Raw genomic sequence first — 64,624 nt, forward strand, 5'->3', positions numbered from 1 at the left:
TGAGGCCGAACGAGATAACCTGAGCCAAAAGGTCAACCGAGCTAAAGCGAACAAACAGCGGGCCGTGAAGTCGACCAAAGCCCGGTATCTCGCCGAGCTGAGGAAGCTGCGCGATGTCCATAAAGAGGAGAAAGATAAGGCGGTTAGCGACGCCGAAGACAAGGGCTATGCTCAAGGCGAAAGAACGTATGAACGGCAGGTGCAGGAGACCAAGGACATCTTTTTCCAGTGCGGTTGGAAAGCTGCCGTGGAGAAAGTTGGCCTCGGTCAGGATGCTAACATGTTCTTACATCCGCCTGCGGCCTTCATACCGTACTATATGCAGGCCTATGCGAGCACCGCGCAGAAGAGGCTCATAAAGGAGGCCAAAAAGGAAGCTGCAGAAGAAGCCACCGCCGCAACGCAACAAACCGAGCAAACTTCTCCTGAAGCGTCTCAGGATGCTGAAGATCAAGTAGCCGATCGGGAGGTTGTCGCGGTGGAGGACGCAGATGATGAGTTGGAAGAAGGCCTGCCCGAGCATAGTCCGGAGGTGGCCGGGCAGACTCTGGAGGTCACCGAGCAGACGGTTGATCTGGAGTTGGACTGAAATGCCACCTCCTCTTTCCTGCTTTATTTTCGTCTCTTGTCTTTCTTTGTTTAATGTAACCAGGCTAGGGCCCCACAATTGTAACTCAATTTCGTCAATCAATGAAATTTGAACTTTTTGCCCGTTTAACTTCTATTGCTTTCTGGCTTCGACGTGCAAAATTTCCATAAACGTGTTCAAACTTCAACTAGCAACTCGGCTCTTTTGGAATTTCAAATGCACCTTTTAAAATGCCGAGCAAAATATGCTCGGTTCGAAATTAAGGGCTCAGGAACGGGGCCGAGCAAAATCAGCTCGGCCTTGACGGGTTTTCAAACTTTATAAAATTCCAGTACTTTAATGTGACCGAGCAAAAACCAGCTCGCCCTTTCAGTTGGGTAGATCGTCAACATTTCTTTTCTGCCGAGCAAAGTCAGCTCGGCTTTTTATCGGTTGGACAAAACTCCAACATTGCGAATTCTGCCGAGCAAACTCCGCTCGTTTTCCATATTGGACAAGACACCAATATACCAACCGGGCCGAGCAACATCAGCTCGGCCCTTACATTGGGCAAAACACCAATGTTTCAGTTAAGTTGGTCATGACGCCAACATTTCAACCGGGCGAGCAAAACCAACTTGGCCCTAATGCGAATTGGTCCATACACCAATTATATCGTTGGACAATGCGCCAACTGTTTGTGCGGTCTGCTTCCATTCTGGCGAGTGGAAATCAGTCCGGTCCCATTCAGGTCGGTCTCCTTGCCCCTGGCGTCCATAATTGCCTTGCGTCCTTGCGAATTCATTGTACAAAGATGTAATACCAAACAACAATAGGGCTATTTTTCATTACAAAAGCATTGCTATCTTTTACATTAAGTGCCAAAAGGCTAAAGGTCTAGAAAAGCTAAACAACACAAGCAAATTACATCTTAAAAGTAAAAGACCTTAAGGTTGGCCGTATTCCATGGTCTGGGGACAGCCTTGCCATCTAAATATTCCAGATGGTATGCCCCTTTACCAGCAAGACCAATCACCTTGTATGGTCCTTCTCAATTTGCACCGAGCTTTCCTTCGCCAGGGACCACTGTGTTGCCAAGCACCTTTCTTAATACCCAATCCCCAATCTTGAATAGCCTAGGGTGCACAGCCTTGTTGTACTTTTTGGAGAGTTCTTGTTGATAAGCTGCTATGTGGATCAATGTTCGCTCCCTCCTTTCTTCAGCAAGGTCCAACTCCAATGCCACCGCTTCATTATTCAGATCTGGCTGGAAACTTTCACAGCGGATGGTTGGCATGCCAATTTCCAATGGAATGACGGCCTCCATGCCATAGGCCAAAGCAAATGGTGTTTCCCCAGTTGATCGCCTTGGCGTAGTGCGGTATGCCCAGAGCACATTAGGGAGTTCTTCAGCCCACTTGCCCTTAGCCTTCTCAAGCCGCTTCTTCAGCCCGTCTAGGATGGTCTTGTTTGAGGCCTCTGCTTTACCATTTGACTGAGGATAGGCCGACGTTGAATTGTAGAACTCGATCTTCAACTCTTCGCAAAATCCGCAAAAGAGTTTACTATCAAATTGAGTGCCATTATCCGAGATGAGGGCCTTGGGTATACCAAACGGGTGATGACGTTTTGCCATTCAAACTTCTTCACGTCCTTTTCCCTTATGGTCGCTAGTGGCTCGGCCTTAACCCACTTGGTGAAATAGTCGGTGGCGGCGATGAAGAACTTGCAATTACCCGGTGCAGCTGGGAGTGGCCCAACAATATCCAACCCCTAAAGCGCGAACGGCCAAGGACTTGTGAGAGGGAGTAAATCTCTAGCCGGCTGGTGGATCTGGTGGGCAAACTTCTGATACTTCTCGCACCTGCGAACATATTTTTGCGCATCTGCCTGCATGCGCGGCCACCAATAACCCTGAGAAACTGCTCGGTAAGCCAAGGATATGCCCCCAGTATGGCTGCCACAGATGCCCTCGTGTATCTCATAGAGGAAAGCCTCCACCTTGGTGGGGTGGACACATTTCAAATACGGCCCGGTGAAAGATTTCTTGTACAAGGCCCCGGATGGGGAGAGCCAAAACCGCTCTGACTTTGCCCGGATCTTGTGTGCCGCCTTCTTTTCTTTTGGTAGAATTCCATCTTTCAGGAAGACGATGATAGGATCCATCCAAGAAGGGCCCAAGTCGGTGCAAAGTACCTCGGCCACTTCCGATTCTTCTATACTTGGCCGCGGTAAAAATTCTATCATCAAGGGGTTGGGAAAAAATGTCTGAGTAGAAGCGAGCCCGGCCAACTCATCAACCGTGTTGTTTCTTTCGCGGTTGATCTGCTCTATCCTTATGGCATCGAACTTCTTGATCTCTGCACGCGCCAGCGCCTGATACTTGGCCATTCTTTCATCTCTGGCCTCGTACTCCCCTGAGACTTGATTGACCACTAGCTTGGAATCGCTGAACACCATCAGGGCCGACGTTTTCATTCTTAGTGCGCTTCTTAGCCCGGCAAGGAGGGATTCATATTCCGCCTCGTTGTTGGACGCCGGGAAACCGAGCGTAATTGCTTGTTCAATGATCATTCCGTCCGGTGAAATCAGCACGATACCCAGCTCGGCCCCATGTCTGTTGGATGCCCCATCGACGAAGAGTTTCCACATCTCGCCGACAAACAGCTTCCAGCAATCAAAAGGGTTTTGGGAACTCCTCAAATCCAAGTCTCTGGTTGGCTCATTCTGGTCTCTTTCCTCGTCTTGGTTGACTTCCTCCTTCATCGAGTTATTCGCCTTCGCTAGTTCGGTCGCTCTTTGCCCTTCCTCCTCTTGCGCACCAACACTTGTTTTTGTTGCCAGAACCATGGGTTGTGCTAAATCCGCACTAACCAAATCAATTGGGCAGACTGGATGCATCCCAGGGGCAAATTCCGCCACAAAGTCAGCAAGTGTTTGAGCCTTGATTGCGGTGCGCGGTCGGAACTTGATGTCATATTGCCCTAATTCCACGGCCCATTTCAAAATTCTCCCAGTGAAGTCTGCCTTTTCAAAAAGCATTTTGAGCAGGAACTCGGTTAACACAACTATTGTATGGGCATGAAAATAGTGTGCTAGCTTTCTTGACGCCATCATTAGGGCCAACGCCAATTTTTCCAAGGGAAGATATCTCGTTTCGGCTGGGAGCAGAGTCTTGCTTACATAGAAGATCAGTAGGTGCTGGATGCCTTCAGCACGAACCAATACCGCGCTGACTGCGTGTTGAGAGACAGCCAAGTAGAGGTACAACTCTTCGCCCGGCTGAGGTGTGACCAAAATAGGGGCTGAAGAGAGATATGCTTTCAGGTCTGCTAGTGCGCGGTCGCATTCGTCATCCCAGAAGAACTTGGACTTCAAAGTTTTAAAGAAGGGCCTGCAACGATCAGAAGACCAGCTGATAAATCTGTTCAACGCGACTGCCATCCCGACAAGATGTTGCACGTCCTTCGTGGAGTTAGGACGCTCCAGGTCTTGTATAGCCTTGATCTGTGATGGGTTAGCTTCAATCCCTCGATTTGTGACCAGAAAACCCAAAAACTTCCCGGTGCCGACTCCGAAGGCGCATTTGGAAGCATTCAAACGAAGCTTGTGGTGTTTAAGTATAGCAAACATCTCTGCTAGGTCGGAGAGGTGCTGAGCTTTCTCCTTACTTTTCACCACCATATCGTCGATGTAGGCCTCCATGGTATGGCCCAGCATTGGGGCGAACATCTTTGTCACCATCCGTTGAAAAGTCACCCCGGTGTTCTTTAGTCCGAACGACATGACTTTGTAGCAATATAAGCCTCTGGGGGTTGTGAACAACGTGATCTCTCTGTCCGGTTTATACATGGCTATCTGGTGGTAGCCGCGATATGCATCCAGGAAGCTAAACCTTTGATGGCCAGCGGTTAAGTCCACCAGCTGGTCAATTCGTGGGAGGAAAAAGCTATCCTTGGGGCAAGCTCGGTTGACGGTCTTGTAGTCAGCACAGACTCGCCACTTGCTGTTCTTCTTTGGAACAACCACCGTGTTGGATATCCACCGAGGGTATTGCACCTCCTCTATGGCCCCAACTTCCAACAAATTCTTCACTTTTTCTGCCACCACTTCAACATGGTGCAAGGCTGAGCGATGCGTCCTTTGAATGACTGGCCGTACATTGGGGAAGACATTCAACTGATAACAAATGAAGCTCGGGTCGATGCCAGGCATTTCGTAAGGCGTCCAGGCAAAGGCCTCCAAATTGGAAACCAAGAAGTTGGCATAATCCATCCGCTCCGCGCTAGACAAGGATGATCCCAAGAGGAAGAATTTAGTTGGATCGTTCTCGTCAATGCGCACTTCCACCAAATCTTCGACCGATTTTTCCTCGGCCTTTCTTCCTACGTCTTCAAGGACCTCTTTACCCTCGGGCCCCTCAATCATTTAGACGAACCCTTTGGCCGCTCGGCTGCCATTTACCGCAACGAAGCATTGTTTCGCCATCACCTGGTCTCCCCAAACTTCCTCTATTTGTCCGCTTGGTGTCGGAAAGAGCATGACTTGGTGGAAGGTCGAAGCAACCGCTTGCATGGCGTACAGCCAGCCCTTGCCTAAGATCAAGTTGTAAGTCGATGGAACTTTGAGCACCCAGAACTCTACTTGCTTTACGACCGATCCCGCTTTAACCGGCAAAATAATATTTCCGATTGGCCATTCTGGCTGTGAGTTGAAGCCGACCAAAGGGGACGTTGCGGGGGCCAAGTCCTTGTCTTCCAACTTCATTTGTTTAAACGCGTCATAATACATATTTTCTACCGAACTCCCCTGGTCGATCAAGATTCTCTTGATGTCAAAGTCTTTGACGCGAAGAGTGACTACTAAAGCATCATTGTGCGGGATCTGAACTCTTTCCAAGTCCTTGGTCGAGAATGAAAGGATGTCCCTCTCTTCGGTCTTTCCCTTCTTCACAGTGGGCTGAACAGATCTTGATCATCCCTCTCAGCTCGCAGACCCTGGCCGGTTCAATGATGCCGTGGATGACGTTGATTACACCTTGCGAGGGCGCTTCTAGGGCAACCAGGCCGTTTGGCTCGGCTTGGTCCGCTGGCGTGGCCTTGATGCCCCCATCTATGTATTGGTCAAGATGCCCCGCCGCCACCAACTCCTCTAAGTGTTGTTTGAGCGGCAAGTAGTCCTCTGTTCGGTGCCCCCGTTCTTCATGAAAGGTGCAGCGATATTTTGAATTGAAGCCCCTCTGCGCACTCCCCAACTTGGCCGGCCAACGGACGAAGGGTTCACCTCGAATCTCGCTCAATATGCGATAGATGGGGATTTTAAATACCGTGGTGATTCCAGTCCGTGCCTTTAATTTTCTTTTGGCATCCTCCGCTGCATCACGGGGAGTGTCAGCCCGGTCGTTTCAACGACCCTTGTTTCTGTCATCACGGTTTGAACCATGGCGCTGATCTTTTGACCGGTTGTTTGGGCGGCTATCCTCCTGCCCAACCGAGTGAACTTTTCCCGCCACCCTTCTGTCCGCCGCGACCGGATTAGCCTTCTCGGTCGCGGAGGCGGCATCATCCTCCATACGAATGTGCTCATTGATCCGCTGCATCAATGATTCCATGGTTGTGGGTTGATGCATCGTGAGTGAATCTCGCAGCCTGTGTCCGACTGGGAGACCCCATTTGTATTGAGTGACCGCCAGATTGGTGGGGCAGTCTAGGATCTCATTGTAAGTTTCCCAGTATTTCGCATTGTATGCCTTCAACGAACATCCAGACTCCATCTTGACGCCCAGGAGATGGTCGACCTCCTTCGACGTTCGTCTGTTGGTTTTGAATCTGGTGACGAAGGCTTCCGCTAGTTGCTGCCACCCCTCAATACTCCCCTCCGGGAGCCTTTCGAACCACTTCAAACCCAGCTCTCCCAAGCTTACTGGGAATATGAGGCACATCAAGGCGTCGTTGCACTAGTGTCCAGCCATTACTTGCCGGTAATGGCTCACATGCATGTACGGATCCGTCTTGTCGTCGTACAAAGTGAACTTTGGCTGGGGGAATCCGGGGGGGAGTGGCGTACTCTCAATCTCTGGAGACAGCGGCGTGGCTGTAAGTCGCGCCAGCTCTTTGTCCACCAGCGCAGGGGCCATCACTTTGGGGGCTGGCATCGCCACTTCCTCACTACAACGAACTGGAGCGTTCAACCTCTGCAATGCCGACACTCTCTGAGCCTCCCGACGGCACACCCTCTCCTTCAATACATCCCTCAAGTCCCTGGAACGTGTGGAGAAAGAGGATCCCGACGTCGGCGTTGGGCGTGAGGGGCGGTAAGTGCTGTAGCGAGAGAGGGACCTGCCCTCTCTTTGGTCGGAATCTCCAACTCCATAGTTCCTGGTGATGGAGAGAGAGTGAGTCCTCCCCTAGCGGCAACTGCTACAACGAGGGGACGGGGTGCGCTCACTGAGGTTGCCCTCTCCAGCAACACCCTTCCCTTTAATCTGGCGTTTCAGCAGCTCCATCTCCGCCGCCATCTTGCGAATGAGGGCGTCTTGGTCCTTGAGTTTGTGCTCCAGGCGCTGCGCATGGGACTCCCCCCGGCGTCGGCGGCCCTCAGGACTCTGCGAGAGATCAGTACTCCTCCTGCGTTTGTCTCGCGCACCTCGCGAAGGAGTCTCTAGGCCCACCATGGCTGGAATATTCGGAGGACCTTCTCTCAAGCGGACGTACTCAGGTGTGACGCCATCGACGACGGATAGTGGGGCTTCGCCGTTGTTGGCCATGGAAATCGTCGAAGAAGCTTAAAGAACAAGGGTTGAGTATCAAAGACTTCCCACAGACGACGCCAATTGTACGGGGGCGTAATATCCTCTGCTTTCCGTACTCCTTGTACTCTAAGCTTCTCTTGACGGCATTTACCTAGCAACACAGAAACGGTGAGCTGCCCGGCGGTGGTGTGTTGGATAGACCCTCCGACGATCAAATCAGTCCTCTTGGGGAAGAAGAAGACTGTTAGAGAGAGAGTATTCTCTTTGGGGAAGAAGTTGCATACCTCTAACGTTCACCTTCCTCCACTATTTCTAGGCTGGCCATACAGCCCCAAGATCGTGCGAGCACTACCTCTGTTGTCCTTCCCTGTACAGGTGGCAGTGCTTGCCTCTCACTACCTTACGCGTGTAAAGATTTTGTCCTCCAACCAGCACATGCAGAACTGCCAAACGGTATTGGTGCGTGCGTGGAGCAGATACCTCTCCCTCAGGCCATTGGCTTAGGTGGCACACTTAACCGGAGTACCACGACCGGCCGGTTCCTTATGGAGGCAATTCTCCACAAGCACACAACCGAGCTAATAAACGCCGACCTGTCACTTGGCAAAGGGGCCAAAGTGTCATGCTTATGACCGGGCTATTTATGATCGGTCCTACCTGACTGACCGGCCATGAAGCACGCTGGACTTCCACCGTTTCTCATTCTTGATCACATGAAGCCCGTCCATCTCGGCCGAACGGTTAGGCGCATGCTGGCGCCAATCGCATCTCAAGTCTAGTCCAGGCTCCTCTTAGCTTGGTCATCAGACACCGCTGCGCGCTCGGCCGCGTCATATCTCGGCCAAGCATTGATTTGTGTCTGCTCGGCGCCGTGCGGTTCGTCATGATCGGTGTTATTGTAGCTCGGCCGTACTAACGCGCAAATCTCCCCTCTCAGAAATATATTTATTATATCGTTAAAAAATGTTAATTATTTGATAATTTATTAATAAAATGAATCAATTGTTATGCGATTAAAAACTTAAAAGGCGGGATATAATTTTCAAAAACATATGGTATAATCTGTATTTAACCAATCCTCAAGAGATATATTCGTAATTCATCCAATAAAATAATAATATTTTAATAAATAAATAAATAAACACCAAAAAAAAAAAGAAAATTACCATTATCCCAATAGCCAAGCCATTTATTATTTTTCAGTTTATTTATTTATTTATTTATTATTATTATTATTTCATTTTTTTATTTTTTGAACTAGGCCTTGAACAAAGTTGGTACCAGATCAACACGGGCAAGTGGTGACAGCTGAGGTAGGTAGGAGTGCGGGATTTCTCAACTTTTTTTTTTTTTTTGGAAAAATGCTTAGGAGCACTAATTAGTGCTCCCACTAATTAGGTGGCAGTGGGTCCCGCCATTAATGATGTGATGTTTTGGTCTTGGAATTGTATTTTTTTTTTTTTTTACTTTTTTAATGCATTAGTGCTATTAGTGGTGATGTTTTTAGTGGGATGAATCATTGTTGTTTTTTTTGGGTCAGGATGACATGCAATTCGCCCGAGATTGCCACGTCAAGTGGCCCCTAGTGTTTTTGTTTTTGTTGTATGTGTCGCGAGCTTTTTTCTGGCTAACTTTCTCTCCAGTCCGAGGTTGAACTCCGAGGTTGAACTGGAATGTGTTGTTAGGTCTATCGGTTTGTTAGTGTGAGTTGATTTTTTAATTTTGTGATTTTTTATCTTTTTAATTATTTAAGTTTGGGATTAAAACGTTTCGTTTGGAATAAATTTTTTGATTTTTTTGACTTTTATGAAAGAAATAACTTAATGATTATGGATTGGATGTGATATTTTGTCTTATTAGATTAAAAAACTTATTTTATATTTTTTGACTATTTTAGTCAAAAAAGTCCCAAACCTAACTTCCAAAACGAGCTCTATGAGAGTTTATCACGGATCATGTTTCAATAATCTGAATCGTTTAATATTTAGAACTTGTTGAATACTTTATTCCTGTAAAAAATAACGTTGATTGAATATCGATAGTTATTTGATCAGATCAAATTTCTGTTAACAGTAAATATAATTTTTAAAATAAATTACTGACAAAAGTATAATCCGATCAAGTAACTATCGATATCCGATCAATGTGATTTTTTACAAAAATAAAATATTCAATAAATTCTACACATTGAATGATTTGAATTATCGAAACAAAACCTGTAAAGAATCTCACAAATCTAATAACACTATCCAATCTACAAAATTAACTAAAACAAACCTGACCCTTTTCCCTCCCAAATCCCCCCTTTCCCAAAAAAAATTAACCTCACCTCATAACATCCTTTACCATCACTTTTTGTTAATATTGGTGGTTGGCACACGCAATACACATTATATGTGATTTTTCATTCCCCTTTCCCAAAAAAAAAAAAAAAATTAACCCCGCCTCTTAACATCCTTTACCATCACTTCTTTTTAATATTAGTGGTTGGCACACGCAATGCACATTATATGTGATTTTTCATCAATTATTAGTATTATAATTATATGTGTCTCTTAAATTGGTATGTAATATATATATATATATACAAGGTATGGGGACTTGTATGGATAAATTGATATGTATCCAAACTATAACTAAGTAAAAAATGAATACATACTCGGCTAAAGCATTTACATGATAAATAAGAAATTTTATAAACATAAATATTAATTTATACCTAGATTATTGATATCACAATCTTATCACAATAAAATAATAAACAGGTCCTTTGAATATATAGTATTACACAAATCTTTTTCTATCAGCTTTCCGCTTCAATTTTTCATAATTTGTACCTTAATACAATTGAAGGTATGAAATTATTTGCATAATTCCACAATTTTGTTTAATAGTTTATCTCATAATACAAATTCATTGGACCTACTATTGCATATTATTTGCATACTATTGGTGCAAAAATGTATTAACATTAATATGTAATATATTTGTATACATTAAGAGTTATTGAGTCTCATTTCCTACACCACGAATATCTTGCATGATGAAAAATATAACATTAGTTATTAGTATATTTTCATTTATATAGAAAATGTAGAATAGTTTTTTCAAGAAAATAGAATAATATTGTAGTTTAATATTTCGATTATATATAAATTTCATAATTATTTTCACAATATTTTATAGATCCATGCTTATAATTATTTGCAGAGTCACTTTCATGAAACTGTCAAGTTACACAATTTATTATGTCATCTATAAGTAATTAGCATATGATAAAAATTGATCAAAACTTTTTATTTGATATATTTATTTTCTACATCATTGAGTTGTTGCGGTAATGTTTGGACATCATTTGATTTTTTTTCTTGTAATTTGACTAAAATGTGTGCATGATGTACATTGTTTTTCTTTGAATTTCATAACAGATAAGACAATTCCTGCTTCAATTCATCTAACTTTGCTAAGAAATTATGTTTCAATAGATCTTTTGTAATTTTTGTTTCACAATCTTCTTTTTTTTTTTTTCTTACTCACAATTATAACTCATTATAATAAAACATATTTTAAGGAGTAAGAGTTTGAGGCAATATCATATTGTTATGAATTTTAAAATCCATTTTCCCTTAATAATGTGATTTTTTATGTGAGGGGGAAAAAAGTACAATTATTGTCTTAGTAGAGGTGTTTTGCAAAGTCTTGATTTGTTATTAAAAGTGTTTATTGTGGACACTTGTTTATATAACATGTATGTATATATGTATTGAACATAAATTGATAGGAGAATAATACATAATTTATCAATTTTTTCCTAGCAAATATAACTATATTACTAAATGATACATGTTACAAATTAAAGTATCTAATGATAATATAGCATTATAAATTGACAACGTATAATATAGGTAACAATGAGAAGTTAATTATTCACAATTAAATAGTTAGTTATAATGTAAATATTTAATGTTACATTTTTGTGTTTATGCACAACTTTTTAATTAGATTATTAAATTCACATAAAAATTGAAAAAAAAGAGTTATAAATAATTTATGTAAAATTAGAGATTAGTGAAAAAAGATTTAAAAAAAAAAAAAAAAAGAAGAAGAGAAGCTTATAGTGTTTGGCTTGGTTTGTTTTTTATTGTTTTGAATTTTTTAGTTTTTTTTTTTTTTTGTCTTTGACAATTTTTTTTTTTTAAATAATCACTTTATTTTCTTTTTAGATTCACTTAATTTAATAATTTTTATTTTTTACTTTTAGATTTAGATTCACTTAATCTAAATACACTTAGAAAATAATTTGTTGTGTATTCTTTTTTGGAAAAAAAATTATTAATATTAAATAATAATAACAAAAAATATATAGATAATAAAAAATCAGTACATGTTTGAATTTATAAAAAAATTTACCAATATTTTACTTTTATATTCTATTTAGATTATTAGATATTAGATTTTCATGTAAAAGTATAATTTAAATATAAAATATGAAAAAATCCCGGTATCTTTAATCACCAAAACTGAGAAAGTATGAAAAATCACAAATTCAAAAAGTAAAACCAACGAAAGTGGTTCTTATTTAGAATTTTGACATCATACATTGGTTATTAAAGTATTGGACCATTTTAATATCTTTTATTTATATATATATATATATATATATATTGTTCATGAATCTTCTTTTGTCTTGTTCATGAATCTCATCTTGTTTATGAATGGAGATTCATTGTTTTAGTGACCTTTTGTCTAGTTCATGAATGAAGATTAATTAGGTTCATGGACTTGGTGGTGAGTTAATTTTTTGGAGACTCTCCTTTTTATCTAGGTTCATGGTCATTATTATTTTTTTGGTATTTTTTGTAAAGTCCTAGTAGTCTATAAATAGTTCCTCTTATCTACTCTTTTCTACACCAACACACCAACTATTTTCTATACAAGAGAGATTACTAGCAAAGAAGGGTGTTTTTCTTGGTGGAGCTTTGGGTTCACCATCTTGTGCAAAGTTGGCCTGAACCATACGACAAGTTGTCAGGCTGTTGTATCCTGGAGGGGAGAAGTCATAGTTTTGTGACTGCTGCATCGGTATTTGGGTTCTTCCTATCGCAGTGGGTTTGATCTCCTTAAAGAAAATAAGATATCTGTGCCTTAGCCGGATCTGGTTGTATCTCATTTTTATTGCACTATTTATCAATAAAATGTTATTTTTTCTGATATTTTCACCAACAATAAGTATCATGTAAAATATTATAGTTCATAAAACATAATTTAAACAAAAAGAAAGTGTATAAAGATAACGCATGCGCTTTCCTCTGTCTAGATTCAAATGAATGCATACAACTTTAAGATTTAACCAAAATTATTCACAGTGATTTGATCCATTATGGCTAATTGTAAACATTATATATATCAGCATAGAAGTAGACACAAGAAATAAGAAATAATTATTATTTTTTATTTTCAATTATCATCAATGTAAAAAATATGGACACTTTTTTTTTTTTTTTTTTTGATAAGAAGGAAGACGGTTTGTTTATATTTATATAAGACTCTTGGAAAATAAAAAAAAAATAGTTAATTTATATAGGACTCTTCATGACTTTTAAAAAATATAGTAAATTTGAGAGAGTAAAATTAGAATTTAAAAAGAGATTTTTATTGATAAATCCCATTTAGAAGTGTTTTAACCCAAGAAGTTCATGAAGAAATTTTTTAACCTATTTAGTCTCATGTATGTATAGTTTTATTTCATAAAGTCCTTTTTCTTGATTTACACTATTTTCTTGGACACTTATGCCCTTATATTTAATTTTGATACCCTTATAAATATCTTTTGAACGGTTAGTAATTTTATGATGTGAACATTCATATTTTAAAATTCACATTAGTAGGAATGTAAAATTGGCCCGTGGGCAGCCCGAAACCCGCCCGCGAGCCGGGGCAGGCCCAGCCCGTTGACAATGTGAACATTCACATTGACATGTTAACATTTACATTAATAAGAGTGTAAAATTGGCCCGCGTCCCGTGGCGGCGCGAAACCCGCCCGCGGCCCATGGACGGCCCGGGCGCAGGCCCTGTCCGGCCCGTTGACAATGTAAATATTCACATTGACATGTTAACATTCACATTGATAAAAGTATAAAATTGGCCCGCGGCCCATGGGCCCGGGGTGGGCCCAGCCCGGTCCGTTGACAATGTGAATATTCACATTGACATGTTAACATTCACATTAATAGGAGTGTAAAATTAGCCGGCGCCTCGTGGCTGCCGAAACCCGCCCACGGTCCATGGGCGGCCTGGGGCGGGCCCGGCCGATTGACAATGTGAATATTCACATTGACATGTTAACATTCACATTGATAAAAGTATAAAATTGGCCAGCGGCCCAGGACAGGCCCAACTCGGCCCGTTGACAATGTGAATATTCATATTGACATGTTAACATTCACATTGATAAGAGTGTAAAATTGGCTCGCAGCCCGTGGGCAGCTTGAAGCCCGACCGCAGCCCAAGGCGGGCTTGGCCCGACCCGTGACAATGTGAATATTCACATTGACATGTTAACATTAACATTGATAGGAGTGTAAAATTTGCCCGCTGTCCGAAACTTGCCCGCGGCCCGGGGTAGGCCCGGCCCGTTGACAATGTGAATATTCACATTGACATGTTAAAATGCACATTGATAGGAATGTAGAATTGGCCCGCGGCCCGTGGGCAGCCCGAAGCCCGCCCACGGCCCGGGGCAAGCTCGTTTCGGTTCGGGCCCGAGCATGTCCGAGACCTTAGGTTAGGGCCTAGGTCATCACTTTGAAGCCCGGCCCGGCCCATCGGCCCGCTTAAGGCCCATTCAAGGCTCGGTCTGAGGCCCAGCCCGCCCGAGGCGCAATGTATTTTTTTGTAGAAAATAATAAAATTTTGGTAGAAAAAATTAAAAAGAATTAAAAAAAAATGGCCAGGCTCGTCCAAGTCTGACCTAAGCTCGAGGCTAGGCCTAGGCCCACTGCCCCGACCCAAGGCTCGATCCATCGGCCCGTCCAAAACCCGAATACCCTTGTGCTAGGGCTAGGGCCTGGGCCTAATTTTTTGGCCTGTGGGCCAGCCCGACTCGACCCGCCCCGGGAAAGGCTCGTTTGGGCCCAGGCTCGAGCCTAGTCCGAGACCCTAGGCTAGGACCTAGGCCATCACTTTGAAGCTCAGCCCCGCCTATCAGCCCGATTAAGGCCTATTCAAGGCTCGGTCCGAGGCCCGATTCGCGCCGAGGCATAGTGTCTTTTTTTGTGGAAAATAATAAAATTTTGGTAGAAAAAATTAAAAAGAATTAAAAAAAATGGCCAGGCCCGCCCCGGGCCGCCCACGGGCCGTGGGTGAGTTTCGGGCAGCCACGAGGCACGGGCTAATTTTACACTCTTATCAATGTGAATGTTAACATATCAATGTGAATATTCACATTGTCAACGAGCCGGGCCCGCCCTAAGCTGCTAGCCAATTTTAGACTCTTATCAATGTGAATGTTAACATGTCAATGTGAATATTCACATTGTCAACAGGCTGGGCCGGACCCGCTCCAGGCCGTCCACAGGCCGTGGGCGGGTTTCGGGCAGCCACGAGGCGCGGGCTAATTTTACACTCCTATCAATGTGAATGTTAACATGTCAATGTGAATATTCACATTGTCAACGGGCCGAGCCGGGCCGGGTCGGGCCTGCCTCGGGCCGTGGGCGGGCTTTTGGGCGCCTATGGGCCGCAGGCTAATTTTATACTCTTATGAATATGAATGTTAACATGTCAATGTGAATATTCACATTGTAAGAGGGCCAGACCGGGCCCGCCCCGGGCCGCCCATGGGCCGCGGGTGGGTTTTGTACCGCCACGGGACGCGGGCCAATTTTACACTCTTATTAATGTGAATGTTAACATGTCAATGTTAATATTCACATTGTCAATGGGTCGGGCCCGCCCTGGCCCGACTCGAATTTTTTCGGGTACCCACGAGGATCGACATGGGCTGGGCCCCTACACATTGACGATATGAACATTCACATTGACGGTGTGAACATTCACATTAGGGGTATTTTGGTAATTATGTCACCCATAGGACTTATTGAAACATAAGAAAATAATGTGAACTAAATGGAACATAAGTAGATAAAAAAGGTATTTTGGTCTTCTTATTTCAAATAAGACCTAATGGAATAGTAAAAAAGAATATGAGTTGAATGGAATAAAACTCTTAGAAAATAGATTTATCAAAAAAACTCCCATTTAAAAAAAGTAAAAAACATGCAAACCCTTCATAGTTTCATAATAGTAGTAGATAAATAGGATGGTAGGGTAAGATTATTCGATTTTAGATTCTCAGTAGTGCTTGAGTTGTAGTGTTTCTTTTAGTGTACTAAAACAACGTAGTTTTGAGAATTTGGATCCTCGGCCGCCCTTTTGGGCGGCAGTTCCCAGCAGCCCCCCCAAAACGACGTCGTTTTGGGGGGTTTTCCGTTTTTTTTTTTTTTTTTCGCAGAACCAGAGCAGAGCAGAGCAGAGGGGAGGGGAGGGGAGCTCGCCGGAGGGGAGCTCGCCGGAGGGGAGGGAAGGGGAGGGGAGCTCGCCGGATTTTGGGGTCCGCAGGTCGTCGAGCTCGCCGTCGCAGGTCGTCGAGCACGCCAGCCGTCGATCGTCGCCCGATCTGCCGTCGCCTCCGCGTCCGGCCCGCCTCCGCCTCCTCCTCCTCCTCCTCCCCCTCCCCGGTGATTATGGCCCCCTCCAGTCCGGTGCTCCCTCTTCTTCTCCCTTCCTCTCTCTCTCCTTCCCCTCACCTCCCCCTCTCTCTCTCCCTCCCCTCCCCTCCCTCTGGTTCGGTCTTCCAACGAGGAAGAAGAAAGAAAAAAAAAAAAAATCAAAAAAACCCCCAAAACGACGTCGTTTTGGGGGGCTGCTGGAACGGCCGCCGGGAAGGGCGGCCGAGAATCCGGACTCTAGTTTTGATGCACACTTAAAAATAAATAATAAAAAAAAATTAGTGAGAGAAGGTATAGCAGTACCAGCAGGCTTTTCTTATTCTCTGGCAAGTTCCATTGCTGGTTGCCCCCTACCCATCCTCTTTCTCATCCCCTTTCCCTTTCCCATCCCTTGTACATTGGCTGCCATCAACATCTCCTTCAGTAACATCTCCACCCTCCCCAACAACCTTCCATATCTAGCTCTTCTTCCTACCCAATCCCCCAAATTCAACTCCTCTCCGCATCGCTGCCTCTCCTATTGCGTTCTGGACTTTCTCTGTTACTCTTCCATCCTCCGCCATCCTTACTCACATGCTCACTCTCTTTCTCACAATCACGATGTAAGAGTGTGATCTTTTTCACTCTCTTTCTCAAAATCGATCGGCGTCTTTGCACATCCTTGCAAACAGTGGTGGAGTCAGAAAAAATAAATAAAAAAGGACTCTTATTAATTACAATTTAAAAAATTATTACACAAATATTTTACATAAATTTTTATAATTGATTTAGAGAAAAATTAAAAAGATAATGTAACTTATAACTAACTAGTGTATCATAGATAATACAAAAAAAAAAAAAAAGTCGTGTATATGAGTCTTAAAATAAATTATATAATGATAAAATAATTTTTTCGTACAAAATTTGAGTAAAAATTCAACAAAATGGTGATACTACGTCATTATTGACATGTGATATCATCAACCAATAGTAAAATAACATATGAAGGATAAATCGCACATGTCAAATATAACTAATAATCTACTACGTGCCATATCATAGTAAGATTAATTAGGTTTGTATATCAATAATGATGGATATCACCGTTGGATTGAACTTTTTTCATACATCTTTCATACATAATAATATGTCTTGCCATAATCTTTTTATTTTCAATCAAAACAACTATTATTGTTTTCATAATTTAAAAAATATCATTAACATTTCACTCTAAATATTAGTTTTTGTATAATTTTTTTTTATTTGAAATGTTTTCTGAATCTTGCTTATTCTCATCCTCCAACTTCCTCTCGACTAGACTTTTTGGTTTTTCAACCAACTAATTGAAACATTCAAATATGTATATGAAGTAATAAAGTATTAAAATAAAATAAAAAATCCAAACCCTAGGGGGCACATGACCCCTCTAGTCCCTCTTTAAATCCACCACTGGTTGCAATGGATTAGTGTTGACAATGGAGAGGGCTTGAGGTGGTACCAGAGGTGGGTGGAGAAAGCTGCAAAGGGGTTAGGCTACAAAGGCCGGTGGTTGGTCGTCGGAGTTAGTCAGATTTAAGGGGTTGTTGGATGTCACTAGAGAAGGAGTATGGGTTGCCGAGGAGGGTGAGCTCTTTTAGATCTGGGAATGGACTCTCGTTTGTTCATTGAACATCATGGGAGTCATCGCTTCTATTCTCTATTGCCATTTTTTGTTTGTTGTGCTTGGAAATAGAGTGCAGAGAAACAAAAACGTGAAGGAAAAAAAACAGTTGTGCTTGGAAATAGAGTGTAGAGAAACAAAAACGTGAAGGAAAAAAACAAAACAAAACAAAACGAAACGACACCGTTTTGAAAGAAGAAATCTCAAACTTCCATTTCTCTCACTTTTGATGTGGTATGCTGTCAACAAAAGCACTATAGACTGCACTACACCATTATAACTGTAGAGGATCTTTACTCGAATTTTTTGGGTTTTGCAAGTGAATTCTTGACTTTAAACTTAACTATTTTAATAATATAATTTTGTATTTTATCCTAACCTTGATAGTCCTGACTTACATGCCTCTATATTTTATCCTATCTTATCAATACTCTCTTGAACTTTATTATTATTATTATTATTATTAAAATCAGGTTGGAATAAATATAAGCGTGTTAGGTAATTTTGTTATCAATATGTTAGTATTTTGAGTTTGATTTTTTGGTTTTTTTTTTTTGTTTATTTTTAGTTTTAGTGAATTTTTTTTTTTTAATTTTTCCAAAAAAATCAGACTTTCGAATTCTACTCAATGAAATGAATTGAAAAATTAAAAAAAAATTAAAATAAGTAAAAAATAATTAACTTTTTTTGTTTTTTTTAAGTTTTTTTGAAAAAAAAAATTCACTTTTTAAATTCGTTCACACAATACAAACCGAATTTTTTTTGATATAGTTTTATAAAAATTCACTAACAACAAAAAATTCAAAAAATAAAAAATAAAAATGACTAAGTTAGATTATTCCAAACAGGTATAAAATAAAAAAAAAATTGCTGGTTAATTTCAAGTAATTGTTACATTCTGTGTTATTTTAGGTAAATCTTAAATAGATCTCCTAAATTATTGAGAAGTATCGTTTTTCATCATAAACTATAAAAATATATAAACAGCCTCCCTAAATTGTAAAAAAAGTGTTCTATTTTGACCCCTTCCACAAGGAGGTCTAATTGGTATATTTTTATAATTTGAGGATTTATTTGTATGTTTTTATAATTTATAAGTCAAAATCATATTTTTCAGTAATTTAAAAAATTTATTTATATATTTTTATAATTTAAATAATTAAAATAATAGTTTAGAGTATTCATATAAATTTAGAGTATTCATATAAATAACTCAACTTTCAAACCACACAACTCGTGAGTGTCATCATTTCGGCTGGGAGTAAGCGGCTATGCTGACCGCTAAGCCGAATAGTAACTACCTGCCGGCCATTTCATATTAGTGGTTATGAGTGTTTTCAGAGTATGATTTGGTGCTATTTTAAAATATTATAATTAGTTAAAAAGATCAACAATGTTTCACCCCACTAAAAACATCACCACTAATAGCACTAATGCATTAAAAAAGTAAAAAAAAAATAAAAAAAAATACAACTCCAAGACCAAAACATCACATCATTAATGATGGGACCCACTGCCACCTAATTAGTGGGAGCACTAATTAGTGCTCCCAAGCATTTTTCTAAAAAGATATAATTCATAATTTTACATAAAATAACTAAAAAATATTCAAAAAAATAAAACATGAACACGGGAAACTCCGTGAGAGCATTGAATGGTTTTCATTTGGGAAATGCTTCTTTTCCGTTTAATTAATAGATCAGCATATCACCCGTATATATATGAGTTGTAATTTTTAAATATTTTTTTTATATATTATATTAAAATTTAATATTTTGATAATAATTATATATGTTAGACTTTTTAAAGAATTAAATGTCTTTTTTTATTTATTATATTATATTAAAGTTTAATTTTTTGATAATAATCATATATATTGAACTTTTTAAGAAATTTTTTTTATGCTTGTTCTTAATGTATTAAAGTATTATTATGAGGGATAATAATCATATGTGTTGGGACTTTTCAATGAATTCATATGTGTTGGATTTTAAAGAATTTTTTTTATACTTATTCTTAATGCATTAAAGTGTTATTATGAGGGTAAGACTTGGGAGTTGGGAGAAATTAATAAATGCTAAAAAAAAAATTTAAATAAAAAAATCAGGAAATTTAGATGAAGAGATTGGAGCTCCCACAAGACTTAAGGTTAAAAACTCCATTTTACTTAATATATAGTATAGATTAGAACGTTTATTGAGCTTGTAAAGTTTATCATGTGTCTTGTTTCGATAACTCAAACTGTTCAATGTATAGATTTTGTTAAATATTTTATGTCTGTAAAAAATCACATTAATTGAATATCAATAATTCCTTGATCAGAATAAATTTTTATCAATAATAAATATAATTTTAAAATAAATTATTAACAGAAATATTTTCTAATAAAAAATTACCAATAGTCGATCAATATAAATTTTTACAAATATAAAATACTCCACAAATTTTACGTATGAAATTATGAAAATGAAATCCTTCACAGGCTCCACAACCCTTGTTACAGCACGCTCCCGTCCACACATCTACTGTGTAAACCGGAGAAAAGTCACGCCCTTTCAATTCACATAACGCCCAGTAAAACTCTCTCTCTTTTCTACTTGGCTCTGACAGAAGAGTCTTCCTTTTCTCTCTCAGTCCCTCTGTCTCTGAAATCGCTTTCACAATTAATGTGCACTTTCATTTTTACTCTACTAAAACCTCTCTTTCTTCTTCGATTTCGACTCTCTCCGATCTCAAATTCGTAACTCCAAATCGTCAATACACCGACCGAAGATTTGCAGAGGTATCTCTCTCTCTCTCCCTCTCCACACTGAACTCCATATTTCGTGTTTGTTTGCTGAGAATTTAAAAGCGTTCGTCATATGAATTTTTTAATCTACTGATTTTTTTTTTAGAACTACAATTTACTGATATCTATCATACGTATGTGTTTGAATTTTCTGTTTGAAGTTTGTATTCAAACTTTCAGACTTGTTTGATATCTCTCTGTACTCTTTCCGTCCACGACTCTGTTTGGTTGCTGAGAAAAGAAGGAAAAGAGAAAGATATAAAAAAAGAAGAATGAAAACTTTTGAATTTTGCAATTAATGTTAGTCTCGTTCGAGTTTTAACCAGGAGAAATAATTGTGTTATGCTCAGTCTGTGTGTGTCATTTTGTTAATCTAATTTTCTGATTTTCGTTTTTCTTCACTCGATTCTATGCAACCAAACGGAGTCTTCGCTGAGTTTTCGAAAGTAAAAGATGATTTTTACTTGATCTAGCCTCCAGCTTTTCCCTTTCCTAGTGATTCTGTTTTGACGAATCCATTCTTTTGTTTCGTCTTTTTCTACTTTACCGCTTTGCTTTTCCGCCTATCGATTCTGATTTGCTCTGGAGAGGGAAAATCGAAATTTGAACGGAATATATATTTCTTTTTTTGGGTGATTGAATAGAGATTACATAAAAAAAACTTGGTCCTCTTTACGAAATTCTGCCTCGACGCTTAGTCAATTTTTTCATTTTTTCATCAAATTTGATATGATACGCTGTGCTCCAATAGTTTCATTAAATGTGGCTGGTTGTCCGGCCTAGAGCAAATTTTCAGCAAAACTTCACCAAGCCAGTCGTCATCTTGTCATCCACCAACAGTTGCCTGCAAAATTTAATGAAAAGTCAAACGCTTCCTTGATTTGATGTAAAATCTAAGCTCATCTTCATTTGATGTGGGTTTGATGTTATGGTTGGAGCAAAAAAGAGGAATGTGTTTCATCAAATTTAAATTTGATAAAACATCTGAGTAAGCGTCGGATATGTTCTTATAGTCTTGATTTTTAGTGTTTTTTTTGTACATCTGAAATACTATATTTTGTCTCTATATATACACACATGGAGGAATATTTTTTTAAAATCACCTGTAGAGTCTAATGCTTAGTTTTATTTATGTATATTGGGTAAAAATTCTTAAAATCACCTGTAGATTCCGAGGCTAATTTTTCTATGGAGAGAGAGAGAGAGAGAGAGAGGAGCCCTATTCCTGAACTGTTGAAATATGCTAGTGGGTAATTCCCTTTTTACCTCGTGTTTATCAACATGCCTCTGATTTGTTCTTGGAGTAAATTTACTAGTTTTTACCTTTTTTATGTCTTCTCTGCCTTGACTATTATATTCGTAATTTGTGGGTGGATATTATTATATATAATTTCAATGTTTTATGCTGTGAATAAGATTCTGGTTGAAGGACAAATGATCCTGACTGCCTTGTGCATTTTTTATATTCCTTGGTCACATGCTGAAGAAACTGTGTTTTCTTGATTTGTTGAGTTTACATTATACATCCTTCTATTGGCATATAAGATAAACAATTCAATTAATTAATACTTTCTCGTTTTGGTTAGCTGGTTCCATTATGATCCATGTTCCTTCCAATGGATTGACATTTGACTAAGATGAACAGAACCATGTTTTCTGTACCAAGTTTCAAATTGCCCCGGTTTGGTGTATGGGAATCTTTGGTTTCCTCAGTCTTTTGCTGGGTTGACTATACAATCTGATTTGGGCATTTCACTGGAGATCTGGGCTCACAAAAGAAGGAACCTTGTACATTGTTTCAATCAGATGTCTTGTTTCCAGGACTGAGGAAATGGGGGGTTGCCTCTCGACTAGTAGTCAGAGTAGTTGTAGCAGCAGGAGCAGTGGGGAGCCTATTTCTCCAACTTGTTTGGGTGTTGGTTTGTGCAGGAGAAAGAGAAATAGGAAAACATTTTCTGACCATGTCACTACGACGCAGCATTTGTCCTCCAATCCTAACCGGATATTCACAAATGGAAAGAGCCGAACTTCTTGTATATTCACTCAGCAGGGTCGTAAGGGTATAAACCAGGATGCAATGATTGTGTGGGAAGTAAGTTTTGTTCTTCTGTTCTAGAATGATATTTTGTCATCTTTGGTTGTTACTTTCTTAAGCTTTGAATTTCTGTAGGATTTCATGGCAGAAGATGTTACTTTCTGTGGTGTCTTTGATGGCCATGGTCCATATGGCCATCTCGTTGCCCGCAAAGTAAGGGATGCGCTGCCATTAAAGCTATTGTCATTCATGTATTCTGGTGAATCCAAGCAAAATGGTTCTACTACTACTTGTTGCACTGGGAATCTTAAATCAGATGGAGGAGATCCTGAAAAGGATGGCGCTACAGAGGATAACATGGACTCTTTATGGAGAGACACTTTTCTTAAATCATTCAAAGCCATGGACAAGGAGCTAAGGTCCCACCCTAACTTGGACTGCTTTTGCAGTGGTAGCACTGCTGTCACTATAGTGAAGCAGGTATGGAATGAAGCACTATCCACTCTTTTTCTTTAGGTTTTCATTTTAATTTTTCTCATCCCCTTTTATTATGTTTGGTTGGAAGGGTTCAAATCTTTACATGGGAAATATTGGGGATTCTCGGGCAATCTTAGGATCTAAGGACAGTAACGATTCCATGGTAGCGATTCAATTGACTATTGATCTAAAGCCTGATTTGCCAAGTATGTTTTACCATAATTCAATTGTTTGGCTCTTTTTTTTTTTTTTCATGACCTGTTTGTGTTGATCTGAGATAATTATTAATAGGGGAAGCTGAAAGGATAAAACGGTGTAAAGGAAGGGTCTTTGCATTGCAAGATGAGCCAGAAGTGCCAAGAGTTTGGCTTCCATTTGATGATGCCCCTGGCTTAGCAATGGCTCGGGCATTTGGGGACTTTTGTTTAAAGGAATATGGGGTCATCTCTATTCCCGAATTCTCTCACTGGACTCTTACGGAACGAGATAAATTCATTGTTCTTGCTTCTGATGGGGTAAGGTTTCCATAAATGCATCATAATTTGGTTTGCAGATTAGTAAGAGTGAGAGAGAGAGAGAGAGAGAGAGAGGGGGGGGGGGGTGTGTGTGTTGGTTCTCATGAGTCTGGATGTCTGTAAACCAAGAATAAGAACCTGAAGCTGTATGAGAGGAATTAAGTTAACATAACCAAATGAAACTGAGGAACTACATATGCATAGCACCTAAGTGGCATGGAAATTGTCTATAGGAGCTCTGTTCATGTCAGATATTGACACTTCCGGAACACCATTAGACAACCAACAAACACTACTGGATTCGTCCGTAATTTAGAAAGTTTCATAATTTTGTGAGATCGTAAACACTTCTTTTTCTTGGATGCTAAGGCAACACTTGGCTTTTGTTTAGTTGATGGGATTTGGTGAGGGCAAGGAAAATAAAATGCAAAGAAAGTTATTTTTCCATGTTTTGTTACTAATGGAAAAGGAAGATGAAAAGAAAATATAATGAAAATTTTGAATACATTTGAAATGTGTAATGAATAGGCTTGATGGTGAATTTACCAACCAATTATATTTCTGCCCAATTCAATTCTTGTGCGTCCAAGTGTTAAACAAGATAATAGTACAAATTAAAATATCCACAAATCGAAAACATTTAATTTTTATGGAAACCCTCAAAAGGGAAATACCACTTGCACCTCTGCCGATGAAGATTATCCACTATTTAAAGACATTAATACAAGATCTGAGTAATGACTTACAATCATTTTCTCGACTAAATTGTTACCTTGATCCATGGGTATCGTCTTGTCCTCCAACCACTTGTGAAATCGGCCGAAATGTTTAGAACACCACAAATCAAGTCCCCACATGCTTGCAGCTTCGACACACATATTAACTGTCTCTTGAATATAGACTTTTCTTTCCACTTTGAATGAAAAATCTGTTATGGCAATGAATGGTGTACTTGAATGAAAAATCTGTTGTGAAACAGAATTTTTTGTCTCAGCTCTCTTGCCTTTGAACACCGGTACTTCATACATTTAAATGAGTACATAAGAGGGTCTGTTAGGGTGTCTTACCTCCCTCAGGGGTTGGCACTTTGCAGTTTGCACCTTGAGCTTTAAGTTTATTTTTTCTTAATGTCCTTACACTATGTTACACAGACTCGGCCCTTTGAGGTGAAGTACCCGCGTCAACGCAACGCAACGCGACACGGGTGCGGGTGTGGGATCTGTGTTGGATTCGCCTCCTCTCTCGGACACGGCTCTTTACAAACGACAAAAAAAATGAAAGAGGATAGAGCAAGAGAGAACCTGGTCGCCGTTCGAAAGGGTGAAGACATCGGTCGCTGACTTCGATCCCTCTAGTCGCTGCTTCGACAGCTTCGATTTACACTCGATGCTCGATCTCCTTCTCTGTCTTCTCTCTCGATCTCTCTTTTCCTCTCCTCTCGTCTCTCGATCTCCCTCTTCCTCTCTCTCTCTCTCTCTCTCTCTTCTTCTATTAACTTCTCTTTTTGTCTTCTCTTTCCTCTCTTTGTTCTCTTTTCTCATATTTTTAATTACATTTATATTATATAATATAAATTACATTAATAAAATAATATATAATATTATTCATATTATATAATATTATTCACCCAAAAAAATTGTATAATATATCATAAATAATATAATTTTTATGTCTAAAATAAAATAATTTATTTTATCATATATAATATAATTTATTTTATATCTATAATAATTTTTATTTATTATTTATATTTATTTTTTAACAAAATTTATTATTTCTTAATTTTTTTTTAACTCATTTTCATATAATAAATATATTTGTAAAAAAAAAACTATTTAACTTATCCCTGTATCTATATCCAAATTTGGATCCATATCCACATATTTTCAATTTTTAATTTTGAAGTGTTCGACCCCTAGATAGCACCTGCATCCGATACCCATATCCGAGTCCGTGTAACATTACATCTGTTGTCAGCATTTGGAATTTACTAGGGTGTAAAATCGGCCTACCAGGGCTAGGCCCATTTGGCTGGAGCAGTCAGGTCAAATTCTCACCAAATCTTGGACGGCGCCAAATTTCAAAAACCCTGGCCCAGCTTAGAATGGCTTTGGCCCTTGGGGGGCCAGGATTTATTAAAAAATATTTTTCTTTTTAAATCAAACTGAGCTAGGCTTCAAACACCTCAGCCCAAGCTTTAACTAAGGAGTATGGGTTTAGGTTGGTCCAGTCTATGTGGCTCGGACCCTTTCGTACCCCTAGAATTTACCATATCATCGTTTTTGTGTCTGTTTTTAATCTGTTCTCCTGTGTCTGTCTGTGCTACTACTCTTCATGGAAACTAAATGAGGAATGAAATATAAAACATCTTTGTTAAATTGTTATAAACCAATTAGTTTAGCTGCCAAACATGATTCTGTTTGAGTTGAAGGATGTCATTGAGAAGAAAAGAAGCAATTCTAAAAGTTACTTTTGGTGTGAAGTTGTGAAATGCATGTCTACATAGCATTCATACCAGGCGTCACTTGAAAAACATTGCTTACATGTAGCATGCGCTTTGTGGTAAACTACAAATGCAATTGAAATCTTCCAAAATTTGGAATCTAGACAAATGTTTAACCTTCAATTACCAATCTTTTGGTACAAGTTAGGATGGGGGTGTAAGATTTTGAATAAACTTGTATATTCAACTGGTGCTCAATACAAAGATTACAACTGATATATATATATATAGAGCAAACCTAAACCTAAGCTAAAATAGGAAATAATAACCCTATACAATCAATCTATATATGCACACAATCAATCTAAAATATATTTCCATAATTAAGATATATTCTCACACCCTCGCTCAAACTCAAGGTGGTTTAGCAGAAAACACTAAGAGTTTGCCAAGAAGAAACTGAAAGCGACCAGTGGTGTGAGTTTTCGTAAAGAAATCAGCAAGTTGCAATGTCGAAGAGACGAAAGGAAGCAAGATGGAGCCAGACTGCAGATGCTGACGGACAAAATGACAATCAATCTCAATGTGCTTCGTCCGCTCATAAAAAACAATGTTATGGGCAATCTGAATAGCACTGTGGTTGTCACAGTAATGGGAGGTCGGAAAAGACTGAGAGACACCCAGATCAGTCAAGAGACAACGAAGCCAAACAATTTCAGTAGTAGCATAAGCCATAGCACGGTACTCAGCCTCGGCAGTAGAACGCGCAACAACAGTCTGTTTCTTGTTTTTTCAAGAAATCAAGGAATCACTAATAAACATGCAGAAGTCAGAAGTGAACTTGCGATCAGTGACATCACCAGGCCAATTAGAATCAGCATAAGCTACCAAGTCGAAAGAGGAAGTAGAAGACAACAGTAAACCCTAAAATATAGTACCCCGGAGATAGCGAAGAATCCGAACCAAAGTAGCCGAATGTGTAGAACGAAGAGCAGAAACGAATTGACTAACCACATGAACAACATAGGCAAGATCAGGGCAAGTAACCGTTAAATAGACTAAGCAACTCACGAGCTCTCGATATAAAGTAGGATCATCTAGAAGAACACCATCAGTAGTGGTGAGCTTCACATTAAGCTCAATGGGAGTTTCAAAAGACTTAGTGTCAGTAAGACCGGCACAATGAATAACCTCATTGGCATACTTGGCCTAAGATAAAAAGTAGCCCTTGGCAGATGAAGCGACCTCAATACCAAGAAAATATCACAAAGGGCCCAAATCCTTCGTTTCAAAGGTGCAAGAAAGATGCTGCTTGACCTCAGAGATGGCAGAAAAGTCAAAACTAGTGATGATCATGTTATCTACATACAGTAATAAGGCAACGAATCCAGCAGATGTGTGGAGAAGAAATAACGCAGGGTCTTGAGCACAAGGATGAAACCCAAGCGTAGTAACAGCAGTCTGAAAACGATCATACCCAGCACGAGGAGACTGTTTCAGACCATACGGAGCACGCCGAAGGCAAAAAACCTGTCCAAAAGAATGGTGAAGGTCAGGGAGAGGACGCATGTAAACCTCTTCTGTGAGATGGCCATTGAGAAAAACATTCTTAGCATCCATTTGATAAAGAGGCCAAGAACAAACAGCAACGACAGAGATCAAAGTACGGACAGTAGTTATCTTGGCAACAGAAGCAAATGTCTCCTCATAATCAATACCATACTCCTGTGAGAAACCTTTGGCAACTAGACGAGCTTTGTAGCGCTCAAGTGAACCCTCAGAATGAGTTTTGACTTTGTAGACCCATTTGCAACCAACCAAATTTTTACTAGTAGGCAAAGCAACCAACTCCTAAGTACTAGTTTTTCTATAAAGCAGACAACTCATCCTCCATAGCTTGAATCCAATGGGAATCCTGACAGGCTTCCTTGTAAGATTGAGGTTCTAAAAAAGAATGAATAGCAGACAAAAAAGTACAATAGTAAGTAGAAAAATATGTATTAGACCAATTCAACTTGTTTGGAGGATAGCGTACTCGAGTAGGATATCGGTGTGCAGCAGGGTCAAAGTCGTCAGAAGTTGGAGCATCAGCAGCAGGGGTAGAGACAACCGGTGGAAGAGGAGTCTTATGACGAGAGTAAACTAGCAACGGAGGAGGACAAGAAACCGAAGGAGGAGAAGCAGCCAAAGGTGAAGCAGGAAGAGAAGATGGAACAAGTTCAAGAGGAACTGTGGAGATGTACTCATCAGGTGGGACCTCGGAAGAAAATAGATCAATATGAACCAAATCCTCTTTGGAAACTGGGGTGATGAGAGGAGGAAGCCAAAAGTAAGGTAAGTGTTCGAGAAAAGAAACATGACAAGAGACATAAAGACGGCGGGAAATAGGGTCGCAACACTAATAGCCTTTCTGGGTAGGATTATAACCCAAAAGGACACAGAGGACAGACCAGACACTAAGTTTGGTCCTATCTTTGAGTAGTTAGGAATTTGGGAGAATAAAGCCTCATAAGGAGACCGACCAGAAAGAAGAGGAGTAGGCATGCTGTTGTGAAGAAAAGAAACAGTAAGAACTCTCTCCTCAGAATGGAGTCAGAACTGACCTAGCTATTTCAAAGAGATGACGGTGTTGACGCTTGGCTTGACCATTTTAGGCAGGTGTATCTGTACAAGAAGTTTGGTGAATGGTACCCAAATTGGCCAAATACTCACAGAACTCATTTTAAAAATATTCCCCACCCAAGTCAAATCATAACACTTTAATTGTAGACCCAAACTGGGTAGTAATCATAGACTGAAAGGTATGGTATATCTGATAGAAATCGGATTTATGAGCCATAAGATAAACCCAAGTATAACGAGTGTAGTCATCAACAAATGACACATAGTATGCAGAACCTCGTTTGGTGAGAATAGGAGAAGGGCCCCAAACATCAGTATGAACTAAAGAAAATGGTTTATCAGATATAGAAGTACTTTTACGAAAATGTAAGGCTATCATTTTGGCAAGTTTACACTTCCGACATTCAGTAAGTTCACTAGAAGAAACTTTACCCAATATACCAGACTGAGCTAAAAACCATAAGCGATCAACCGACAAATGTCCTAATCTAGAATGCCACAAGTAGAAAGGAATAGACAGAGAATCTAACTGAAAAGAGGAAAAGACAATCGGAGAGGTTGCCATAGGCAGATGTAAGCTCCCCACCACATAGAGGTCTCCAACTCTACGGCCGATCTCAATCTGCTGCTTAGACATCCGATCCTACACAGAACAATAAGAAGAAGAAAAGATAACATCAAAACTAAAAGCATTAAGCTGACTGATAAATAATAAATTAATAGATAATTAAGGAACATAAAGGGCAGATGAAATAAAGACAACAAACATAGTAGACGGTAAGACAGACCCAACAAATATAACAGACATATCAGACTCATTAGCAGCATTGACAGTAATAGGAAAGGGAGGAGGAGTACAATTTTGAAGTAAGGAAAGATGGAGAGTCATATGATGAGAGGCACCAGAGTGAAATATCTAGACAAACGAAGAAATATCTGAAGAAGATCCAAGCAAACCTGAATGAAGAGAGGAAATAATGGAGGCAAACAGAGATGGATGGGAGATAGACAATATATGCTGAAGTTAACTATTCTGAGCACTCAAGGAAGCCAAGTCAGGATCAAGAGTCGCAGTAGATGCAATAGAACTGGTGGGAGGTTGAAAAGGCAAACGTCCCTTCTTGGAACAATGATACTTCCAATGGCCTCTCTGATGACAGAAGTCACACTTATTTGATGCCAATGGCCTCTTTTTGAGCTTTGTAGGAGGTTGAAGCTGATGAGTATTTGTCATTATGAGTCTATTTGTAAACAAGAACGATAAACACTCACAATATTAGAAGTCAAATGGGTCCGAACAAAACCAGAAATACACATTGTGGTCAAAACGTAATGAGGGAGAAACTCCAGAGCAGGGTCAAAATGTAATAAGAGAGAAACTTCAGAACAAGTTAAAGGACCAAAGCAAACTCAGCGAGAGAGAGATCACCAACTGAAGTGAAGCCGAGAGAGACAAATGGAGGTCAAGAGAACCAAAAGGAGAGAGACAGACTGAGTCGAAGCACTACTACCATGTTAAAGGTCAAGAGACGAACCGAAGGTCGACCAGATGGGTCACTAGAACCAGACCTAGACGAACCAGACCCAGACAAACCAGACCAAGCCAAGGAAAAGAGACGAACAAACGACCCACGAACCAAGGAGCTTCGATTGACAACTAGGTTTGACAAAGAGATTGATTGCGAACAAGTTTGAATCAATGACTCGCGATTCTGGTGACGGGAGATGATCACCCAACGAAGCTCAAATCAGACGACTGGATTAAAGAGGGTCTCCAACACTCTTCAACCGACGATGTAGGGTTTCATGACCTACTTTGATATCATTTAAGATTCTGAATAAATATTCAACTTTTGCTCAATACAAAGATTACAACTGATATATATATATATATAGCAAACCTAAACCTAAACCTAAGCTGAAATAGAAAATAATAACCCTATGCAATCAATCTATATATGCACACAATCAATCTAAAATATATTTCCATAATTGACATACATTCTCACAGGGGGTCCACCAGTTCATATGAAGAAAAATAAAAATAAAAATAAAAAATGCTTTCTTTTATAGATTTTATAGGTGATTTGAGAGTAGGAGCTTAGCTGTCTTTCTCCTGGATACATCATGCTTACTCTGGTTGCATCTCCTTTTGATTCTTCTATTTTTTGCCGTTAATTCTCATATAAATAAAGTGAAATAATTTTTATTTTCTAAAAAACAATGCATCCTTTGCATGCTGGACTTGTTTAGCCTTGCGAGCTATGTTACATGGACTCTTCAAAATAAATGAAATACCCGTGTCAGAAACCTGACACTCAGACAAGAGTATGGGATATGTGTCGGCTACTTTTCAACGGACACTTCTTATATAATTGTATATAATACTATTATTATATATATATATATTGTTATATAATTACTATAAATGTCTTTTTGACACTGTGTAAGTTACATATAGCACTACTTTATCTCACGAACTTTATTAAAAATATAAAAATAACATTTTTTTTTTGCTAAGTCCACGTATCCTTAAATTTATAGTTTGATGAGTCCGACCTCCAGATACATATCCGCACCCGACACCCATACCCGAATCCATGCAAAATAGCTTGCGAGTGATGAAATTTCTTCTGAAAATTATTTGGACATCGACGGGCTGCAATCAACACATTTCTAGGAGCATCATATCGAGACAATGATGTACATGGACAAAGTTGATTCTAAGTAGCATTTCTGCTTCATAGGTTGGAACTGGTATGCCTCTGATAGGTTATGCTTGTACAATCTCTTTTGGAGTGCCTCGCTTTTGTAATGGACTACGTAACTTGCATCAGATGATATTGTGGTGTAACTAGTAGTTCAATGTTAAAGAATTACAAATGTCCGTCAATTTTACCCAAAGGAAGGAAAAGAAGATTATAAAGATCTTTTTAGTAAGCACATATTGAGATGCTTAATCTTGTGCCTTATAGATCATATGGACACCAAACTATTTCGTTCTTACATTCTCCTGACCTGGAATAACTTTCTTCTATGGTAAATCTCTTTCTTTTCGAGGAAGTCCCCCTCTTTTTTCTTCAGATTCTCTAGTTCCTCCACCTTCTTCTGTATATGAATAACAATTATTATACTTCTTATAAGTTAATAGTCATGAATTGTAGGCATTGAATCATGGAGGTCAGTCATTTCCATAATTGGGATTTTTGGCTATGACAAACTTGGTAGCGTAAAAACTTCAACACTTCGTGCTAATGTGCTTAATGGTCATATGAAGCACGAAGTAGGAGCCAGAATATGTTCCTTCTTAGGAATGTTCAAGATTTTGTGTGTGAACATGTCCAAACATATCGACGTGCATATATATAGGCTTGTGTGTACGAGTGCATTTCCATACAGATTAAAATAAAATCTCTACTAATCATAATCTATAAAGCACGGATATCTCTCTAGAGCGAACGTATGGGTGTCCGACACATGTCGAACACGGACACGCGTCGAACACACAGTAGAAACCCTAACCCATTGAAGACAGAGAGAGAGAGAGGGTGAAGAATCTGTTGAAGCCCGAGATCGAGTATGTTTGTCTTCTTTTGCTTGAATCTGTTCGTCTTCTTCTAGATCAAGTCTATTGGTCTTCTTTTTCGAATCTGTCCGTCTTCTTCTGTTCATCTCTCTCTCTCTCTCTCTCTCTCTCTCTCTCTCTTCTATTCATTATTTCTTTTTTGGAAAATTTAGCCAAAACCCTTCCATTGGACTCTTGTTTGGTGAAAAAGACAGCACAATTTATTTTACTTCATAAATCGCCTAAGCAGAAAACACATAATTGAGTAAGGACAAAATAAAAAATATATATATACATATATATATTTTTTTCTCTTAGATAATATTGCCAAAGTAACATGTTGATGTGAAACAGAACAACTGTCAAACAAAGTAACATGCTATTGTGACTGTTTACATCAATTTCCACGGTAATAATTTTTTTTTTTTTTTTTTTTTTTTTTTTTTTTAAATTTCATAGTTAACATGTATCTTATTTGATAGATTTTGATGAGAGAATTTTAAAAATACTAATTTTATTAAAAACCGACATCTACGTCAAAAGTTCTATAATTTTAAAATTTAATATTTTGATAATAACAGTATGTGTTAGACTTTTCAAGGAAAACTTTTTATACTTGTTCTTAATACATTAAAGTTTTATTATGAGAGGTTTTGACCAAATTCCCCTTTTGTTTTTATTTATTTATTTATTTTTCCCCACTCTCTATCTCTGTCTCTGTCTTTGATAAATGAATTTTTTTTTTATAGTACCCTGTTTTTTTTTGGGTAACAAAACCCTTTTTTTTTTGCCTCTTTTACTTTTTTGTAGTTTTTTTTTTTTTTTGTGTGGATATTCTTGTTTTCTAAACATTAACATATATTGAATAAATTATTTTTATTTGTAGAAAAAAAAAATTTGTGAATGATATTTGATATTAAAGTAAATAAATAAATATAAATAGTATAAATTTTTTTAATTTTACATATAATAAATAAATAAAATTATATATATTGAGCGTGCTTCCAATGTGTCGTGTCACTCATTTTTGAAAACTTGCATGTCCATGTATCCATGTCGTGTCCCGTGTCCATGTCCATGCTTCATAGACCATAATCAAACGAAGAATTATTTTTATTTTTTTCTCTCAACAAGTTATCCTTCTATTTTCTTGGATAGCAAGTAGTTATTGTTCTTCATTAATAAAACTGTTACAAATTTTTGCAAACTTCTCTCGTGTTCAGAATTTGTATTGGTATAAGCGTGATTGTGCCAAAAGTGAAGTGAAGACTTTTACCGAGGGTGTGGGTAGGACACATAGAAATGTGGGTTTGGAGCCCAAGTGGCGCTTAAGTAGAGATCCTGCTGTTGAGCTCCGACTTAAAAATGAATAGGAAAAAAGAGGAATCTGGATAATGTTTTTGCATAATGCATGTATAATTACAAAACCATGCTATTAGAAACTTGATTCAAATGGTTTTCAACATGTTGGGTGAGAAGCAGATATGCATAAATTGCATTAATTAAGTAAGGTGTTGATGTAATACTGGAAAGTTTGTTCTTATTACCCTGGTTCAGAGATCATGTCTTCTAAGAAATGGAATTCATCACTGAGAGTATATCACAATTTTAAGTTTGTCATTTTTTCTTTTGATTCTCTTTGTTTTTGTTGCAGGTTTGGGATGTATTAAGCAATGAGGAAGTAGTTGAGATCGTATCATCAGTTCCAACCCGGTCTTCAGCTGCAAGAATCCTGGTTGACTCTGCAGCACGCGAATGGAAATCCAAATACCCAACATCAAAAATGGATGATTGTGCGGTGGTTTGCTTATTTTTGGATGGGAAAATGGACTCAGAATCCGACTATGATGAACAAGGCTTCTCTTCTGCAACGCTTCAGAGCAATCATTCCGGTAATGTTCTGGAATCAGATGATGGTGGCCAGCACTCTGAGCCATCGTTGCAGAGAAATTTCACTGTCAGATCCTCTGAAGAAAACGATCCCAACAAAAGGCTACCAGTTGAGGCTGAAGTAAATGAGGAAACTGTAGTTTACGAAGATCAGAATTGGTCGGGTTTGGAAGGTGTTACTCGTGTGAACTCACTTGTTCAACTTCCCAGATTTTCTGAGGAAAGACCAAAAACCTCATAATATTTGTGATTTCTGAGAAACTGAACTGGGATTTGATTTGTTTTTAATGCCTGGCTTCTCGGCCTCACAAATGCAAGCAATGGAAAATCTGCCTGGACTGGTGGCATCGTGTTGAAAGTTAATTAGATTATTTTTCTATTTTCACATTTTATTTATTCATATTGCACAACAATAGGACATTTTTAAGTAGTGTTTGGTTCATTGGAATGAAGACATTGAACAGAATGGACAAGAATAGGGAAATGAATCCATACCAAAACACAATTAATCTGACGGAAAATTGAAGGGATTTGATGGGGGAAAAAATTAAATGCCAAAATATATTATCATCCTTTTTACGTAGTTGGCCTTTTCGTTTCAATCACCCTCCAAATTCCAGTTTCAAGTTTTTGATGCACAATGCTGTTCTCACCAGGTACAAGATTCATTCTCTCTTCCTTGTAATTTTTTCAAAGGAAAATAATTCCTAGTTATTTTCTTTTCCTTTTCATTAATCTTAATCGTCTCATTCCTTTCCTTTCGCTCCAGCTCAAAATCTTCCCAGCCAAGAGTGTTTCCAATTTAGGAGGAAAAGCATATGACGGGGTTGTCTTCAGATTTTAAATTTATAATTTATGTGGGCTTTGTTTAGGTTTTGAACTTGATCAGAGATTTGTACAGGAAAAAGGATGAATTTAATTCTGCTTGTCATTTTTAAATTTTTTTTTTTCTCTCACACAAATTTTTTTTTTTTCAAATTTAAGATCTAAGCACAACTGTAGGACTTAGAATGAAAAAGAAAATAAAAAGGAAAAAAGAATATTTCATTCATTTTTTTTTAATAATCATTTTCCATTTTGTTTACCTCTATAAACTATTCTACAAATATGTCATTTAGATACAATAAAAAAAGTGAAGACTTGTCAACATAATAGATTGTGGACGGCTCGAATTCGTCCTACATGGGTCCGTTAAAAATTCTTGACTTACTTTATAAGTGTGTCATACTCATAAATTTTCAAAAGACATTTTCTAATAAAGAAAGAACAAAATCATGCGTGCCCCCGTGGTACAAAACAGAAATATATTAGTGCGTGGTACAACAGTGGGGTGGTCTACACAAATGGCGCCATATGTGGAAACGTCCACTGATTGCTTCATAGTAAATTCCAGCGATGGGAATCAAAGATACTCCACAACCTAATCTTGGATAGAGGACTTCGGAGAAGGAGAAAGCCAAGGACAAGGGTCTAGCCTTCTCTATTGGACACGACGACCCTATTGACCATGAGGGTCCCATCTACGGAATCGAAGATACTCCACAACCTGACCTTGGAGAGAGGAGCAAGGATCCTCTAGAGTGATTTTTTCCTAAAGTTTCCTAGAGTGCTACATTGTGTGGTTGAGATTTATTGGCAAGTCACATCAATTTTTCTGATGTGACTTACCAGTAAATCTCAACCACACAATGTACTACTCTAGGAAACTTTAGAAAAATTTCACTCTAGAGGATCTTTGGTGTGGAGAGAGGACTTCGGAGATGGAGAGAACCAAGGTCAAGGGTCTGGCCTTCTTCACTGGACAGAACGACCCTATTGACCATGAGAGTCATATCCACGATACGGCGAAACGACATCATGCTGTTGTTGCTGAGTCATCTTTAGCGTTTGTTCATTAAGAAGGACCATCGTCACCGCATCATCGACTCCATGGGCATAAAGATCATTGAACTTCGTGCCTAGTTGAAAAAGCACATGGTGCCTCCGACGGAGCCAAGGAAGTCCAGAGAGAGGATATCACAATATAGGAGATGTACTCCTCCTCATCCGTAGCCTCGAAAAGAGTATTTGGACCGAGTTTATGCTCGCGGAGAATGTACCAGACCAATTCCAATGCGAAGCGAGAGGGCAAGTAGCTGAACGAACAACGCATATTCGAACCAACGGTGGAGTAGCTCTCAAAGCATCGGTGCACCAAAGACCCTTTATCCAGGTAGTTAGTGAAGGAAGAAGTAGCCACACCTATGGCCTAAGACATAATGAATCAGTGCTCACGAAAGTATCAAAGGACCAGATTCATATTGACAAATGAAGCCTATATACGATGGAGCACCTTTATATCCTTGCTATTGGGTACCGACCAAGTGAAATGACTTTCATGACAGAGAAGATGAAGAACAAGAGATTGGCGCTCCAGAGTGTTGGAAGACCAGATCTGTATCGACAAACAAAATTTGGATACGGCGTTGCACCGCTGCATCATTACTTGTGAAACGTTTCTCTTCCTCATTCTAGAGAAGAAGTTCATGACGGAATAAACAATCTCAAAATGGCGAATCTGTTCTGATGAAAACTAGACCAACACCGATGAATGAAGTCCGGATGCATCAGAGCACAATCACATCATTGCTAATGATGTGTTTCTCCGTCTCATTCTAGAGGACTTTGTAATGAAAAAGACAATGCAAAACACTAGGTCTGTCGAAAGGCTAATTTGTATCGACGGTGACCAGATCTACATCGACGAGGACAAAAAAACTTCAGATACGGTAGAGCTCTGCCGGGTCACCACTGGCGAGCCGCTCCACCACCTCCTTCTAGGGAGGGAACACGAGACCTACATCATCGATTCAATGAGGATGAAAATCTTAGAGCAGAAGAAATCGGGCGGAACAGAAGAAATCGGGCGGAGAACCATCTCAACTTTAGTAGAAGGGCCTATCTTCAAATCCATCGATGGGGGCATAAATAACGAAGCTCATCCTCCGTTGGATGCGAACTAGTACCCTCGAATTGTCCGAGCAACATGTTGGCACGACCCGTTTGGTATACCTCCTTATTAGAGTGTGGGACTCAATTAATTTTGAAAAAAAAATTAATTTGATTTAGTATTAATTATAATATATTTTTATATATTATATTTAATTTGTGGAGATTCAATCCAATTTGAAAACAACTAAGGTTTGATAATAAATTTTAAATTCATAATATTTTAGCATTTTGGTTTTTTGCTCATCCGAAGGGTTGCACGGCTTTTACATACACATGGTTCTCTTCTTCCGAATGTGTGGCTGCTATAGAATAATTGATTGGAAAAGTCAATTCGGGGTCAAGGTGTGGCTTTGTATATTACTTTCACAAACCAGCAACAGTGTGCTTTCATTGGTGCTCTATTTTGAAGCGTTTTGGTTTTGTTTTGGGTGAAATTTTTTGGGTCTTCTTCAATTCTGATTCTGAAGATTTTGGTTCATCTATTTGGTGAGGTCTTTCCTCTTGTTTATTTGTGATTATTTGGAATTCACCTAAGGGTGGTTTTGTGAGACCATTAGTGTCTCGTTTGTAATCGTTTGGAACTTATTTGATTGATAGTGGAATCGGATTTCGATCCCGTGGACGTACCTCACATTGAGGGAACCACGTAAAAATTCTTGTGTTATTTTTTATTTAATTTTTCCGCATTAGTTTTTATTCTCATTGATTGATTTACTTGTGGGGGATTACATATTTTCTCTAACAACTGGTATAAGAGCCTACGGTTTATTTGGGTCTATTTATTTGTGTAAATCAATGGAGGGGAATGTGGGTCGTATGTCTAGCTTCAATGGAAGCAATTGGGTAACTTGGAAAACTAAAATGGAGGACCTATTATTTTGTAAAGATTTGTATGGACCCATTGAGAATGATTCTGGCAAACCCGAGGGTATGAAAGATGATGAATGGAATAGGCTTAATCGAAAAGCCGTTGGTGTTATCCGTAAATGGATCGATGATAGTGTATTTCATCATGTTGCTACTGAAACTTCGGCACATGATTTATGGAAAAAATTAGAGAGTCTTTATGATAGAAAATCAGCCACAAATAAAACCTTTCTGTTTCGTAAGTTGTTTAATTTAAAATATAAAGATGGTAGCCCCATTCCAGAACATTTGAATGAAATAAAAAGTATTGTTAACCAACTTGCTTGTATGAAAATTATTTTTGATGATGAGTTACAGACTTTGATGCTACTTAGTTCTTTGCCCGAAAGTTGGGAGACTTTAGTTGTGACCGTTAGTAATTCGGCGCCCGATGGAGTTGTCACAATGGGCCAAGTCACTAGTAGCCTGTTGAATGAAGAAACTAGAATAAAATCAACGGGTTCCTCTGTAGACGTCCCCGAACGCCCCGAGAGGGTGAGTCCCGTTCTGTTCATTTGGGGTCACTATAGCTCAGGACTCTTAAATTGTCACGGTTCTAAATCTGAACCAAAGAGTCCAAATCCAGCAAATCGTTTTGAGAAAACAGATTTTTTGAAAGAAGTGCCAAACATAGACTGCTTTGCCAGATATAGAGTCGCCACCTAAATGTTTTATTTTGGAGAAATTTAGGAAACCCTGACTCGTTTGCCTAAGGCCACGTGTCCGTCATCACCAAAGTTGCCTCAGCTCGGGAACTTGGGTACGATTGGGGAAGGTCACTTCGTGAGCACCCCCGCTCGCCCGATCAGAGATCGGCCTCAACTAACCATGATATCAAGTTTTGAAAACATTATGTGTTCTTATTCCGGTTATTAGCCTAGATTTACTATGTGATGTGCACAGCATACAAGTATAGACCGGGTTGCCTGAATTGGAACAAAACATTTCGTGTTTGTTTTTTAAAGATGGTTTGATGGTGCTACTCGCAAGTAGGCTAAGACGTGGATTTGCCACCCTCGGGTGGGCTTAGAAAACATGATTTTGCCACTATCTAGTGGGCTTAAAACACACATTTGATGAATTGTTCCAATTCAAATAACCCAACCTTCACCCACAGGCATTCAGGCAGTTATATCACATAAGCATATAGCCTCATGGTCAGTATGCTATCATGGCAGTCACTCACACGCATGCAAGGATGCTAAAGCATAAAACTTACTGAGTACTCCAAGCCAAAACAGAAGCTAAGTTAGAAATCCATGCATGATCCTAACTGTACAGAAATGCCTAATGCAACACATGCAAAAATGCAACTATAGTAGGCTCGGCTATTCTAAACATGGCATATGAAATGCTACAACTAACATGTATTCAACTTGAAATCGAAAATACAATGCAGTTAGTGTGATGCGCCGAGCCCGGTGCATGCAAAACAGATGAATGAATGCAAACATGCTATCATACTGTATGCTAATTGAAATATGCCCTAATCTAACCATCATAAGCTGGTAAATAAAAGGGAAGAAAGACGTGGGGTTGGAAGACATGCATCACACACACACACACACACACTTATTACAGTTATGCCCTCACTCAGAGGGTCCGAATAAATATACAGTCCCAAATAAATAATTACAGTCCCGAATAAATACAAAAATCCTAATTAATTTACAAATTAATCTAGGAAAGCTATAAACTGGCATGCAAGCCAGGGACTGCCTTGACTCTAATGAATGATGCATGCCTGGGCTGCCTTGCGCGAAAATCCACTGGGATGCCCCAATTAGCCTCTGTTTTGCAATTATTCTTAGAAAGCGCGCCAAGCTCCAGAAGGTTTCTAATTCTTGATTTGCTGCAACAGAGAGCAGGAAAAGGGCATAGCAATATATTTTCACATATGTATGCATGTCTCGATCCTCGTGCCACCAATCACGCATATCGATGCATAATGGCCGAGGAGTCGAATTGTGTAACTCGATATAAAATGAATGCACATGAAAAACTCAACTAAAACCTAACTCCATCATGGATAATCCGGAGTGTCGGTGACTGGGGGAATTGAGACACGTTCCGCCACTTGGAGTACGAAACGTACCTCATTTCCCGTGCTCGGGCTAACTCCTATCCCAAGCACGATGCAATATGCATGATATGCATGCAAAGCAACTAAGATACAACCTAGCATACACAATGCTATGAGATGGCATACACAATGCACGAGGTAACATGGCATACGCAATGCGCTAATATACAACCTAGCATACGCAATGCTATGAATTGAAATGGCATACACAATACAGAATGGACTTACACCAACATGAGTGGACCTCAGCCACACTCACATAAGAGGCCATTAGATGAAAATGAGACAACTCGAGATGTGTGCACGCATGCACGCAAACCGAGGACCGACCCTAAGGCACCAAATGCCACTCTAACAAGACATGGCAAGGCATGAAATATGATATGCTAGCATGCAAATTTCAGCGCTAAAATATGACCCGAAACAGCCCCGAATCATGACGATATAGCACCCGATGCATGAAATGGTCCCGAAATGCAAGATTAAGCACATGAAATGACTTGTAGCTACATCAAGCATGCATTATTTGATCATGACATATGAAGACAGATTCAAGGAAACTCCAAAACAAGCATTTTTACAGTTTTAATCAAAGCCAAACAGCAAACACAAATAGGGCTAAACCGATACGCAAAAATGGCCCTAAATGTGAGGTAAAGAAGCAAGTCACAGCTGCTGGCCCCAAACAGCTGAGGGCCCTTCAACAATATTGAAGAGGGGCCCAAAATATGACCTTTTACAGTTCTGAAAAGAGCCCAAAAAAAAACACAGGTATGGCTAAGCTCTCATGCAAGAAATGGGCCAAAAGATGGACAAAGAAGCAAGTGAAGGTTTCTGGCCTCAAACACAAGAGGGTCCTTCAATGAAGTTGAAGAGGGACCCAAAACATGGCATTTTACAGTTGGTGGCCAGACCCAAAACAGCATATATACAAGCCAAAAATACTATGCAAAATATGGCCAAAAAGAGAGATATAACACAAAGTATAAAAAGGATGCCTCAAACAGTGAAAGACCCTCAATGAAACATGAGGAGGGGGTCAAAATAAGACTATTTTCAGTTCTGAAAAGAGCCCAAAAACAGAAGCACAATAGGCTAACAAATCATGCAAAAATGAGGCCAAAAGAGGGATATAAAGGCAAGTTATAAATAGAAGCCTCAAACAGCAATGAGCCCTTCAACAATGTTGAAGAAGGGCTTAAAATAAGTCACTTCTCAGTTCATGACAGAGCTCAAAACAGTTTATACATGGGCCAAAAATACTACACAAGAAAATGGCATACAAGGGAGATAATGAAGCAAGTGCAACAAGGAGGCCTCAAACAGTGAGAGACCCTTAAACAAAAGTGAAAAGGAGCTCAAAATAACCCTAGTTCCAGTTAGGGTCGGAGCCCAAAATAGCAAGAAAGTATGGCTTAGAAAGGATGCAAAATATGGACCGAAAAGAGGGAAATAGAGCTTACCCTTGTAGACTAAACTTTTGGCAACTCTTGGCTTGAGATGCAGCACTCCTAGGCCTTGAAGAACAACCTCCAGCTGCTGGAATGAAGGATGGAAGGGTGGGGCTATGGGTTGGTGAAGAAATGAGTGTAGGACTTAAGGGTTTTTTAGCTTGGAAGAGAGGGAGAAGAAGGTGTATGTATGCAAAGCTCTTAGGGTAATTTTGTAACCCTCAAACCAGCCGCTGGAGCTGCTGATATATAGGCAAGAGAGGGGGGGGGGAAAAGGGGGGGAAAAATGGATTGAAATGAATCAAGTTTCCCCCCAAAAGGGCCAAACCCTCGGACATGGGTGAAGTGTAAAACAAAATACATGGTTAGAATGTACTTGGGGAAAGGATTATGGCCAGCCAGCTCAAAAAGGGTAAAAAGGTCATTTCACCAGCTAGGTGTCCGGCCTGCTAGGTTTTCTGGCCGGCCAGCTACTTTCAGGACAAAAAAATGGACTACCGGAAAGAAAAGTGGCCGGTGGGTGGTAGGAAGGTCCAATGGTGGCCGTTCAAGTGTCCAAATTGAAGCTCCGGAAGTTAGCTTTCCAATGGCGCAAACCTTGCATTAAAATTCCTCCTGTGAAAAAAGTTATGCCCTTTTTGGTGAAGCCACGCAGATTTCGGTCCAACCGGAGTGATCCCCTACTTCGATCAACTATATCTTCCCCGTCCGGAATTGGATTTCGGAGATTCTTGAGTGAAAAATGAAGCCACGGAAGTATTATTTCCAACGGTGATGGCCTCATAGCTTGATTCCAAGTATGCCAATGAATAGGCCCGATTCGGCGAGGGCTGTTCGACTTTTTCTTAACGGTTCATGCCCATTTTCTCCCCCAACTGGATTTCTTCCCTCTTCTCCTCTTTTCTTCAACTTCAAACCCCTAAGCAAGGTGTTTTGAAAGATTTTTTCAAAGATTTCATCTCTCTTTCATTTTTTTCCACTTTGCCCTTGCTCGGTTTACCGAAAAGCCCAACATTTAACAAAATGCGAGCGTCAGAACATCGTAGGAACTTTATTTCAAAAACGTTTTTGAGAGAAAGGGTTTTAAGACTAAAATATTTTGATCAAGATTATTTTGGTCCAGAACAGGGGTATGAAGTTGAGATTTGACTCTCTCTTTGCCGAAGAAATTGCACTTTTCCCCTACACACCTTTCTCCACCAAGTAAACCATCAGTCACGTCTAATGTGTGGCTGCTATAGAATAATTGATTGGAAAAGTCAATTCGAGGTCAAGGTGTGGCTTTGTATATTACTTTCACAAACCAGCAACAGTGTGCTTTCATTGGTGCTCTATTTTGAAGCGTTTCGGTTTTGTTTTGGGTGAAATTTTTGGGGTCTTCTTCAACTCTGGTTTTGAAGATTTTAGTTCATCTATTTGGTGAGGTCTTTCCTCTTGTTTATTTGTGATTATTTGGAATTCACCTAAGGATGGTTTTGTGAGACCATTAGTGCCTCGTTTGTAATCGTTTGGAACTTATTTGGTTGATAGTGGAATCAGATTTCGATCCCGTGGACGTACCTCACATTGAGGGAACCACGTAAAAATTCTTGTGTTGTTTTTTATTTAATTTTTCCGCATTAGTTTTTATTCCCATTGATTGATTTACTTGTGGGGAATCACATATTTTCCTTAACACGACCGAAGGCATAACACAAGGCCGACCTCAAGTCGGAAGCTCAGCCTCTCAGCTGAAGAGAGGCACCGAACAGAGCTTGGAAGAAATTTTTACGAAGAATTGGAGCAACCTTGACCCAAAGTCAAAGTAGACCACACCCCTAGAGTTGTTTACTAATATGATTCATTGATGACTAGACTTAAAAGAAAAATGCACTTCAAGGAGAGGTCTAGAGGGTTATCCCTTTTAAGAGGCTACATCAGTCAGTCCAGACAACGAAGAAGATCTAGATTTGAAAAAGGTTCGATGGACTTCAAGAATTAAAGAAGAACTTGTTTTCACTACCTCTCAAGGTTAAATTGCTCGGATGAACGGATGGGCTGCAAGGAACCATTTCCAACCTCATTTTCTGTAACACTCCGATGAGCAGATGGGTGCCAAGTTGTATAGCTTGGTGGAAATTATTGCTCGACAATAGAGCAAATTGGCCGCGAGTCTTAACCTACACTTCAGCTCAAATGCTCAGCCCTTCGGTTGGAACGGGGTGCCAAGTGGTATAACTTGGTGGAATTTGTGCCTAATATCGTTACTTGAAAGCATGATTCATATTCACAACTCATGCTTAGCAAAGAGCCAAGTTACACTCTCCAATGAGTTAAATAAACTAAACTTGACCGAATCAGGTAACAGTCAAGCAACGTAATGCTCGGCCAGATCTAGTTAAGAGCATTTTCATTTTACAAGGCATGAAGCCTGGTCGGTCTGCTTGGCCACGGAGCCTTAGCTTGGCCGAGGGGCATAGAAGACTTTTTTTTACTCAAAATTTTTCAAGACACAAAGCCTGGTCTTACCGAACAAACGGTCTGCTCAGCCACGTAGCCTCTGCTCAGCCATGGGGCATTGAAGACTTTCTTCTACTCAAAAGTTTTCAAGGCACGAAACCTAGTTAGACTGAACAAATGGTCCGTTCGGCCACGAGCCTCTGCTCGGCCCGGGGCATAGAATACTTTCTTTTACTTGAAATTTTTCAAGGCACAAACTCTGGTCTGACCGAACAAACAGTTCGCTTGGTCATGAAGCTTCTGCTTGGTCGGCGACATAGAAGATTTTCTTTTACTCAAAATTTTTCAAGGCATGAAGCTTGGTTTGACTAAACAGACTATCCTCCTGGCCATGGAGCCCCTGCTCAATCGGGGGCATAGAAAACTTTATTTTACTTAATTTTTTCTTCAAGGCGAAAAGCCTGCGAGCAAGGTAAAGTTGAGCATCCATAAGAGTGCGAGCATCTAATGTTGCTCGGCCGAAAGCAAATACTTTTGGAAGGACCTTGGCACCAAGAAAACCTAAAGACCGAGTACCCATGTAAAGCCAACATTCAATGGTGCTCGACCGAGGGCATACAATATTCATGTAATGCAAAGATGGATAACAAAAAGACTTGGCAAATTTTCATTGATAGTCTTTCAAAGATACAAAGAGAAGCAAAAGAAAGTACATCCAAGTCCAACGCTTATCAAAAATCAAAGCATTTCGTTCATACGAAGTTCTACTCCAATGACTAACGCTTTTCTTCCATCCGACCAATGGGCTCCTCGATAATCGTGGAGATAGGCAGCAAAGTCGAAGTAGGCGAAACACCTACCACTCACTTAGAAGACCTAACTATCTTAACAAGCCGACCAAAGGCTAGGTCAAACCTAGTTAACCACTCCGATGTGGGGCCAGACAAAGGCCACTTCAATACGAACCTAGCAGTGCACTCCTCAACCCAGTGCTAGAATTACTCCGAAGTAGACAAGTTACGAAGCTCCGCAAGACCAACAACGTTCTAAGAGGAGCATTCTTGAATCATCCTTGAGGTCAACAACGACACACTTGTGAGCTGTGGCAGCCAAACTAGTCATTGCACGAATAAAGATGAAGCAAGCGTTTAAATGACTTTCTCCAATCAAACAAAGAGGTCTGCTTATTTGACAATGTCAATCAACCAAGCAACAAGGCCCACGTTCAAATCATCTCTTCTGACTAATCTTCGAAGTCAATGATGAAGCACAACACATTTAGCTTGGGTCACCACCGAGCTAGAATAGGCTAAACCTAGCAAAAACGTTTTGTGGGCTGAACGGAACCTACAAATATTGAGCTCGGCTGACCGAGTTCATAGATCAATAACTTGGCAAACCAAGCTTGGTATAATGTTGAACGACCTGTTGAATGGGTCGATCGAGCAAGGTGGCGTGAGTTAGACCAAGAAGTGAAGCACAAAAGGGAAACGAGTTGAGTGACTAAGTTGAGGCCCACCAAGCTATTCTATACATGCACTAGGTGAAAGCAATAGGGCAACCAAGTTACGCCTACTGCGAACAAACCGAGCAAAAAGGCCACTCAAAGCCAGACTAAAGACGATTGAATTGTGGGTTAGCCATGCAAATCATTAGTGCGAAATGGGCCGAAGAATCAAGGTAATGGTCCATGGAACTATGCGTAAGATAAGGAGTGCCTAACTCAACCGACCAAGACGACGAACTCGAAACAAATCAATTTAATGTCGATCAAGCTCTTACCTTGCGTGACGAACCGAGCTCGACGTGGCAATTTCGAACCAAGTGACAAGCTCCGATCAGGCATCGTCCAGAATGACTGCGGACTGACCGAGCAACCTTTACAAAACTCAAGCTAAAGCTTGTAACTTAACCTAATAGTCAACTGAGCTGAGCACCATGCAAAGAGCCAAGCCGCAGCGAAGTGGCTGAATAGTGAGGCCAAAGACAATGCCTTGGATCAAGACCAAGTAGCTTCACGCAAGTCGAAACTCAGCTAGCAGATTAAAAGCGAAAGGTGACCAAGTACGAAGGCCGAGCTCTGCTTATGAGACCGAAAGCTGAGCTCTTTTTATGAGCCCAAATGCCGAGCTCCACCTATGGGCCCAAAGGTTGAGCTCCACTCTGAGCAGTTAAGCCGAGCTACATCTATCTTTGGTTTTCACTCAACAAATTTAAGTGCAAGCCAGGGGACAAATCAAGTGGACACAAATACTCTAGCTCATTCGTGCATAACTTAGCCTGAATCAAGGAGAAGACCCATTCCGAAATGGACCGAGCTAGAGTTATGGCCCTAGTCTTCTTTCCCACTCTGATGTGAGTCGAGCTAGGGGGTTGATCTTAGGACCCTTCTCCACTCAGATATGGGCCAAGCTATAGGTATGGCCATATCCCCTTTGCCCACTCTGAAGTAGGCCGAGCTGGGGGAGCGACCCTAGCACCCTTCCCTCACTCTGAAGTGGGCAAAGTCATGGGCTTAACCATAACCTGTTTCTCCACTGTGATGTGGGCCAAGCTAGAGGTTCAGCCCTAGCACCCTTCTCCACTCTAAAGTGAGTTGAGTCCTAACAAAATGCTCAATGCCATGTGAGTGAAGGACACATGACCCCCGCGATTAACGGAATGATTGTAGACGACTCATCACTTTCTTCTAATGAGGAGTGACCTAGCTAAATGACAAAGAGCGCCAAATGGCGGAGAGAAGAACTTGATGAGCAAGTCAACCCTTCATTACAAAAGGTAACCTCACCACCCTTCAAAGGGATCCGAATTCCATTACTCTCTCTATATATACACTCGTCCTTGCCATTCTCTCTCTTTGGCCTGACTTTACTATTGGAGGGTTTTCGACCAAAACCCGACTAGGTAGCTTCACCGTTCATTACTTGTGCAAGCCGTCATCTCCCGGAGTACGATAGCTCGTCCGTGAAGCATACTCACTATCTTCCGGAGTACGGTAGCTCGTCCATGAAGCATACTCACTATCTACATTGTGGAATTGAGTTTGCACATAGACTGTTTATACTTTTCTCAAAATAATAATAATAATAATAATAATAATAATGAAGAGATCGTTTATACACTAGTACAAATGCATATTGATAAATTGTGCTGGGATAATTGTAATATAATTTCCCTAGCAATTAAATGGGATAGGTTTCAAACTCACTCAGCCATCTCAGTTGGGTGGGTCTTGGTAAAATACTAATTGTGGGTTGTTTTGGGAACTATTTAATTTAATTGATTTTTTAATTTTTTTTAAAAAGATATATAAAATAAAAAGAATAATTAATTTTTTTTATTAAAATAATCTATTGCCAAACTTATCCTAGTAACAAACTGTCTCTGAGAATCTTGCTGCATTGACTCTCTCTCTTTTTCTTTTCTTTTTTTATCATTTTTGGGGACAGAAAATTCGGTGATGAATGAGAATCCAGAAAACTTGTAGTGCACAATCCCATCACGCCAAAAATTGAGTTGGAGAAACCCTTAATTCCCACTTAGGCCATGTTTGGGAATAAGTTTTTTTGGTGATTTTTAATTTTTTTAATTAAAATATGAAATTAAAAAAATTAATATGTTTGAATGACTTTTTAAATTTTTTTTGAAAAAATGCGCAAAATGTAAAATGAATGAAAATGGATATTTGACTTTTTAGTATTTGTTTAATTTTTTACGTTTTTTTAATGATTTTTTAATTTTTAAATTAAAATCTCAACCTTAGTGAACATTGTCCCAATGCTCATCTCAACATTTTCCTCACCCTCAATCCGTTATAGTTTTACAACTTAACATTTTCATTATTAAATTTCAGCAACTGTGACTCATCTATGATGCTTAATGAGTTATGAGGGTCAAAATACAAAGGATTGAGATATTGACCATTGTCAAACCTACATATATCAATTCTAAAAGGGAAAATCATACATGGGACCCCAATGAATTTTACAGGACATATCATTATTTTTATTTTTACAAATATGGTGATTTTTACATGACAATCCACAAAAATGGAAAAACACAATGAAATTCATATGTAGATAGCACTTAAATCTCATGCAATAGTGAAAACAAATAGAGTGTAATAGTGAATCAAACTCAACTTGGAAAGGAAGCACTTGAATTTGGCATTGTCTATAACATTTATTGGCCGTTTGAGCCGTTGGTGATGATGATGAGATGGATATAGTTCATTATACTGGTCCCATATATTCACAACTCTCTCTCTCTCTCTCTCTCTCTCTCTCTCTCTCTCTCCATGCATGCAGTGCTGCCCTATATAAGAAGAGCTCTTCTCTTCCTGCCTTCTTCATCACAACCACAACTCAATACAATACTTTCTCATACTCTTCTCTCACTCTTATTATTTCCCTACCTACTATGGCTTCCAACCCTAAAACCCTCCTTCCTTCTCTTCTCATCCTCTCCCTCCTCCTCCTTTCCATAGCTGGGGGCATGCAATGGCCGGACGTGAAATCCCTACGAATTCACTCCCAAAACACAGACGACATGAAAAAGCCAGAATCATTCATTGATTCTGATGGCAGTGTGCTCATTCCAGGCATTGGCCGTTTCATGCGCCCCAGACTAGGTACGGGTTTCAATCCATTCACCTACAACCCAGTCACTGGCACCAGTGGAGGCACTGGTATTGGTGGTGGTATTGGGGATGATAGTGGCAGCGCCACCCACGAATATGTGCCAGGTGGCGACGATACATTAGTCCCAAACCCCGGTGTGGAGGTCCCCAATCCTGGAAATGTTGGCAGCAATCCCGCAGCAGCTCAACCTTGAGTTTGTCTAGCTCTTCTTGTTATATATCTATGTTTGAGTCTGCTTTTTACTTCTCTATGTATTGTTTTGCTTTGCTTTGCTTGTATATTTAATGGGTTAATTGGTAATGAATAAGATTTAAGCAGTTGGGTTTTTTATGCATTTTTCTTCATGAAATACAATGGACAATATCAAGATGGAGAGATACAAGTAGTTGTTATTATAAGTCATTTTCTCAAGTGGTTTTTTTTTTTAAATATTAATTAATTATGATTGCAGTTGTTCTAGCAACAAGGAATGTAAAATTATATATTAACCCTTCGAGATATCAATACCCAATTCCAATAATTACTCTTGTTATTTTATGTTGCTATAGCATTATAGCACTGATTTATAATCATCTTGGAAAATTTTTAAATAACTCTGTGTTACAGGTAAAGAGTATTCTCTACACTTTATTATTATCATTATTATTATTATAATATTAAATATGGACAATGGATTTTTAATCATTGTGATAAAAGCTTTGAGATCATTTCATTCAAAGATCACATGCCAAAATTAAGTTTAACCCAGTTTAGTACCCCATTGACGGGTCGGGTACAAACTTACCAATTGATCATTATCTGTGTAAAATGGCTGCCTTTAAATTCAAATTCACAAACTCAAGGTTATTATAATCATTGAACATGACATATTAAAATAATTTCAACATCAACAAGCGCTAAATGGAAGCAAATTTATATGATCACTATCTTACATTACAGTGTCCTTTGAAGCATAATGGTAAACACATGGACTTAATATTTACATGACTGAATCCAGCCAAGTTGCTGCCTATAAATCCCTTAAAAAGTAGGAGCTCATTCTAGGATGCAAACATGTTCACACTTTACCCTGTAAAAGATAAATAAATAAATAAACAGAGGAGAAAATTATTCCATGCCAATTAGTAAAGAAACACTATTAGAAGAGAAAATGAAATGTTCCTCAAAAGAAAGACAGAAATAAGGGAAATAATAAGAAACAAACTCAAAAAAATGCAAGACACTCATGCTTCATGTATTGTGACTTTTTCACAAAGTCAAATATTTGGAGTTCTTATGATACATAAAAATAAAATAAAAAAATCTATAAAAATTCTAATAAATTTATAGTTAGCACATATAAGGTCATCATTGATACAATAAATATAGTAGGTGGAGTGGAGATCATTTACTCATTAACACTGTAATTTGCTAGTTGATGATGTGCTCAACTATGAGAGAGTATGCCCATCATGCAATCAATGTCATGAGAGCTACTTCCATATCGGTGCCAAAGGATAATGAAAAGAAGTCACCCAAAATAGAAACAAAATTTATGTACGTTTTGGTGTACAACAAATGCACCTAATAACTAGACCACCTACCACCAATCTTCCAGTTTTACACACAATATTACAACCACTAGTTCATACATTTGTGGGAGATAATCAAAGATACATATAAGTTAATTTATTATAGAAAAGTGGTAGTTGTTTGATATCAATGACAAGTAATTTATTAGTGAACCTTGTCTCAAGTCCCTGAAAGAAATTGTTTCCTGATTGGTTAGCAATAATAAAGCTCGGCTAAATGACTCGTAACTGTCATGCTTTCCCAAAGTCAATTTCTAAAACAGCTTTGTTGCTCTCATATATGATAAACTCTTGTCTCTATCAGCACTTAAAAAAAGTAATTGTCTCACTTCCTAAAAGTCATTTATTTTCTAGGGCCATCAACATCTAATCTGGGATATAATTCAGAAACAATTTCATTGTTATCATAATTAACTGTTCCTTCAACTTGAACCAGCCATAGCTGCTTCCACCTGTCTCCATCAGCAACAGACTGTACACTAAATTAATCCATCTAAGCCTCTAATTGAGTAAAAGCTTTAAAAAAAATAAAAATGAATAAATAATGTATGAATAATCCATCACAAGATATGCAATCAAATCGCCAGCATAAGATTCAACCCATGCCAAAGATTCATTTAAGAGACAGAGACGACGGAATATGGTTAAATCTTGGCATCCCAAAAACAATACAGACACCAAATGAAATACTTCATGGCTGACCATCGCCCCACACCATGTGATATTGTAAGGCCCACCCCATGTTGGGGGGTGGTTAATCATATAGAGTAAAAAATTTGGTGTTTGTATCATTACTGAGTGAAAAAAATCACTAAATCTGCTCCGCAAACTACCCAATCTCAGTAACTTCTTGTCACACCCCAAATCCGGGCATGACCGGCCGTGGCCCACAGGGACTTAGCCCAAGGCACACGTAAGCCTAAATACGAATCCAATCACATTGAACAACTGAACAATAGTCCAATAATAAATAACCAAAACTCAATCCAGACATGCCACAATTATAAACGGCAAAATCAACCGTAATCAAAAGTCATCCAAACTTATGGGATATAAACAACCCACAAAATAAAATAATTCTAAATAAAACGCAATCACAAAGTATGCACAAAACTCGACAAAGCAACCTAAAAGAAAATTAAATAAATGCCCTAGAGGTTCATGCAATTGAGTCCCCGCTATGCCATGAGTCCACTCTAAGTCCATCTAACACCTGGAAATGGTAAACAACTAAGTCAGCTGATAGCTCAGTGAGTAGCAACATGGATAGTAAATACAGTTTTGAAAACAGGGTTCAATTCCAAAATAAGATATATATCACAGAAACTAGATTGGCATACAGTTTGGTAAATACAATCTGTTTCAAAAAGAAGGTTCCACAGATCAACACTTAAAATACTCATGTCTCGCAAGAACATGATAAACGACATTTTTCACTTAAAACAGATTATAACATGAACACCAATAATTTTCTGGGTACCAAGAAAAACAAATAATCTGCCACACATTTCTCAGGCTATAAGCCCCGTTGGATCCAAAACCGAATTAAGAGTCATCCTCAGGGTGGCACCTGGGCCTTTTCTCAAAGACGATCCGATTGAAGGTCACCTAGTTGTTTTTAAAGGTCTTTTCCTTACAATCGTTGAGCACTAGAGTCATCACGGCCCGACCCGGATCTGTTCCCTAGTGGCCAGAGTCACCACACACAGTGGAATAATTTCCCTGGACTAAATACACACATGGTCCCAATAATCAATACACATCAGTTTTCGCAAAACATGGTGGTTCATCATTATAAACATGAGACCAAAACAAATAGTTTACAGTATGCCAAGTTCACACATGTTTCAGAAATAATTTGAATCAATTGATAATATAATAATTTATCAAAACAGTTTAGTCTTGAAACAACAATTTAATTTTCCAACAGTTCAGGGTAGGGGAACATTTATAAAAATACGTAGCATGAAACTACTCACTTGGAACGAAATAATGTAATCCTCGAATAGAGTATGAAAGTCCAACTAGTGCCCTGAACCAATATGAAAACTACACGTCACTGCTAATTTAAAAATACTAAAGAATACGAACTGAGTAACCCCAAACTAAAGCGCACTAACACGGCTCAACCCAACTCACCGTTACTCTTAAATATTACCTAAGTTCATGTTCTTCAAGGTCTAAAATCACCCAAGACATAGGTTCCGATCGAAACTTAACTAAAAATAACTTTAAGATAAAACAGTGTTTTAAACTAGTTTTCCCAATCTATTCGCTAACTTTGAAAATTACAAAACCCACTCCACGCTATTCAAAAAATTCCAATAACCTCCAGATATGATCTAATATATCCTAAGTTTCAAACCCAATTGGTTTCACTTGATTTTCTTATCAAAATAATTATCTACAATTTATTATATCCAAACAGGTTGTTTTCTGCAGCACTTTAAAGAAATTGACGGTTCTCTTAATATACACGAGCAATCAATGCAAGGCCAAAAACGTACGAAACTAGACTTGTAACCGGTTCTAATGACACTAATTTGATAATTTTTGGATTTATACCCAAAGAGAACAACAATCCCGAATTTACTGTTTTGGACTGGTTTCCTGGACAGATTTGAATACCTCAATTTATATGGATTTCGACTCCCAAAAATTATGAAAAAATTCAGATATGCAATTCAATGTGTAATTGATCTACTGTAAAAATTTCAGATTAAAATTCATCCGTTTGATATGGTTTCTTGATTTTTAAAATTTGTGACTTTGTACAGAATTTTTGGACTGAAAATTACACCCAATCTTTACACATAAATTTAGCTCCTCAAGTTTCTTAATAGGATATCTATATACACAATACATAAACCTACAACCTCTCCATCAATGAACAAAATAATTATAGAATAAGGATAGAACAAAGGAAGAAGAAAAGAAAACCTAAGAGGGCTAACCTTTGATGATCACACACAACACAACACACCCAAAAGTTCTTTGATTGCAACATCTTCTTCTTTTTTTTCCTTCTCTCAAACCTTCTCCCGTGGCTGCTGTGTTGTTGCCCTATGTGGTGAATAAATAATAGAGTAGGGTTTGTGTTTATTTTATTTTATACTAGTAGTGGGCACACATAGGTCAAATAAATAAATAAATATACAAAATACATGTATAAGTTATATGTAACTCAAATGGTAGGAGTCTTATATGTTAACATTATGGTCTAGAGTTCAAGTCACACCCTCCTCTCTCTCTCTTTTTATTTTTATAATAAATCTTGCCTCTAAATTAAATGCTTTCACCACAAATTTATTTTAAGTTTAAAATTAATTAAAACATCCTCCAATAATATTTAATTTGCACCTTAGAATTCACCACAAAAATATTTGAGATTGTAATATTATTATTTAATTATTTACTTAATTTTTATATTCGGGTTCTCACATTCTCCCCTCCTAAAAAAAGTTTCGTCCTCGAAACTAACCTGAGTAAATCATGAGAATAGATGTGGGTACTTCTTGCGCATCTCATCCTCGCGTTCCCAAGTTGCCTCTTCAACTAGATGATTACGCCACAGTACCTTAACCAATTTAATGGCGTTTGTACGCAACATTTTCTCTTCTGAATACAAAATCTGAACAGGCATCTCCTCATACGAAAAATCCTCTCTAATCTGAAGCGGCTCATAATCTATCACATACGATGGACTGTGCACATATTTCCTCAGCATAGATGCGTAAAACACATTATGCACTCCTGCCAACCTAGGGGGTAAAACAACACGGTACACAACCTCACTAACCTTTTCTAATACCTCAAATGGTCCAACGTATCTAGAACTCAACTTTCATTCCTTTCCAAACCTGATGACTCCTTTCCATGGTGATACTTTCAAGAATACCATATCCCCCACATGAAACTCTAAATCTCTCCTATGATGATCAGCATAACTTTTTTGTTTACTCTGAGCAGTCAATAATCTCTCTCTAATGATTATAATTTTCTGTGTAGCATCCTCCACCAAATCAAGTCCCAACATTTGCCTCTTACCAACCTCATACCAGCACAAGGAGACCTACACTTCCTCACATACAAAGCCTCATAAGGAGTTACTCCCAAACTAGAATGATAACTATTATTATACGCATACTCCATGAGCGGAAAATAATCATCCCAATTACCTCTCCACTCCAAAGCATAAGCCCTCAACATATCCTCAAGGATTTGAATAGTCCTCTCCGATACCCCATCTATCTAAGGGTGATAAGCTGAACTAAAATTTAACCAAGTACCAATAGCTGACTGTAACGCACCCCAAAACTTAGACACAAAACGAGGGTCCCGATCTGACACTATTGACACAGGTGCACCATGCAATCTAACAATCTTCTTCACATACAACTGTGCAAATCAAGCTAGAGAATAGGTCATCCGTACTGCAATAAAATGTGCTGACTTGGTTAATCTATCAACATCTACCCAAACTGCATCGTGATTACTACTAGTACGAGGTAATCTGCACACGAAGTTCATGGTAACATGATCCCACTTCCACTCTAGTATAGTTAAGGGTTGTAGTTTCTCCGCAGGTTTCTAATGTTCTACTTTAACCTGTTGACACACCAAACACTGAGCCACAAATTCTACAATGTCTCCCTTTATACCATTCCACCAAAAATGTTCATAAAGATCCCGATACATCTTAGTACTTCCAAGATGAATGCTATAACTATAACTAGAACTATGTGCCTCTACCATAATCTCCTTCCTCAAATCACCACCAGCAGGAACACAAATTCAGCCACGGAATCTAAGCAACCCATCATCACTAACCACAAAGTCTATATGCTTACCCTCTGCCATCTCTCCTTTAATACGCTCACACTGGGGGTCAATCTCCGGTGCTATACGAATCCGTTCTCTCAAGGTTAGCTGAACTTTCAATTGACTACAATAAGCCCTATCACCAGGCGTAACAACCTCAAGCCTCAAACATCTCATGTCTTTCACCAAACAACTCTCAATAGACAAAGCAGCTACATCTTCGACTACTACTTTCCTACTCAAGGCATCTACCACCACATTTGCCTTTCCCGGATGATACAAAATATTCACATCGTAATGTTTTAACAACTCATGCCATATATATATATATATATATATTTTTTTTTTTGCCTCAAATTTAATTCCTTCTGTGTGAAAATATACTTCAAACTCTTATGATCAATGTAAATCTCACATGACTCTCCATACAAATAATGTCGCCAGATCTTAAGAGCGAAAATCACTAATGCTAACTCCAAGTCGTGCGTAGGATAATTTCTCTCATGTACTTTCAACTTTCATGACGCATAAGCAATCACCTTCCTATGCTGTATGAGCACACATCCTAAACCCTATCATGAAACATCACTATAAATCACAAAACCACCACCATCAGTAGATAAGGCAAGGATTGGAGCTGATGTTAACCTCTGTTTAAGCTCTTTGAAGTTACACTCACAATCATCATTCCTCTCAAACTTACCTCTTTCCTAGTGAGATTTATAAATGGCAAAGTCATACGGGAGAATCCCTCCACAAACTGTCTATAATATCCAGCAAGCCCTAGAAAGCTACGTACCTCTGTCACAGAAGTAGGTCGTGGCCAATCAATAATTGCTTCCACTTTCATGCTATCCACAAATACCCCATCTTCACTCACTACATGACCCAAAAAGGATACACTGCTCAACTAGAATTAACACTTCTTAAATTTTGCACACAATCTCTTCTCCCTAAGGATCTGCAGTACTACCCTCAAATGCTGCTCATGCTCCTCCTTACTCAATTAAATTAGGATGTCATCAAAAATCACTACCACAAATTTATGCAGTTTGGTCTTAAATACTCTATTCATTAAATCCATGAATGCGGCAGTACATTTGTGAGACCAAAAGGCATCGCCAAAAACTCATAATGCCCATAACGGGTTCTAAAAGCAGTCTTAGGAAAATCCTCATCCCTTACTTTCAACTAGTGATAGCCTAACCTCAAGTCAATCTTAGAGAATACTTGAACTCCCTACAATTGGTCAAATAGGTCACTTTGTTCAGTTCTCTATAATCAATACACAATCTCATAGACCCATCCTTCTTCTTCACAAGCAACACAAGTGCTCTCCAAGGTGAAACACTAGGCCTAATAAAACCTTTGTCTAACAACTCCTATAACTGAGTTTGTAACTCCCTCAACTCCAACGACGCCATTCTATAGGGCACTTTAGAAATAAGTGTCGTGTCAGGGACCAAGTTAATGGAAAATTCTACCTCACGATCTAGAGGAAGTCTAGGTAGATCCTTTAGAAAAACATCAACACATCACTTACTACAGGCAACTCCTCTAACTTCTACTCTGGTTGTTCGATACTCACCACACAAGCTAAATAATCATGACACCGTTTACTTAACATTCGATTAGCCTAAAGGAAAGAAGTAAAATAGATAGAAGACCCTTTCCTATCCCCCTGAAAGAAAAACTCAAGTTGCCTTGGCATAGCAAAAACTACCCCCATTCTAAAACAATCAATAGAAGCATGATGCTTCGTCAACAAATCTATCTCCAAAATCACATCAAAATCATTCATCTCTAAAGAAATCAAATCCGCTGGAAAAATCCTACCATCCATCTTTATCTCACAAGATCTACAAACATCTCCCAATACTACTATTTCTCCAAATGGATTACACACAATAATACAAACATCAAAGGCTCTTAAAGAATAGACAATCCGTGTAAATATCTAGGTGTCAACTATTAACCATCAAAACGAAATCAAGAACGATTCAACACAAGTTTAAATAAAACTAACTTAACTAAACACTACTAAGTACTATAGGGACTCGGACCTCGTCTAAATGATGAAATGCAAGGTATGTAACTTGATAAATCTACAGCTCTGATACCACAATTGTCACACCCCAAATCCGGGCATGACCGGCCGTGGCCCACAGGGACTTAGCCCAAGGCACACGTAAGCCTAAATACGAATCCAATCACATTGAACAACTGAACAATAGTCCAATAATAAATAACCAAAACTCAATCCAGACATGCCACAATTATAAACGGCAAAATCAACCGTAATCAAAAGTCATCCAAACTTATGGGATATAAACAACCCACAAAATAAAATAATTCTAAATAAAACGCAATCACAAAGTATGCACAAAACTCGACAAAGCAACCTAAAAGAAAATTAAATAAATGCCCTAGAGGTCCATGCAATTGAGTCCCCGCTATGCCATGAGTCCACTCTAAGTCCATCTAACACCTGGAAATGGTAAACAACTAAGTCAGCTGATAGCTCAGTGAGTAGCAACATGGATAGTAAATACAGTTTTGAAAACAGGGTTCAATTCCAAAATAAGATATATATCACAGAAACTAGATTGGCATACAGTTTGGTAAATACAATCTGTTTCAAAAAGAAGGTTCCACAGATCAACACTTAAAATACTCATGTCTCGCAAGAACATGATAAACGACATTTTTCACTTAAAACAGATTATAACATGAACACCAATAATTTTCTGGGTACCAAGAAAAAAAAATAATCTGCCACACATTTCTCAGGCTATAAGCCCCGTTGGATCCAAAACCGAACTAAGAGTCATCCTCAGGGTGGCACCTGGGCCTTTTCTCAAAGACGATCCGATTGAAGGTCACCTAGTTGTTTTTAAAGGTCTTTTCCTTACAATCGTTGAGCACTAGAGTCATCACGGCCCGACCCGGATCTGTTCCCTAGTGGCCAGAGTCACCACACACAGTGGAATAATTTCCCTGGACTAAATACACACATGGTCCCAATAATCAATACACATCAGTTTTCGCAAAACATGGTGGTTCATCATTATAAACATGAGACCAAAACAAATAGTTTACAGTATGCCAAGTTCACACATGTTTCAGAAATAATTTGAATCAATTGATAATATAATAATTTATCAAAACAGTTTAGTCTTGAAACAACAATTTAATTTTCCAACAGTTCAGGGTAGGGGAACATTTATAAAAATACGTAGCATGAAACTACTCACTTGGAACGAAATAATGTAATCCTCGAATAGAGTATGAAAGTCCAACTAGTGCCCTGAACCAATATGAAAACTACACGTCACTGCTAATTTAAAAATACTAAAGAATACGAACTGAGTAACCCCAAACTAAAGCGCACTAACACGGCTCAACCCAACTCACCGTTACTCTTAAATATTACCTAAGTTCATGTTCTTCAAGGTCTAAAATCACCCAAGACATAGGTTCCGATCGAAACTTAACTAAAAATAACTTTAAGATAAAACAGTGTTTTAAACTAGTTTTCCCAATCTATTCGCTAACTTTGAAAATTACAAAACCCACTCCACGCTATTCAAAAAATTCCAATAACCTCCAGATATGATCTAATATATCCTAAGTTTCAAACCCAATTGGTTTCACTTGATTTTCTTATCAAAATAATTATCTACAATTTATTATATCCAAACAGGTTGTTTTCTGCAGCACTTTAAAGAAATTGACGGTTCTCTTAATATACACGAGCAATCAATGCAAGGCCAAAAACGTACGAAACTAGACTTGTAACCGGTTCTAATGACACTAATTTGATAATTTTTGGATTTATACCCAAAGAGAACAACAATCCCGAATTTACTGTTTTGGACTGGTTTCCTGGACAGATTTGAATACCTCAATTTATATGGATTTCGACTCCCAAAAATTATGAAAAAATTCAGATATGCAATTCAATGTGTAATTGATCTACTGTAAAAATTTCAGATTAAAATTCATCCGTTTGATATGGTTTCTTGATTTTTAAAATTTGTGACTTTGTACAGAATTTTTGGACTGAAAATTACACCCAATCTTTACACATAAATTTAGCTCCTCAAGTTTCTTAATAGGATATCTATATACACAATACATAAACCTACAACCTCTCCATCAATGAACAAAATAATTATAGAATAAGGATAGAACAAAGGAAGAAGAAAAGAAAACCTAAGAGGGCTAACCTTTGATGATCACACACAACACAACACACCCAAAAGTTCTTTGATTGCAACATCTTCTTCTTTTTTTTCCTTCTCTCAAACCTTCTCCCGTGGCTGCTGTGTTGTTGCCCTATGTGGTGAACAAATAATAGAGTAGGGTTTGTGTTTATTTTATTTTATACTAGTAGTGGGCACACATAGGTCAAATAAATAAATAAATATACAAAATACATGTATAAGTTATATGTAACTCAAATGGTAGGAGTCTTATATGTTAACATTGTGGTCTAGAGTTCAAGTCACACCCTCCTCTCTCTCTCTTTTTATTTTTATAATAAATCTTGCCTCTAAATTAAATGCTTTCACCACAAATTTATTTTAAGTTTAAAATTAATTAAAACATCCTCCAATAATATTTAATTTGCACCTTAGAATTCACCACAAAAATATTTCAGATTGTAATATTATTATTTAATTATTTACTTAATTTTTATATTCGGGTTCTCACACTTCTTTTACTTGAATTGTCTCAATCATTTTATTTCAATGGACTCTCTTTCAAATACCAAACTTTCATTTTGCATGTCACATTTGTGAGTAAGAAAAGTTAGTACACCTTTATTAGTTTGTATAGTTTTTTCCACTATTGAGATGGACCAAATATTATAATTTTCATGCAAGTACAACAACCTTTACAATATAATTAACAGAACAAAAAGAAACAGTTGCACTCGGACATTTTAACTACATTGAGAGACAGACAAGAAGGGGGAAAAAAATGTTTCAATGATGTTGACAATGGGTGTTGGAACTTGGAAGCATAAGAGTGTATGAGTACATCTAGAGCCCCAAATGGAATATATATGTCCGTGCTATGTACAGAGGAAGAACCAATATTCAACGCAGACAGAACTACTCCATGGAAGTATCTGAAATACTTGGTTGTGTTTAAATCATGGATTTGGGTGGGGATTTAGAAATGAAAAAAGAAAAACTATGAATTTTTGGGGTTTTCAATTATGAATTTTGCATATGAAAAACTATTTTCCTGTCAAGGTAAGTAGAACAGCAATAGGAACTAGAATTCTCTCTCTTTTCTCTCTCTCTCTCTCTCTCTTTTGAGCAGAATTACATGTTTGGGAAGCTAAGAGAGAAAAGAAAAGAAATAATTACTTACGTTATAAAAGAAAAGAAAAGAAAAGAAAAGAAAAGAAAATGAATGATTGTAATTTTTCTCCTCCTTATTTGGATAAGTAAGAAATAAAAGGAAAGAAATTATTGTGATTTCTCTCCTTCTTGTTTGGTTAGATTTTATAAGAGAAAAAAAAAAAAACTGTTTTATGTTATATTACCAAAATAACATTTTTTTTATATTTTGTCACTATATAAGAGCATCTCCAATCCTCACTTCTTCTTTTTTTTCTTTTTCTTTTTCATTCCATTTTGAGAAAAATTTTAGTTAAAAGTTTAATTTAATATGAAACAGTCTAATCATTGCTCTTTATTTTTCACCAAATATATTTCAAAAATTTCAAAATTCACCTATCATGATTAATATTTTTTTCATATTTTTTCATAGGTGCATGACCCTAATGATTCAAAACTTCGGATATCATGACAAAAAAATTCAACAAATGCATGACCAATATTTTTTGTTATTATATGTTGACTTCGTGAAGACCTCTAGTACAAAGTGACTCAATACATTTGTGAGGGAATAAAAAGTCTACAATATCCTGAGACCAATCAAGCAAATAGCACAAAATTGAGTCAGGAAAAATGGGTGTTAAAGCAAGGAATTCATTATCCACAAAAGATTCAAAAAGAGTTAAAATCATTCACAAAAGATCCAAAATAAGTTCAAAGTCTTCCACAAAAGACACCACATCCTAAATGGAGTCAATTACAAAATACGATAGACATCTCTAATGTCCCCTTCAAAGCAAGTACGATCCCATCTATAGAAGAGTTACCAACGATTCTCAGGGTCATACATCATGTTCTCTAAAATTTCCTTGCGATACTCCACTGGGCAACCATAGAATTGCATCATCCTATGAAATTTCTTGGTAAGAAAAAGGTATGCGTCAGTAAATAAGTGTGGCGCAATTCCAATTTCCTCTAATGCTTTATACAACACTCCTATTGGAAAACATCCTTGAGATTTCTCCATAGAATCATTTCCCTCTCTTATAGTTAATGCGATATCCTGCAATGCTGTCTTCAGTATGTCAACGTCCCTCTCACCACCATTTGAGAGCCTTCTTTTCTTTGCCTTCAAAAATGTTCCACTTTTAGGAGACAGTACAACAACATCTTCATCCACAAGATTAAAACTTTCCAAGTCTGCTTCATTTTGGTGCACCAGTTCATCAATAACTTCAATTCTATCTACATGATCATTATTTGATGAGTTGGCCCATCGTTGTACTTTTTCCTTAACAGTTTCAGCACCTACATCAGTTGCCCTATCCTTTCCATAGATCTCAACCAGCTTTCATAGTTGCCAATAGGTGTACATTTCCATTTCTCAGCATGTGGTTTCACCTTTTACCAAAAAAAAAAAGTACAAATATAAAAGTTATAGTTAAATATAAGTTATGTTTTTCTATTCTTTTTTTAAAAAAATCAACATAAACTGAAATTAATTGAAGTACCTCAATCAATACCTCCCAAACTTCGGGTTTAGCAGTGAACATCCTGGTAACCAGGCTCCAAGCAAAACCACTAGTATGTTTGAATAAATCATAGCACTCAACAAAATGCTCTTTGATAGTTTTCAACCTATTCTTGACTTTGGCCTTATCTAAGTCCAAGTTGTATATCTCACGTAATTCCTTTACTATCATATGCTGAAGTAGTGAAAGGTCCATTGACCCTATTTCCTTCAACATGTTGGTGATACAATGCATCAATCAATGCATCATCCATTTGATTTGTCCATGAAAGTTTTTCTCTCTTAAAATCTTCGGACTTCTGTGTTTTTTTACGCATTTATAAAATCTACATCAAAACAAATTTAAAGTAACATCATAAACCACAATAATGTCATCACAATAGCAAAGTTATGGATACATCCGAATCTACAACAAAATAAATTCAAAGTAACATCATAAACCACAATAATGTCCTCACAATAGCAAAGTTATGTATACATTTGATCCGATGTTCAAGTACTTATCACATAAAATCAAGATGGCTAGAAAACATGTAAAAACTAAACTATCACTCTTGATTAGCAACATAATCAGACCACATTGTAACTGCTATCACATTTCTAATGAGTTCTCATTGTTTTGCATCCTCATCGGTATCCCTTAGTGCACGAGTCGTTTGTTGAGTTTGACATTGATTTTCAAGCTCTTTGTCTACTTCAGAAATAAGGTTTTCATCTGGATCCACACCCATTAAAAAGTTATGTAAGATGCAACATGTTATTACAATATCTGAGTGTGTGCTAACCGAGTAAGTAGGCTCAGTTGTGCTTGCTATGATGAGAAATCGTTTCTTTAGCACACCAAAAGCTCTCTCAATGGCATTGCATGAAGAGCATGTCAGTGGTTAAACAACTCTCGAACATTTTCCGGTGGATGATTGGAATACTCTTTCAAGTGATAACGCACACCTCTGTAAGGAGGGATAAGGGCACTCCTTAACAGATACCCCGCATCAACAAGATAAAATTTGCCTATTTAAAACAAAACACATCACTATGTTAAATCCTAAATCTATAAAATTTAACAAAAGTTTCATATTATCTAAGCATGAATTATCGTTGGATATTTTCAGTTTATCTTCTCTAGTGAGTGCATTTTTTATGATCCTTGAGTCAGATACAGTCCCCTCTCATCCAGGTAAGACATAAGTGAATTTTAAGTCAAACGAACATGTAGCCAATACATTTTAACCTTTTCTACCACGATATCTAGGCGCATCCTTACTAGATACTTTAACACGAACATGTGTTCCATCAAGTGCTCCAATACAATCCTAACATAAATGTATCATGTGGCAGTTTTATATAGAAATAAAACTAAAAATTTAAAGTGAAATGTAATATGGAATTTTTACCTTAAACTATGGATGGAACCTATTATTATTGAGTATTTCTGGAGGAACTTCTGATCCATTAGGTTAGCAAAGAAATTGATCTTCCAATGATATAAGAGCTCTCAAAAAACTATGAAAATACTAACTTATAGTCTCACCGAAACGACAAAAGAAAAATGAAACATTTCTATTCGTCATGTTGTGTGACAAAATGTAAAGACACTTTGAAATTTGTTCCTCAACTATTGCACATTTTGTAGGTTTCTGACCACCATCTCTTTCAAGTATATGACACAAATCTTGAAATGCATGCGGCCCCATACAGGTGATATTATGACAATTCTTAATACATTTAAGTTTTATCATTAGTTCAATCCTCACTTTTTCTCTCTTCAAGTAATTAACATGATGGTCCACGTACTTCCTAAGGTGATATGTTCTCTGCATATACCAATATTCCACATGGCAAACAACTTGAACAACAGCTAACTTTTGCCTTCTATCCCACATAACCAAGTCCTTTCTTAACTCTTTGTTTTGCTGGTCCATTTATCCTATAGTTTTTATTAAAATAAATCAGTATACATTTTGAATAAAAGCAATAAATTTTTTCTTAGCTCATTGTATACATCTTGCTGATCCATAATCATTAGGAATAAATTTTTCTTTAATTTAGTTATAAATTTTGCCTGCACATTATTTTTAAATTTTGAATAAAAGCAAATATAAAATAATTAATTGAAGATATGTTGCATTTGTTATATTTCTTTTTCTGTGTGGAAAAAAAAAAGAAGAAGACATTTAAAAATTACAATTCACATATATACAAATAATTATAAACACAACCCATACATAGTACAAGTGGAGCACTATCATTAAAACGTATTTTTTTTTTTTCATTTCAACATAAATTTCAAATGAATAAGGGAAAATAATTAGAATATTTAAAAGTCTTTCCTAATTTGTTATAAAATCAATCATATAATGACCAAATCAAGAATTTTAGATTGTAAATTAAAAGTGTCTAACATTGGTCCTAGATAATTGATAACTAAAAAAAAATGGAAGGATTGAAAATAAACAAACAGACAATTAATCTAGCAAAGAACAATAACATTGAAGCTGGACCCACAACCCAAAATTAGACAAATTGAAGAACAAACCCAAAAAAGATTCGAAAATACCACTGTAATTGAGAAGAGCAGGCACGGTTGTTGGTTCAAAGTATAAACCCCCAAATCGAGAAAAATGATCACCAAAAACAACACAACAAAGAGTAGAAATATGTGCAGATGTTCGAGCACTGATCGCATTACAGAGATGAAATGTTCAAGATGATCAGGGGAGAGAGAGAGAGAGAGAGAGAATTTGTGTTCTAGTGTATTGCTACAAATGTGTATACAACTGATTGTGGTGAATTCCAGAATATATAATAGAATA

General features: G+C 38.3%; 3 protein-coding genes and 3 long non-coding RNA genes across 8 annotated transcripts; 3 read left to right on the forward strand and 3 right to left on the reverse strand.

The window, feature by feature from the left end:
- Positions 1–1,619: 1,619 nt before the first annotated feature.
- On the reverse strand, positions 1,620–4,996 carry LOC145796027 (uncharacterized). The gene is made up of 3 exons (XM_082881000.1): positions 4,464–4,996; positions 2,649–4,376; positions 1,620–1,935 (listed from the first exon to the last, which is right to left on the reverse strand). The coding sequence occupies exons 1-3, from the start codon at positions 4,994–4,996 to the stop codon at positions 1,620–1,622; spliced, it is 2,577 nt and encodes an 858-aa protein (XP_082737126.1).
- Positions 4,997–20,143: 15,147 nt separating this feature from the next.
- On the forward strand, positions 20,144–34,387 carry LOC114307236 (putative protein phosphatase 2C 52). The gene is made up of 6 exons (XM_028252632.2): positions 20,144–20,471; positions 22,064–22,569; positions 22,648–22,992; positions 23,078–23,195; positions 23,281–23,504; positions 33,789–34,387. The coding sequence occupies exons 2-6, from the start codon at positions 22,309–22,311 to the stop codon at positions 34,263–34,265; spliced, it is 1,425 nt and encodes a 474-aa protein (XP_028108433.2). The 5' UTR covers positions 20,144–20,471; positions 22,064–22,308; the 3' UTR covers positions 34,266–34,387.
- Positions 34,388–34,541: 154 nt separating this feature from the next.
- On the forward strand, positions 34,542–34,963 carry LOC145795252 (uncharacterized). Its single transcript, XR_014335857.1, has 2 exons — positions 34,542–34,680; positions 34,794–34,963. It is a non-coding gene; the product is annotated as an uncharacterized LOC145795252 (long non-coding RNA).
- A 13,299-nt stretch (positions 34,964–48,262) lies between these two features.
- Positions 48,263–48,903, forward strand: LOC114307207 (cell wall protein precursor). Its single transcript, XM_028252600.2, has one exon. The coding sequence runs from the start codon at positions 48,314–48,316 to the stop codon at positions 48,725–48,727; it is 414 nt and encodes a 137-aa protein (XP_028108401.2). The 5' UTR covers positions 48,263–48,313; the 3' UTR covers positions 48,728–48,903.
- A 2,173-nt stretch (positions 48,904–51,076) lies between these two features.
- LOC145794729 (uncharacterized) lies at positions 51,077–53,174 on the reverse strand. Of its 2 annotated transcripts, XR_014334667.1 has the most exons (3): positions 53,060–53,174; positions 52,085–52,137; positions 51,077–51,318 (listed from the first exon to the last, which is right to left on the reverse strand). It is a non-coding gene; the product is annotated as an uncharacterized LOC145794729 (long non-coding RNA). The 2 variants fall into 2 exon arrangements; XR_014334666.1 differs by lacking the exon at positions 53,060–53,174 and having other exon boundaries at positions 52,085–53,049.
- A 3,998-nt stretch (positions 53,175–57,172) lies between these two features.
- Positions 57,173–59,330, reverse strand: LOC145794731 (uncharacterized). Of its 2 annotated transcripts, XR_014334669.1 has the most exons (3): positions 59,156–59,330; positions 58,181–58,233; positions 57,173–57,414 (listed from the first exon to the last, which is right to left on the reverse strand). It is a non-coding gene; the product is annotated as an uncharacterized LOC145794731 (long non-coding RNA). The 2 variants fall into 2 exon arrangements; XR_014334668.1 differs by lacking the exon at positions 59,156–59,330 and having other exon boundaries at positions 58,181–59,145.
- Between the last annotated feature and the right edge of the window lie 5,294 nt (positions 59,331–64,624).

Source organism: Camellia sinensis, chromosome 7 (genome assembly GCF_055761805.1).
Source record: "Camellia sinensis isolate YWXY chromosome 7, ASM5576180v1, whole genome shotgun sequence".
Lineage (NCBI taxonomy): Eukaryota > Viridiplantae > Streptophyta > Magnoliopsida > Ericales > Theaceae > Camellia > Camellia sinensis.

Excerpts from the sequence above, each read along its gene's own strand:
- LOC145796027 (XM_082881000.1), bottom strand. The coding sequence starts at position 4,996 with ATGATTGAGGGGCCCGAGGGTAAAGAGGTCCTTGAAGACGTAGGAAGA. Across the intron at positions 4,377-4,463 it reads TTAACCGCTGGCCATCAAAG|AGGCTTATATTGCTACAAAG; the intron begins GTTTAGCTTCCT and ends CACAACCCCCAG. Across the intron at positions 1,936-2,648 it reads ATCCGGGCAAAGTCAGAGCG|GCGATCAACTGGGGAAACAC; the intron begins GTTTTGGCTCTC and ends CACTACGCCAAG.
- LOC114307236 (XM_028252632.2), top strand. The coding sequence starts at position 22,309 with ATGGGGGGTTGCCTCTCGACTAGTAGTCAGAGTAGTTGTAGCAGCAGG. Across the intron at positions 23,196-23,280 it reads TCTAAAGCCTGATTTGCCAA|GGGAAGCTGAAAGGATAAAA; the intron begins GTATGTTTTACC and ends AATTATTAATAG. Across the intron at positions 23,505-33,788 it reads TTGTTCTTGCTTCTGATGGG|GTTTGGGATGTATTAAGCAA; the intron begins GTAAGGTTTCCA and ends TTTTTGTTGCAG.
- LOC114307207 (XM_028252600.2), top strand. The coding sequence starts at position 48,314 with ATGGCTTCCAACCCTAAAACCCTCCTTCCTTCTCTTCTCATCCTCTCC.